The 68,182-nt window shown below is 42.8% G+C and overlaps 2 protein-coding genes across 2 annotated transcripts; both read right to left on the bottom strand.

Annotated features, from left to right (window-relative positions):
• Positions 1–17,984: 17,984 nt before the first annotated feature.
• On the bottom strand, positions 17,985–22,926 carry LOC115206460 (collagenase 3-like). The gene is made up of 10 exons (XM_029773492.1): positions 21,431–22,926; positions 20,822–21,066; positions 20,466–20,614; positions 20,088–20,213; positions 19,844–19,999; positions 19,606–19,726; positions 19,370–19,503; positions 19,039–19,198; positions 18,766–18,869; positions 17,985–18,547 (listed from the first exon to the last, which is right to left on the bottom strand). Exons 1-10 carry the CDS (start codon positions 21,548–21,550, stop codon positions 18,447–18,449), a joined length of 1,416 nt encoding a protein of 471 aa, XP_029629352.1. The 5' UTR covers positions 21,551–22,926; the 3' UTR covers positions 17,985–18,446.
• A 19,418-nt stretch (positions 22,927–42,344) lies between these two features.
• On the bottom strand, positions 42,345–65,536 carry LOC115206838 (patatin-like phospholipase domain-containing protein 2; the record flags this gene model as incomplete). The annotated part of the gene is made up of 6 exons (XM_029774018.1): positions 64,617–65,536; positions 56,203–56,423; positions 55,941–56,006; positions 55,452–55,664; positions 43,908–43,968; positions 42,345–42,505 (listed from the first exon to the last, which is right to left on the bottom strand). Coding segments are annotated over exons 1-6 (1,158 nt in total), but the record flags the coding sequence as incomplete, so codon positions are not given.
• Between the last annotated feature and the right edge of the window lie 2,646 nt (positions 65,537–68,182).

Raw genomic sequence — 68,182 nt, 5'->3', positions numbered from 1 at the left:
ATCTCAGGTTTTTGCCTGCCATAGGAGTTCTGTTATACTCACAGACACCATTCAAACAGTTTCAGAAACTGTGGAGTGTTTTTTTTTCTCCAAAGCTAATAATTATATGCATATTCTAGTTTCTGGGCAGGACTAATAATCAGATTAAATTGGGTACGTTTTTTATCCAGCCGTGAAAATACTGCCCCCTAGCCATAAGAGGTTAAAAACTTTAGGGTGTTTTCTATCCATATATAATAAGTATATGCATATTCTAGTTACTGGGTAGGATTAGTAACCAGATTAAATCGGGTAAAAAAATGTATCCAGCCGTGAAAATACTGCCCCCTATACCCAACAGGTTAACCTCACGTGCTTCTGAAATTTCTGCTTTTGTGACACCAGACAACTTCCTCCAATACTCAGTCATGGCTTTTGGGATGCGGAATGCACCAGCCACTTTTCAAAGACTGGTTAACACCGTATTAGCTGGCGTTCCTAATTGTAGTGCCTACCTTGATGATTTACTGATTTATTCATCTGAGTGGACAGATCATGTTAACTCTAAGGGTAGTATGTGAACGTTTGGCAGCTGCTTCTTTAACCCTGAACTTAGCAAAGTGCGAGTTTGGGAAGGCCACTGTTACCTATCTCGGCAAAGAGGTAGGCCATGGACAGGTGCGCCCTGTTGATGATAAAGTTTTAGCTATCACTGCATTCCCTGCACCTACCACCAGACAAGAGCTACGCCGCTTTTTAGGGATGGTTGGCTACTACCGTAGCTTCTGTAAAAACTTCTCTGCGGTAGTTTCTCCATTGACCGATTTTGCTCAGTCCGGCTAGATCGTTTGTGTGGTCTCCGGATTGTAAGGTAGCTTTTGATACTGCTAAAGCACTCTTATGTAATACCCCTGTACTTGCTGCTCCGGATTTTGAAAAACCATTTAAACTTGAGGTAGATGCTAGTGGCAGAGGTGCTGGTGCTGTTCTACTTCAACAGGACAAGAGTGGACTGGATCATCCGGTGTGTTATTTCTCCAGAAAATGTAACAAATGTCAGACAAACTATGCCACCATCGAGCAAGAAGCTCTAGCGTTGTTGTTAGCTCTGCAATATTTTGAGGTGTACATAGGTTCTAGTGCCCTACCTGTGATTGTATATACAGACCATAACCCCTTAGTGTTTCTCCACCGTATGTACAACCAGAACCAGCGCCTTATGCGTTGGGCCCTTATTGTGCAGAATTATAATTTGGAGATCTGCCACAAAAAGGGTTCTGATAATGTATTTGCAGATGCTTTGTCTCGTGTGTAAAATAATAATTTTTGTATATTTTTTTCCTAAGGTTGACTGATTGTTGATCTTGTAGTATTCATTTGTAAATACTTTGTTCGCAATCCCCCAGGTTCTTTTAAGGGTGGGAGTGTTACGGATACAAGTGTGTATCCTGTGTTTCTTTTCCCTCCTTCTCCTCCTCACAGGTGACAATCATCACTCCCCAATCAGACATCAATCAGTCCCCAATCAGAAGACACCTGTTTCTTTTCCCTCAACCTATCACAGCCCCTTTCCCTTGGTTTAAAAACCCAGTCAGTTGTTTTCTCCCCAGATCAATCTTTGTGTTCATTCTCTCAATCGCTCTCTCTCTGTGTCTCCCTCTCGCTATCTCTGTATTGATCTCTTTTGTTTTTGCAACTGCATGTCACATTTGTCCGGTAATCCTGTGAGCATTGTTTTGTTGTTTGTTTGGTGGAAAAAGGGGGTACCAAGACAAGTCGCCCATGGGCATACATTACCCGTAGGAATACTGTGTCTAAGTACCCTAGTTAGAACTGGGCGGACCACCCTCTGTATTTTTGGTTTGTTAGCTAACTGTTCTTGAAATAGGCTAGTCTAGCTTAGGGGTGTTTTTGATTATTGTTTCTTTCCTTGGGTCCAGCTCAGCCCCTTTTCTCACACCCCTTTACCGTGTGTTTAAAATAAACCTTTTGAGTTTGACGGTAGATTTCAGTTGTCTATGGTTTTTTGGTTCTCACTGTTACTTGTCACGATTATAATTTGCATGATTTATGTTATGGGTCTCGTATCCATCCCCCCTAGACCGCTGGGCCAAAGGGATTCGTAACACTGTGTATATTGTTTCCTAACTTCCCTGAAAAGTTCCATATCGCGGGGGGCTATTCGATGCTAGTGCGGTCCGCCACAGGATGTTTTTATGCTGGTCAAGGGCAGTCAGGTCTGGAGTGAACCAAGGACTATATCTGTTCCTGGTTCTACATTTTTTGAATGGGGCATTCTTATTTAAGATGGTGAGGAAAGCACTTAAAGAAATTAACCAGGCATCCTCTACTGACGGAATGAGGTCAATATCCTTCCAGGATACCTGGGCCAGGTTGGTTAGAAAGACCTGCTCGCTAAAGTGTTTTAGGGAGCGTTTGACAGTGATGAGGGGTGGTCGTTTGACCGCAGACCCTTTACGGACGCAGACAATGAGGCAGTGATCGCTGAGATCCTGGTTGAAGACAGCAGAGGTGTATTTGGAGGGCATGTTGGTTAGGATGATATCTTTGAGGGTGCCCCTTATTTACTGATTTGGGGTTGTACCTGGTAGGTTCATTGATAATTTGTGTGAGATTGAGGGCATCAAGCTTAAATTGTATGATGGCCGGGGTGTTAAGCATGTCCCAGTTTAGGTCACCTAACAGCACAAGCTCTGAAGATAGATGGGGGGCAATCAATTCACATATGGTGTCCAGGGCACAGCTGGGGGCAGAAGGTGGTATATAGCAAGCGGCAACAAAGAGATACTTGTTTCTGTAAAGGTGGATTTTTAAAAGTAGAAGCTCAAATTGTTTGGGCACAGACCTGGATAGTAAGACAAAACGCCGCAGGCTATCTCTGCTGTAGATTGCAACTCCGCCCCCTTTGGGAGTTCTATCTTGTCAGAAAATGTTATAGTTAGGGATGGAAATATCTGGGTTTTTGTTGGTCTTCCTAAGCCAGGATTCAGACATGGCTAGGACATCCGGGTTGGCAAAGTGTGCTAAAGCAGTGAATAAAACAAACTTAGGAAGGAGGCTTCTAATGTTAACATGAATGAAATCAAGGCTTTTACGGTTGCAGAAGTCAACAAATGAGAGCGCCTGGGGAATGGGAGTGGAGCTAGGCACTGCAGGGCCTGGGTTAACCTCTACATCACCAGAGGAACAGAGGAGGAGTAGGGTAAGGGTACGGGTAAAGGCTATAAGAACTGGTCGTCTAGTACGTTCAGAACAGAGAGTAAAAGGAGCAGGTTTCTGGGCACTGTAGAATAGATTCAAGGTATAATGTACAGACAAAGATATGGTAGGATGTGAATACAGTGGAGGTAAACCTATGCATTGAGTGACGATGAGAGATATATTGTCTCTAGAAACATCACTTCAAGCCGGTGAGGTCACCGCATCTCTGCGAGGTGGAACTAAAGGGTTAGCTAAGGCGTATTGAGCAGGGCTAGAGGCTCTACAATGAAATAAGTCAGTAATTACTAACCAAAACAGCAATGGACAAGGCATATTGACAATAGGGAGAGGCATGCATTGCCGAGTGATCATTGGGTCAAGTGTGTAGCTGGGCGAGCTGGAGACACGGTGATTCAGACAGCTATTGGGCTGGGGCTAGCAGAAGGGCCTTAGAGGGACGTCGCGACGGAAGCAGTCAGTTGTAGCCCCTTCGTGCGGTTACGTCGGTAGATCAGTCGTGATGGATCAGCATGGCTCCGTGTCGTAAAAGGGTCCAGGCCAATTGGCAAAATAGGTATAGTACCCCAAAAAATTGACAGATTGACTTCTTCAGCTAACAGTCCGGTGTGCTCTAGACAGCTACAGGGCCACGGCTAGCAAGCTAGCAGATGGGCATTCAGGGGACGTCGCGACGGGGGAGCCAGTTGAAAAAAACCCTCGGCGGATTACATCGGTAGTCCAGTTGTGAAGGATCGGCGGGGCTCCTTATCGGCAATATAAGGGGTCCAGGCCAATTGGTAAAATACGTATTGTATCCCAAGGACTGGCTTTGTGTCATGCACAAAGTAGATGTCCTAACCGACTTGCCAAAACTATAGTTTGTTAACAAAAAATGAGTGGAGTGGTTGAAAAACGAGTTATAATGACTGCAACCTAAGTGTACGTTAACTTCCGACTTCAACTGTCGATTTTTCTATTGTGTTATTGACTGTACTTTTGTTTATCCCACGTGTAACTCTGTTGTTTTTTGTCACACTGCTTTGCTTTATCTTGGCCAGGTCGCAGTTGTAAATGAGAACTTGTACTCAACTGGCCTACCTGGTTAAATAAAGGTGCAATATATATATATTTTTAAATAGCCCACTACAGTGGCTTGCGAAAGTATTCACCCCCTTGGCATTTTTCCTATTTTGTTTGCCTTACAACCTGGAATTGAAATGGATTTTTGGGGGGTTTGTATCATTTGATTTACACAACATGCCTACCACTTTGAAGATGCTAAATATTTTTTTCTTGTGAAAAAAACAAGAAATTACACAAAAAAACTGAACTTGAGAGTGCATAACTATTCATCCCCTCCAAAGTTAATACTTTGTAGAGCCACCTTTTGCAGCAACTCCAGCTCTTAGGGTATGTCTCTATAAACTTGCCACATCTTGCCTTGGAGATTTCTGCCCATTCTGGTGTACAGCAATCTTAGTCATACGACAGATTCTCAAATGGATTGAGGTCTGGGCTTTGACTAGGCCATTCCAAGACATTTAAATATTTCTCCTTAAACCACTCAAGTGTTGCTTTAGCAGTATGCTTAGGGTCATTGTCCTGCTGGAAGGTGAACCTCCGTCCCAGTCTCAAGTCTCTGGAAGACTGAAACAGGTTTCCCTCAAGAATTTCCCTGTATTTAGCGCCATCCATCATTCCTTCAATTCTGACCAGTTTCCCAGTCCCTGCCGATGGAAAAACATCCCCACAGCATGATGCTGCCACCACCACTTTGCTTCACTGTGGGGATGGTATTCTCGGGGTGATGAGAGGTGTTGGGTTTGAGCCAGACATAGTGTTTTCCTTGATGGTCTAAAAGCTCTATTTTAGTCTCATCTGACCAGAGTACCTTCTTCCATATGTTGGGGAGTCTCCCACAGGCTTTTAGCGAACACCAAATGTGTTTCCTTTTTTTTTTCTTTAAGCTTTTTTTCTGGCCACTCTTCTGTAAAGCCCAGCTCTGTGGAGTGTACGGCTTAAAGTGGTCCTATGGACAGACAATCTTCGCTGTTGAGCTTTGCAGCTCCTTCAGGGTTATCTTTGGTCTCTTTGTTGCCTCTCTGATTAATTCTCTCCTTGCCTGGCAGATTTGTTGTGGTGCCATATTCTTTCCATTTTTTAATAATGGATTTAATGGTGCTCCGTGGGATGTTCAAAGTTTGGATTTTTTTTATAACCCAACCCTGATCTGTACTTCTCCACAACTTTTTCCTTGACCTGTTTGGAGAGCTCCTTGGTCTTCATAGTGCCGCTTGCTTGGTGGTGCCCCTTGCTTAGAAGTGTTGCAGACTGGGGCCTTTCAAAACAGGGATCATGTGACACTTAGATTGCACACAGGTGGACTTTATTTAACTAATTATGTGACTTCTGAAGGTAATTGGTTGCACCAGATTGTATATGGAGGCTTCATAGCAAAGGGTGTGAATACATATGCACGCACCATTTTTCATTTTTTCATTTTTTAATTTCACTTCACCAATTTGGACTATTTTGTGTATGTCCATTACATGAAATTCAAATAAAAATCTATTTAAATTACAGGTTGTAATGCAACAAAATAGGAAAAACGCCAAGGGGGGTGGATACTTTTCAAGGCACTGTACTCTTCTTCTCCATTGTGCATGACACATTGACCACCAAAATTCTATTCCTAGGACAATATCTATATTTGAATGTGCACTTTTGTTGTTCCTAAGGAAAGCCAGACTCACCCTTAATTTTATATTTCGGAATGGCGTATCTGTCCACTGGCGCTCACTGGCGGGTCCGAGGCGGGTCCTTTCTGCTCCACTCAGTGTGGGCTCCCCATGCCACATCTAATGCATGTGCATTAAAACTTGGTGTCCCCGGGAATGATCAACAAATGGATTTAGCCATCCCATCCTCATCTTCAAGAATTGTTCTGGAAATTCTAATCAGAAAGGAAAAGTGTCGATTTTTCAAAACATTTTATTATATGAATTGCAATTCTAGAGCGGTTGACAATCACTCAAAAGGTGCAGTCAGTAAATAAATGTGATAATTATGTGTAAAATGAGAGGCTGGTGACTGAGTGAAGTGTTTTGTTTCATAGAAGAAAGTAGATAGGTTTTAAGTAAGACGTTAAAATAGGTTTGAACAAAATTGTTCAAATAAATTATTTAATAAATGGAATGATCGTAAAGGAACATGAATAAGAATTGAAGAGCGTCATAGTAAGATAGACAAGAAAAGACTCCGACTTTTCGGTTGTAGAAATATACTAAAATAATGTCTGTACGGAAAGGGGAAGGATAACTGAACTCTTAGAACACAAAGCCTGAAGACTACAGGACAAAAATAATGACATTGATGGTATGCGGAATTTGGTTGAAGGAGATTCTAAAAGTATGAAGTACTGACGTACATTGCACCGAAAAGAAATCTCAAACTACTCGGAGTGGAACACGTGGAACGAGAAAATAATGAAGACAGTATGGATTTGCGTAAGATATAATTATTTGGGCTATACTGTTGGATGTCCTCCTTTTCCTTGTGGACTACAGGTAAAGGAGGACCGAGCACACCCCCATTCTCATCGACGGGCCTGTAGTGGAGCAGGTTGAGAGCTTCAAGTTCCTTGGTGTCCACATCAACAACTAAATTAGAATGGTTCAAACACACCAAGACAGCCGTGAAGAGGGCATGACAAAGCCTATTCCCCCTCAGGAAACTAAAAAGATTTGGCATGTGTCCTGAGATCCTCAAAAGGTTCTACAGCTGCAACATCGAGAGCATCCTGACTGGTTGCATCATTGCCTGGTACGGCAATTGCTCGGCCTCTGACCGCAAGGCACTACAGAGGGTAGTGCGTACAGCCCAGTACATCACTGGGGCTAAGCTGCCTGCCATCCAGGACCTCTACACCAGGCGGTGTCAGAGGAAGGCCCTAAAAATTGGGAACGAGAGACCGAAAAACAGCTTCTATCTCAAGGCCATCAGACTGTTAAACAGCCATCACTAACATTGAGTGGCTGCTGCCAACATACTGACTCAAATCTCTAGCCACTTTAATAATAAAAAATTGGATGTAATAAATGTATCACTAGTCACTTTAAACAATGCCACTTTATATATTGTTTACATACCCTACATCAATCATCTAATATGTATATACTGTACTCTATACCATCTACTGCATCTTGCCTATGCCGCACGGCCAACGCTCATCCATATATTTATATGTACATATTCTTATTCATTTATTTACACTTGTGTGTATAAGGTAGTTGTTGTGAAATTGTTAGATTACTTGTAAGATATTACTGCATGGTCGGAACTAGAAGCACAAGCATTTCGCTACAATCGCATTAACATCTGCTAACCATGTATATGTGACTAATACAATTTGATTTGATAAATAGTAAGAATTGAGGTGACTGAACATTGGAATTGAATTTAAGTGAACCAAATTTAATTTAAAATAGGCAATAGTTAACTGATTGATTTGAGAGTTGACTGCTGTTAAGAAATGTAGATACCGTTAAAGAACTAAGCAAATAAGGAAGGGGTACCCCATGAATTAATGTGTGGACACAAACAATAACAGAATGATTGTGAATTAATGATTACATAATGATGAACTGTTGAAGACATGTTGTCACATAGGAATGGCAAGCTATTGCAGAGCCTGGCTACCTGATTGTGCTGAAATCACTCAACCACTCTGTGATCTCATTCATGGCCACAAGATGACGATGAATGTCAAGATACAGTGGACAGCAGAGGGTTTGAAGGCACTTGAGAATCTTAAACAATTATTAATTTCTTATGGGCAGGTGGGACGGTAGCGTCCCACCTGGCCAATATCCGATGAAAATGCAGAGTGCGAAATTCAAAAATACCAAATTCAAATATTTAACATCCTTGAAAATACACTGCTCAAAAAAATAAAGGGAACACTTAAACAACACAATGTAACTCCAAGTCAATCACACTTCTGTGAAATCAAACTGTCCACTTAGGAACCAACACTGATTGACAATAAATTTCACATGCTGTTGTGCAAATGGAATAGACAACAGGTGGAAATTATAGGCAATTAGCAAGACACCCCCAATAAAGGAGTGGTTCTGCAGGTGGGGACCACAGACCACTTCTCAGTTCCTATGCTTCCTGGCTGATGTTTTGGTCACTTTTGAATGCTGGCGGTGCTTTCACTCTAGTGGTAGCATGAGACGGAGTCTACAACCAACACAAGTGGCTCAGATAGTGCAGCTCATCCAGGATGGCACATCAATGTGACCTGTGGCAAGAAGGTTTGCTGTGTCTGTCAGCGTAGTGTCCAGAGCATGGAGGTGCTACCAGGCAACAACCTAGCAGCAGGACTGCTACCTCCGCCTTTGTGCAAGGAGGAGCAGAAGGAGCACTGCCAGAACCCTGCAAAATGACCTCCAGCAGGCTACAAATGTGCATGTGTCTGCTCAAACGGTCAGAAACAGACTCCATGAGGCTGGTATGAGGGCCCGACGTCCACAGGTGGGGGTTGTGCTTACAGCCCAACACCGTGCAGGACGTTTGGCATTTTCCAGAGAACACCAAGATTGGCAAATTCGCCACTGGCGCCCTGTGCTCTTCACGGATGAAAGCAGGTTCACACTTAGCACGTGACAGACGTGACAGAGTCTGGAGACGCCGTGGAGAACATTCTGCTGCCTGAAACATCCTCCAGCATGACCGGTTTGGTGGTGGGTCAGTCATGGTGTGGGGTAGCATTTCTTTGGGGGGCCGCACAGCCCTCCATGTGCTCGCCAGAGGTAGCCTAACTGCCATTAGGTACCGAGATGAGATCCTCAGACCCCTTGTGAGACCATATGCTGGTGCGGTTGGCCCTGGGTTCCTCCTAATGCAAGACAATGCTAGACCTCATGTGGCTGGAGTGTGTCAGCAGTTCCTGCAAGAGGAAGGCATTGATGCTATGGACTGGCCTGCCCGTTCCCCAGATCTGAATCCAATTGAGCACATCTGGGACATCATGTCTCGCTCCATCCACCAACGCCACGTTGCACCACAGACTGTCCAGGAGTTGGCGGATGCTTTAGTCCAGGTCTGGGAGGAGATCCCTCAGGAGACCATCCGCCACCTCATCAGGAGCATACCCAGGCATTGTAGGGAGGTCATACAGGCACGTGGAGGCCACACACACTACTGAGCCTCATTTTGACTTGTTTTAAGGACATTACATCAAAGTTGGATCAGCCTGTAGTGTGGTTTTCCACTTTAATTTTGAGTGTGACTCCAAATCCAGACCTCCATGGGTTGATAAATTGGATTTCCATTGATTATTTTGTGTAATTTTGTTGCCAGCACATTCAACTATGTAAAGAAAAAAGTATTTAATAAGATTATTTCTTTTATTCAGATCTAGGATGTGTTGTTTAAGTGTTCCCTTTATTTGTTTGAGCAGTATATATGTGTTATAGATCAAAATAAAGCGTAACCTCTTGTTAATCCAGCCGCTGTGTCAGATTTCAAAAAGGCTTTACGGCGTAAGCAAACCATGCGATTATCTGAGGACAGCACCCTGCTTACAAACACATGAAAATCATATTTCAACCAGGCAGGTGCGCCACAAAAGTCAGAAATAGCGATATAATGAACTTCTTATGGATGAGGGGCAGTATTGAGTAGCTTGGATAAATAAGGTGCCCAGAGTAAACTGCCTTCTACTCTGTCCCAGAAACTAGAATATGCATATTCAGGCCCAGAAGCTAAAATTTGCATATTATTAGTAGATATGGATAGAAAACACTCTGAAGTTTCTAAAACTGTTTGAATGATGTCTGTAAGTATAAGGGAACTCATATGGCAGGCAAAAACCTGAGAGAAAAAATCCAACCAGGAAGTGGGAAATCTGAGGTTTGTAGTTTTTCAAGTGATTGCCTATCTAATACACAGTGTCAACGGGGTCATTTTGCACTTCCTAAGGCTTCCACTAGATATCAACAGTCTTTAGAACGTTGTTTCATGCTTCTACTGTGAATGGGAAGAGAATAAGAGCATGTGGAGTTAGATGACTGAGAAAATGACATGAGCTCAATCTTGCACACTCCCATGAGAGTTAGGTGTGTTCCTTTTCATTTCTGAAGACAAAGGAATTGTCCGGTTGGAATAGTATGGAAGATTTATGATAAAAACATCCTAAAGATTGATTCTATACATCGTTTGACATGTTTCTACGAACTGTAATATAACTTTTTTGACTTTTCATCTGAACTAACTGCGCGAGCACTGTGCATTTGGATTACTCCACTGAACGCGCGAACAAAATGGAGGTATTTGGACATAAAAATTAACTTTATTGAACAAAACGAACATTTATTCTGGAACTGGGAATCCTGGGAGTGCATTCCGATAAAGATCATCTAAGGTAAGTGAATATGTATATTGTTATTTGTGACTTCTGTTGACTCCGAAATGGCTGGTATCTGTATGGCTTCTTTTGGTGTCTGAGCGCTGTACTCAGATTATTGCAAAGTTTGCTTTCGCCGTAAAGCTTTTTTGAAATCTGACACAGCGGTTGCATTAAGGAAAAGTGTATGTATAATTCTTTGAATAACAGTTGTAAGTTTTATCAATGTTTATGATGAGTATTTCTGTAAATTGATGTGCTCATTCACCGGAAGATTTGGGAGGCAAAACATTTCTGAACATTACACGCCAAAGTAAAATGGGGTTTTTGGATATAAATATGAACTTTATCGAGCGCAACATGATGTCCTATGAGTGCCATCTGATGAAGATCATCAAAGGTTAGTGATTCATTTTAGCTGTATTCCTGGTTTTTGTGACGCCTGTCCTTGCTTGGAAAATGGCTGTGTGGTTTTTCTTGTGTAGGCGTTGTCCTAACATAATCTAATGTTATGCTTTCGCCGTAAAGCCTTTTTGAAATCAGACAGTGTGTTTGGATTAATGAGAAGTGTGTCTTTAAAATGGGATATAATAGTTGTATGTTTTAGAAATTAGCGTCCCACATACCCCAGAGAGGATAACTATTGTTCAATAGCCTATGAATATCCCTCTGATTTGAGGAATTGAGCCAGTGAGACTCACCACTTTGTTAACCTTCAGTTCAGGATATTCTCTGATTAATGTGTTTGCGGCGAACATGCAAAGAACGTCAAAGAATGTGTCTTTGTGAGTTTAGGCCAGCAATTCTCCCTTCACTGAAGGTTTTCTTTATCAACAGCAGTCACATCAGTAGACTGAACCAAGCTGTAGCCTTCAAACGGGGACGCACAAAAAGTATTGTCTGTAGACTGTTTGGGTATGGTGACAAACGTGTTCTACAGGATGTTATCATTTGCATTACAATGTCAGTAGTATTATGACTTTGAACATAGGCAATGTTCTTCATGACTCTCTGAGTTTGTTATACAAGTGACACATTGCTGCCTGTGATCAAAGAATAATGTATTTGTGCATGACGAAGCAGAACTGATAATGCTAATGTTATAAGGTAATCCGCTTTGCCTCTGTGACTGAGACGTCTGTAACACCCTCTTCAGTTCAAGTCAAAAGTCAAAGCCCTGTTTTTGGGAAAGAAATGTAATGTACTCACAATGTCTCTTTTCTGGCACTTCTCTATGGGTCTTATTCAGGGACAGCGTTTCAAATTGTGGTTAGAATTTCCCTCCAACTTTCTCTCCGACTATGACCTGTCCAGCTGGCTGGGCTGGGCCTGATGGGAAAGAGAGCTATTGGCTCTGTCAGCATCATATTAGAATGAACTGTGTGTGAAATAATACTTTTTTAGAATGGCATTTCATGCAGTACACCATCAGGTATGCGTATTGGAGAATACATCAGATTATAATCTAATTCAATTTACATTCACATTTACATTTTAGTAATCCAGCAGATGCTCTTATCCAGAGCAATTTAAAGTAATGAGTGCATAAATGTTTGTACTTCTAATCCAGCCATCTTTATTCAAATCTATACTGAACAAAAATATAAACGCAGTTTGCAATAATTTCAACAATTTTCCTGTTCATATAAAGAAATCAGCCAATTGAAATAAATGAATTAGGCCCTAATCTATGGATTTCACATGACTGGGCAGGGGCGCAGCCATGGGTGGGCCTGGGAGGGCATAGGCCCATCCACTTAGGAGCCAGCCCCACCAACTGGGAAGCCAGGCCCAGCCAATCAACATTTGTTTTTCAGCACAAAAGGGCTTTATTACAGAGAGAAATACTCCTCAGTTTCATCAGCTTTCTGGGTGACTGGTCTCAGACGATCCCACAGGAGAAAAAGCTGGATGTGGAGGTGGTCAGCGGTTGTGAGGCCAGTTGGATGTACTGCCAAATTCTCTAAAACGGCTTATGGTACAGAAATAAACATTCAATTCTATCACAACAGCTCTGGGGGACATTCCTGCAGTCACCATGCCAATTGCACGCTCCCTCAACTTGACACATCTGTGGCATTGTGTTGTGTGACAACTGCTGTAGCGTTCGTCGTAAGGATGGGACCAAAACGCAGCAGGAATGTGAATACTCATCTTCTTTATTACGAAGAAAACCAAAACAAACACTTAATCAAAAACAACAATGAAAAAACAGTCCTGTGAGGCACACAGCTACACATGGAACAACTACCCACAAAAACCAATGAAAAAACACCCCTATTAAATAGGACCTTCAATTAGAGGCAACGAGGAACAGCTGCCTCCAATTGAAGGTCAACCCAATAAACTAAACATAGAAATAGAAAAACTAGAACGAACATAGAAATATACTAACATAGAACATTAACCAAAAACCCCCGAAACACATAAAACAAACACCCCCTGCCACGTCCTGACCAAACTACAATAACAAATAACCCCTTTACTGGTCAGGATGTGACAGTACCCCCCCCAAAGGTGCAGACCTCGGATGCACTTCAAACAAAAAACACAAAAATAAACCCCAAAACAAAAATAATCCCAAACTAAAGGGAGGGAAGGGAGGGTGGCCACCCTTACCGACGGTTCTTGTGCTACACCCCCCCTCCCCAATCCTCTTACTATGGAGGTGGCTCAGGCTCTGGCCTTAGTCCCCAACCTAACCTGTCCACCCCCGCTGAAGGCTCAGGGCTGAGGCGCGTCGCTGGAGACCTCGGGCTGGTGGGCGCGTCGCTGGAGACCTCGGGCTGGTGGGCGCGTCGCTGGAGACCTCGGACTGGGGGGCGACTCTGGCTGTGGCGGTTCCGGACGGGGGGGCGACTCTGGCTGCGCCGGACTGGGGGGGCGACTCTGGCTGCGCCGGACTGGGGGGGCGACTCTGGCTGCGCCGGACTGGGGGGGCGACTCTGGCTGCGCCGGACTGGGGGGGCGACTCTGGCTGCGCCGGACTGGGGGGGCGACTCTGGCTGCGCCGGACTGGGGGGGCGACTCTGGCTGCGCCGGACTGGGGGGGCGACTCTGGCTGCGCCGGACTGGGGGGCGTCTTTGCAGGCTCCGGACTGTAGGACGTCGCCGGAAGCACTGGACGGGACACTGTCGCCGGAAGCTCTGGACGGGACACTGTCGCCGGAAGCTCTGGACGGGGAACTGTCGCCGGAAGCTCTGGACGGGGAACTGTCGCCGGAAGCTCTGGACGGGGAACTGTCGCCGGAAGCTCTGGACGGGGCACTGTGCTTTGGAGGCACCAGACTAGGGACACGCACCTCAAGGCTAGTGCGAGGGGCAGGAACAGGACGTACTGGACTGGGCTGACACACTGGAGGCTTGGTGCATGGTGCTGGTTTTGGTGCCAGACTGGTAACATGCACCTCAAGGCTAGTGCGAGGAGCAGGAACTGGACACACTGGGCCATGAATAAGCACTGGAGGTCTGGAGTGCACAGCCTGCACAACCCGTCCTGGCTGGATTGTAACAGTAGCCCTGCATGGGTGGAGTGATGGCACAGGGCGAACTGGGCTGTGCAGAGGCCTGATGGCTGCCGTGCGTAGAGCAGGCGCAGGGTAGCCTGGGCCTAGGAGACGCACTGGTGGCCAGATGTGCGCCGCAGGCATACTCCTACCTGGCTGGATGCCCACTCTAGCACGGCACTTGCGAGGGGCTGGGATCACTCGCACCGGACTGTGCGTGCGCATGGGCGAGATCGTGCGCACTTCCGCATAGACCGGTGCTCTCATGAACCGCTGCTCCCCATAATAAGCACGAGGAGTTGGCTTATGTCTATTACTTGACCTAACCACTCTTCCCGTGTGCCCCCCCCAAAAAAATTATTGGGGCTGCCTCTCACACTTGCCAATCTGCGCGTATAATGCCTCGTAATGACTCCGCTCCACCTTGTCTGCCTCCAGCTCCTCCTTAGGTCGCCGGTACTCCCCATCCTGGTGCCAAGGTCCTGCCCTGTCCAAAATTTCCTCCCATGTCCATGACTCCAAATCCCTCTGCTGCTCCTTCCTCCGCTGCTTGGTCCGTTGGTGGTGGGTAGTTCTGTCACGTTCGTCGTAAGGATGGATCAAGGCGCAGCGGGAGTGTGTATGCTCATCTTCTTTTATTATGAAGAAAACCAAAACTTAGTCAAAAACAACAACGAAAAAACTGTCCTGTGAGGCACACAGCTACACACGGAACAACTACCCACAAAAACCAATGAAAAAAAAACACCCCTATTAAATAGGACCTTCAATTAGAGGCAACGAGGAACAGCTGCCTCCAATTGATGGTAAACCAAAATAAACTAAACATAGAAATAGAAAAACTAGAACGAACATAGAAATATACTAACATAGAACATTAACGAAACACATAAAACAAACACCCCTGCCACGTTTAAGACGTGACACCTGCACGTTTTAAAGTGGCCTTTTCCTGGGGACAATACAAATTTTGATTATGTGTAAGTTTTGATTATGTGTAATGCTTATGCTGATTAATCAGTTTTTTGATATGCCACACCTGTCAGGTGGATGGATTATCTTGGCACAGGAGAAATGCACACTAAAGTGGATGGAAACAAATTTGTGCACAACATTTGAGAGAAATAAGCCTTTTGTGCTTATGGAAAAGTTTGGGGATCTTTTATTTCAGCTCATGAAACATGGGACCAACACTTTACATTTAAAATGTATAGTTTTTGTTCAGTATATTTATTTCCTGATAGGGACCGTGATGTGTGGTGACAGATTGGTACATACAAAACATTTAACTACATAAAAGACAGAAACATGAACAAAACATGTACTGTATGTTAAGAGGGGGTGATTTTATAGTTCAGACAAACTGATTACACAAGAGAGTTATGTTATTATGTGTTTGTTAAGTTGGTTTGTCATATAGGAATTCCTCACACTTAGCCATACCATCTTTCCAAACCCTATCTAATCCAGCAGGCCTGATGCGAATTCACTCTCAAAATAATCAGATCCACTAACTGTGCTGTTTGGGAGGGAGCGTGTTGAACTTTAAAGGGCTTGTGACACTCTCAGTAGTGGTGGTCTGAGATGGGAGTTTTCCTAAGGAAAAGGGACATATCCTGAGATTGTGTGGTCTCTCTCTAACTCTTTTCCTCACATCTGGTTTCCATCAGAGATGCCAAGACTGGAGCTACTTCCAGCAAGACACAATAGAACACCTTCCTGCAGTTAACCCTGGTTGTTGCTTGGTCGTTACTCTGCCTGAAGTGTTTACTTAATAACACAACTCATTCTCTCATTAGCATTTTAAAGTAATTTTCGTTAGGTTTTTCATTGTGTTATCGCGCTACATGTTACATTTCCAATTCTACAGTACATTGGGTTCACTGACAGACAGTAAATGGCCGATATCAGTCAGAATCAGGAGGGCGACTAGTTTTGTATCATGTTGAGGCCTTGTGGATGTTTTCCTATATCTTTTGAGCTATGGTTATGAGACCTGGAATGACTCCGCAGAGGGACGTTCCACCGGCCAACAACAGCGCCTGTCTCAGAGAAATCAATGACGTAGCTAATGAGGAAATGAGAAGACAAGGGGCCTGCTCTGTAATTGCATCCACATGGTCGAGCCCAAAGATTAAGCTTTTTAAGCTCATGAGCTTCATTACTATTTTTGTTTCAAGTCTTGGAGCCTGTCTGGGCCTCAGAAGCCTCATGCTGATTCACTGATGCATCACAGATACCTATTATGTAAAGAATCCCTTCTGATCAGTTCAGCTCAAGAACATGTATTAAGAATATACCTACTCGATTGAATCTCTCTTTGCTCACTCTAACATATATATTTGTATCAATAGACTTGATATTCAACTTTTTACTATAGGTGTAGGCTATGGATAGCTTGACAGAAGTAACTACAACAGTTGAGCAACATAGGCTGCTAAAGTATGGCACTGATAGGGTTGTCAATATTCCCATAGTTGAGGTAAGAGGCATAGTATGAGGGTCTCAACACAGAGCTTTTCTTGTAAGAATCACAGCATTTAATGAGTGACACATGTTACTCAGAGTATCCCATTATTGTCTGGGGGACGGAGCTACAAATAAACCACCATTCAGACTGAGCTCACAGTAAACCACCATTCATACCAGAGGAGGCTGGTGGAAGGAGTTATTGGAGGACAGGCTCATTGTAATGGCTGGAATGAGCCCGTCCTCCTATAACTCCTCCCACCAGCCTCCTCTGATTCAGACTGAGCTCACAGTAAACCACCATTCAGACTGAGCTCACATAAACTGTGTCGACGTACCACCCTCTTGTGGTGTAAACATAGGACTGCTGTCTGGCAAATGACAATCCAAGGATGTATCCATGTAAAAACAAGCAGGAAGGGCACAGAAAGTCTTAATGTACACCATAATGGCAGAGCTATGCTAATTAAGCTGCCAAGTCATCCATGTTACAGTATTGATGACAAAGAGGGATTATTTTGTAGCACTTTGGCGGCTGTGGCTGGTGCCGTGTAGGTGGTTTGGGTGTACTGATTCGTAAGCAGTCTTTTATGTGGTCTGCTCTATATATCTTGTTAACTTCCTGAACACAATGACCTTAGATGATCCAAGATCAACAGACTCTGTGGTAGCATGACCATGTCACGTTCTGACCAGTAAGGGGTTATTTGTTATTGTAGTTTGGTCAGGACGTGGCAGGGGGTGTTTGTTTTATGTGGTTTGGGGTTTGTTGGGTTATGTTATTATGTAAGAGGGGTGTTTGTTTAGAGTGTTCCGGGGTTTTTGGGCTATGTTCTTGTTAGTTTATTTTCTATGTTCTAGTCTTTCTATTTCTATGTTTAGAGTTTTTGATTGACCTTCAATTGGAGGCAGCTGTTCCTCGTTGCCTCTGATTGAAGGTCCTATATATAGGGATGTTTTGCTATGGGGGTTTGTGGGTAGTTGTCTCCTGTTTTGTGTCTGTGCACCTGACAGGACTGTTTAGTGTCGTTTGTTGTTTTGTATACGTGTTTCTTTTATTTTTCCTTCTTTTAATAAAAATAAAGAAGATGAGTATACACGTTCCCGCTGCACCTTGGTCCAATCCTTACGACGCCCGTTACAGACCATGCCTGCCAAAATAAGCACCCAGTGTAGAATGTGGTCCCACAAATCCCCATCTCTTCCCATCCCTGTCTCCATTTCCCTCCATCTCTTACCAAATTTACCATCTCTTCCCACCTCTCACCATCTGTTTCCAAACTGGGAAACAACAACAGCTGTATTTTGTCTTGTTACAGAAAAATCTTATTTTGAGCATGATGTAGGCCTACGCATAAATCTCACAATGTTTGTAAATCACAAAATCTCAGACAATACCATTTGCACTCATTAATTTATTCATGAAAATCTGTCATTAAATTAATAGTAAAAACATTCAGTCTATAAAATGCATTAGCTCGTACTCGAGATTTTGTTTCCTTGACTGCCACCTGTTGGTGGATCTGCAACACAACAATCCAATTTAATTTGCTGGAATCAATATTACTGTAACCTCCCCAAGTAACATTTATATCTAGAGAGAGATGCAGTTACAGTACTTTACAGTATAACAGAGTGATTTCTATTTCAATATTACAACAAGTGATGTGAATATTGTGCTACCATAAATCAAGACCCTGTATAATGGTTTCTGCATTAGTTCGATGCATAAGCCAACCATTTTACATCACATTTTCCAGCATCCTTTGAGATGAGTTAGAAATAACAAGCAGGTGTCCAGCACAAATGACCTATGGGCTACGTTTCCCATAAAATAACAGTAGTTCTCCACCAGTGGATCAGCAGTTGAGAAAAGAGTTTGTCCTAACAATCTGAATGACCTTCCTTGCACTGTAGCTGTATTCAAATTGTGTGTGTTCATGGAAGAAATGCAAATATCCTGCAAGGAGAAAGAAGGGTGAATTTGTTAGAGCTATTTATTATATATTCAATGCAAATGCAATGGAAACTACATAATACAAATAATATACAAATATACAAATCAGTACAAAAAAAAAAAAAAAAAGTATGATGTCTGCATTCACTACTGTAAGTCACTCTGGATAAGAGCGTCTGCTAAATGACTAAAATGTAAATGTAAATGTGATTTTGATATACCATATTGATATACGGCAGCATCCACCTCCTCTGCCATTCCAGGGAAATCCATCTCAATGGATCTTGGGAAGCCGCTGTCCATTGTGTTAGTCTTCTCATCATAACTGTCAATAAAACACAACCAAGACTATAACCTATAATGAACAGTTATGTTTGCAGGTAAGATCTCTCAACCAGACCAGACCAGAACAGTCCAGACCAGACTAGACCAAGCAAGACCAGACCAGACTAGACCCATGCCAGACCAGTCCAGACTAGGCCGTACCGTCCTACCTCCAGTAATGCTCCTCAGAGAACAGAAGGGTCTTGCCGGTGTCTGGGATGTACACAGCAGCATCCACCGTCCTCACGGTCTTGGGGAGTCCCAGTTTATGGATGTATTTGGGGTAGCCCTCCACCAGGTTATAGCCATTCAGGGCCCACATTCTAATACCTGGAAAAATATGAAAATATGTAAACAAAATTAACCTATGCCTCTATACCGACATCAAATGTATTAGATATCTACTGTATACATGAAATAAATGAGCAAAGCAGAATTGTAGTTGCATATTCAGGATGACAGAGGACTATGTCAGAACAGTGTTGCCAGCATTATATTTACCACTGAATATGAAGACCATGTCTTTCTCAGGGTACTCATAAGCAGCATCCACTTTGTTGGGGAGGGAGGGCCAGGTGGATTTGATCAGGGTTTGCTCAGGTTCTGCAAACTGGGGATGGAGACGCCAGTAAAACCTGCCATCAAATAGAATACATCAACACACATTCATTTTGTCCATTATAAGCTAATAGTTTTTGCAGAAATGTTTTTTTTTCACGAATAGACACACTCCCTACCTGTCTTTGAAGATGATTGTTTCTCCTCTGAGCTCAGTAACAGCATCAAAATTCAACATGGGATCACATTTGTTTGGGGCATCTGGCTTGGGCTTCACTTTCCTGTGCCTGGGGTTCGGGCCTATAGGATTGAACCACATAATGAACATTTTACAATATGACACAAGTGTATGGAATTATATTAATTATTTAATTTTCTGTCTCTACTTCTGTTTAGCTTAATAACTGGAACACTGACCATAAAGAGCTTGAATGCCAGTGATATCATCTTCAGACAGTGGGTAACCCTGGCTATAGGAGTAGACTGGGTACATCAGAGCCCCAGGATCAGTAGAATGGGACAAACCAAGGGCATGGCCAAACTCATGGGTGGCCACCAGGAAAAGGTTGTAGGCTACAGGGGAGGCAATATGTTATTAAATAATCAGTGATTACATGTCATACATTTACCTGATCCCCACATAAATGTACCAAATATTTACCGTCTGAGTCTTTTGACCAGTGTTCATCTTCATCAAAGTGCGTGTCTCCTCCAATGTCTCTGCCAGGGGGATAGGCATGGGCTAAGAGACCGTCAGGGCCGTCAAAGGGGTTGAAGTCTCCATGTTCTAAAGACAAGGAAAGGGCAGAGAGAAAATGATGTTTGAGGATGGTTTCAGTAAGTGTTCCCAGCATGCCAGCATTCAGTTAATTTCTTCTATGACGAGGTCTTGCACAACTCTAAACAAGGATCACTGAATGTTTAACAAAACTACAGTAAGATGATCAAACTAATCAAGATATTCTCCATATATTCTGTATGTATAGTCTTACAGACAAAAATGTATCAACTGTAGGCCAGAATAAAGAAATGGGTCTACCTTTTGTCCCAAATGAAATCATGATGTCAGCCATCCCCTCATGCAGTTTCTTGAAGGTCAGAGGAGTGACGTCAGCCCAGATGTTGAAGGCGTTATGGATAGCTCTGTCCACATCAGCCTTCTTCAGATCAGGAGTATAATTCACTATTCTGAATGACCATTCAATGAGAGGAACCATATCTTAATTCAAAAGAGACTTGGCAAGTTGTATTTAAAGAAATGAAAGCTGATCATATCCATTGAATCCAAGGTCATGTGGTGTATGTGGACTATATTAACATTATTATACCAATACCATAAATAATTAACAAATTAGGGTTATGAGACACTATATGACTCAGTTTGAGAAGCCTTACCTGAAGGTCACATTGGTGTTCTGCCATTTGAGGTGTCGGGGGAAGTGATTGTATTCCCCCACGTCAGGGACACCACACCTGGCCATGCTCATCAGCTCCAGGGTGTTAGCGTCCAGGCTCCCCGTCACCTGGAGGTTGAAGAAGGACTGCATCTCCCTGATCTTAGCATGCATGGCATCTGAAGACCTGTGGGTCTTTGTTCCCTGAAGTCCAGCTCGAAGGTTGTAGAACCTGCGAAGGTATTTCTGAAGAGGAAAGCAATAGCATAAGTTAACACCTTCATGATATGTAGCTGTTTAAGCATAGTCATATGGAATGGATGTAATAAAAACAAGTGGTAATGTAAGGAGCAAATTCACAAATGAAACAGGTTAAAAGTGTTCAATTTGAGAGGTTATAGTATTTCAACATCTTCTGGCATTTTCTGCAATTAACAGTTTTGTTTAAATAAAACAATGATCATTTTGTTTATACTATAAATGATTGCATTCATCCTTACTTAGAGTATAAGGATACTGTTAAATCAATAATAAAAACATCAATATTCAGTGAACCAAACAGACATTGATAAACAAAAGGACATCAAACCCACAGCATTAGTTTGCTTACCTCAGCTAATAGCCACTTATCAGTCTCCTCCAGCGATGACAGAGGCATAGCAAATGACTGAGCAACCACCACAAGGAGCAGTAAATATGTGATTTCCATCTTGTCTTGTCTTGGTGGCATCCAGCTCAGTGACTGACTGGGGTCCAGGAGCCAAGACTGTATTTATAATGTGTGTTTGAGTGTTTTTTCTAAGTGTGTGTGATTCATGTAAAAGTACCTAGCCACTTCCTCCTCAAAGACTGCCTAAAACTGCTGGTAGGTCAGAAAATTGAGTGCTTGTGGTTTAGTAAACTGCTTTGAACACACCTGAATATGCAGTGATGTCCCAATTTTGCCAAATGTTCATGACAATTTTTTTTTGTCAAAGATAACATATGGCAAGTTACCAGTCTCGTAACTTTTGTGATACTATTTTATGTTCTTCAAAAGAGAAATACATCTAAATGTCTGTATAACTAAAAAAAAGTATTTGGCTTTACAGAAGAAAGTTAATTAAATATTTGATCTTAAATGGTAAAGTACATACATCTCGATGAGTACACATTCAACTTTTAGACACCCATGACTGTGATACACTTCCAAGTTATTTTGAGCAATACAGAGGATGACAGTTGGTGGCGATAGAGAAATCAGTTAAATGGATAATCTACTCGAAATACAACCCAAAATAATTTTCCACGTGCTGGTAACTTGGCAGGACAGAATGTACATTCCTAGAACAGGATACGTATTTCACATTTGGTCACTGATATTACTTTATATATTAGATTATATTGCATAAGGCTAGCCTGTGTTTTATAGGAGCAGAGTTTAAGTTCTGGGGGCAGGGCAGGTTAAGGCATGCCGCATGCCCTGTCACTTGTATGTCTGCTGCCTCTGTGTGAGTGTGTGTGTATCTGTGTGTGTCTGTGTGTGTCACCACTTGTGGTCATCTGTCTGCTGTAACAATGGAATTCTTGAATCCAGACTCTGAGCCAAGAGGAGTATTTTATGGCAATTCACAAATAACATGACAATTAAGTAGCCTTACAACCGGAATGTAAAGAACAACCTTAACTGCAATTAACCCTACGTTTGTGACAGAGTTCATTGGGGTTAAAAGCTTGCCAAACATACACAGTGAACCTCTTGGAGATGCTGTTAAAGTCTAAAATTGGTATTTATGAACATTGGCTGATGCTATTATACCTATATCACTGTTTTATCGCAGATACATATGGCTATGTTGAGAGAGAGCATTAGCCGAACTGTTTTAGACTGTGGCAACAGAGCCACTGAGCTGAGTCATATTGAGGGGAAGTTGGCTGGGGGATTTTTGCAACTAACTTAGATGGTCACCCACATTCACAAACACAATCAACTAGAACATAAATAATACATCCAATTAAAACGTTAACATATCCAATAATACGTTTATATCACTGATGGTAGAATGATACCAAAGATATTTGCCTTTTAAAATGCTAATTTCTTTTTACCTTTATTTAACCAGGTAAGCTAGGTGAGAACAAGTTCTCATTTACAACTGCGACCTGGCCAAGATAAAGCAAAGCAGTGCGACAGAAACAACACAGAGTTACACATGGAATAAACAAGCGTACAGTCAATAACACAATAGAAAAAAAGAAAGTCTATATACAGTGTGTGCAAATGGCATGAGGAGGTAAGGCAATAAATAGGCCATAGTAGCAAAGTAATTACAATTTAGCAGATTAACACTGGAGTGATAGATGAGCAGATGATGGTGTGTAAGTAGTGATACTGGTGTGCAAAAGAGCAGCAAAGTAAATCAAATCAAATTTTTCAAATCAAATGTATTTATATAGCCCTTCTTACATCAGCTGATATCTCAAAGTGCTGTACAGAAACCCAGCCTAAAACCCCAAACAGCAAGCAATGCAGGTGTAGAAGCACGGTGGCTAGGAAAAACTCCCTAGAAAGGCCAAAACCTAGGAAGAAACCTAGAGAGGAACCAGGCTATGAGGGGTGGCCAGTCCTCCTCTGGCTGTGCCGGGTGGAGATTATAACAGCACATGGCCTAGATGTTCAATGTTCATAAATGACCAGCATTATCAAATAATAATAATCACAGTAGTTGTCGAGGGTGCAACAAGTCAGCAAATAAAAACAATATGGGGATGAGGTAGGTAGATTGGGTGGGCTATTTACAGATGGACTATGTACAGCTGCAGCGATCGGTTAGCTGCTCAGATAGCTGACGTTTAAAGTTGAGGGAAATGTAAGTCTCCAGCCTCAGCGATTTTTGTAATTCGTTCCAGTCACTGGCAGCAGAGAACTGGAAGGAAAGGCGACCAAAGGAGGTGTTGGCTTTTGGGATGACCAGTGAGACATACCTGATGGAGCGTGCGCTACGGGTGGGTGTTGTTATCGTGACCAGTGAGCTGAGATAAGGCAGAGCTTTACCTAGCATAGACTTATAGATGACCTGCAGCCAGTGGGTCTGGCGACAAATATGTAGCGAGGGCCAGCCGACTAGAGCATACAGGTAGCAGTGGTGGGTGGTATAAGGAGCTTTGGCAACAAAACGGATGGCACTGTGATAGACTACATCCAATTTGCTGAGTAGAGTATTAGAAGCTATTTTGTAGATGACATCGCCGAAGTTGAGGATCGGTAGGATAGTCAGTTTTACTAGGGTAAGTTTGGCGGCGTGAGTGAAGAGGCTTTGTTGCGGAATAGAAAGCCGATTCTAGATATGATTTTGGATTGGAGATGTTTGATATGAGTCAGGAAGGGGAGTTTACAGTCTAGCCAGACACCTAGGTATTTGTAGTTGTCCACGTATTCTAAGTCAGAACCGTCCAGAGTAGTGATGCTAGTCGGGCAGGTGGGTGCTGACAGCGAACGGTTGAAAAGCATGCATTTGGTTTTGCTACCGTTTAAGAGCAGTTGGAGACCACAGAAGGAGTGTTGTATGGCATTGAAGCTCGTTTGGAGGTTAGTTAACCTGTTGGGGCTAGGGGGCAGTATTTGCACGGCCGGATAAAAAACGTACCCGATTTAATCTGGTTACTGGATAGAAAACACCCTAAAGTTTCTAAAACTCTTTGAATGGTGTCTGTGAGTATAACAGATCTCATTTGGCAGGCCAAAACCTGAGAAGATTCCAAACAGGAAGCGCTCTCTCTGACCATTTCATGGCCTTATTGATCATCTCTAACAAAAACAGGGGATCTCTGGCATGACGTGACATTTTCTAACGCTCCCATAGGCTCTCAGAAGGCGCCAGAAAGCTGAATCGTGGCTTTGCAGGCCCTGGCTGAAAAACAGTAGCGCATTTTGATAGTGGTCGATCTGAGGGCAATGGGACGGGGCGCGCGTGCCCGAGTCGACTCCATGTTTACTTTCTCTCTCTTTGAACGAAAACCACCAGTCCCGGTCGGAATATTATCGCTTTTTTACGAGAAAAATTGCATAAAAATTGATTTTAAACAGCGGTTGACATGCTTCGAAGTGCGTTAATGGAATATTTAGAATTTTTTTGTCACAAAACGCGTCGGGCGCGTGACCCTTATTTACCCTTCGGATAGTGTCTTGAACGCACGAACAAAACGCTGATATTTGGATATAACTATGGGACCAAACCAACATTTGTTATTGAAGTAGAAGTCCTGGGAGTGCATTCTGATGAAGAACAGCAAAGGTAATAACATTTTTCTTATAGTAAATCTGACTTTGGTGAGGGCTAAACTTGGTGGGTGTCTAAATAGCTAGCCCTGTGATGCCGGGCTATCTACTTAGAATATTGCAAAATGTGCTTTCACCGAAAAGCTATTTTAAAATCGGACATAGAGAGTGCATATAGGAGTTATGTATCTATAATTCTTAAAATAATTGCGTCCCACCTAGCCCATAGAGGTTAACACAGTGTCCAAAGAAGGGCCAGATGAATACAGAATGGTGTTGTCTGCGTCGAGGTGGATCAGGGAATCACCCGCAGCAAGAGCGACATCGTTGATATATACAGAGAAAAGAGTCGGTCCGAGAATTAAACCCTGTGGTACCCCCATAGAGGTCCGGACAACAGGTCCGGACAACAGGAGGTCCGGACAACAGGTCCGGCCAGAGGTCCGGACAACAGGCCCTCCGATTTTACACATTGAACTCTGTCTGCGAAGTAGTTGGTGAACCAGGCGAGGCAGTCATTTGAGAAACCAAGGTTATTGAGTCTGCCGATAAGAATAAGCTGATTGACAGAGTCGAAAGCCTTGGCAAGGTTGATGAAGACGGCTGCACAGTACTGTCTTTTATCGATGGCGGTTATGATATCGTTTAGTACCTTGAGCGTGGCTGAGATGTACCCGTGACCAGCTCGGAAACCGGATTGCACAGCGGAGAAGGTACGGTGGGATTTGAAATGGTCAGTAATCTGTTTATTAACTTGGCTTTCAAAGACTTTAGAAAGGCAGGGCAGGATGGATATAGGTCTGTAACAGTTTGGGTCTAGAGTGTCACCCCCTTTGAAGAGGGGGATGACCGCGGCAGCTTTCCAATCTTTAGGGATCTCAGATGAAACGAAAGAGAGGTTGAACAGACTGGTAATAGTGGTGGCAGATAATTTTAGAAAGAGAGGGTCCAGATTGTCTAGCCCAGCTGATTTGTACGGGCCCAGGTTTTTCAGCTCTTTCAGAACATCTGCCATCTGAATTTGGTTGAAGAAGATGCTGGGGAGGCTCGGGCAAGTAGCTGCGAGGGGTGCAGTGCTGTTGGCCGGGGTTGTGGTAGCCAGGAGGAAAGCATGGCCAGCCGTAGAGAAATGCTTATTGAAATTTTCGATTATTGTGGATTTATCGGTGGTGACCATGTCACCTAGTCTCAGTGCAGTGGGCAGCTGGGAGGAGGTGCTCTTGTTCTCCATGGACTTTACAGTGTCACAAAACTTTTTGGAGTTAGAGCTACAGGATGCAAATTTCTGTTTGAAAAAGCTAGCCTTTGCTTTCCTGACTGACTGTGTGTATTGCTTCCTGACTTCCGTGAACAGTTGCATATCGCCAGGACTATTCGATGCTATTGCAGTCCGCCACAGGATGTTTTTGTGCTGGTCAAGGGCAGTCAGGTCTGGAGTGAACCAAGGGCAATATCTGTTCTTAGTTCTACATTTTTTGAAAGGGGCATGCTTATTTAAGATGGTGAGGAAATTACTTTTAAAGAACGACCAGGCATCCTTGACTGACGGGATGAGGTCAATATCCTTCCAGGATACCTGGGCAGGGTCGATTATAAAGGTCTGCTCGCAGAAGTGTTTTAGGGAGCGTTTGACAGTGATGAGGGGTGGTCATTTGGCCGCGGACCCATAGCGGATGCAGGCAATGAGGCAGTGATCGCTGAGATCCTGATTGAAAACAGCAGAGGTGTATTTGGTGGGCAATGTAGGGTTTTACCTGGTGTTTACGAATGTAGGGTTGTACCTGGTGGTTTCCTTGATAATTTGTGTGAGATTGAGGGCATCTAGCTTAGATTATAGCACTGCTGGGGTGTTAAGCATATCCCAGTTTAGGTCACCTAACAGAACGAACTCTGAAGATAGATGGGGGCAATCAATTCACATATGGTGTCCAGGGCACAGCTGGGAGCTGAGGGGGTCTATAACAGGTGGCAACAGTGAGAGACTTATTTCTGGAAAGATTAATTTTTTAAATTAGAAGCTCGAACTGTTTGGACATAGACCTGGAAAGTATGACAGAACTTTGCAAGCTATCTATGGAGTAGATTGCAACTCCTCCCCTTTGGCAGTTCTATCTTGATGGAAAATGTTGTAGATGGGTATGGAAATTTCAGAATTTCTGGTGGCCATCCTAAGACAGGATTCAGACACGGCAAGGACATCAGGGTTGGCGGAGTGTGCTAAAGCAGTGAGTAAAACAAACTTAGGGAGGAGGCTTCTGATGTTAACATGCATGAAACCAAGGCTTTTTTGATTACAGAAGTCAACAAATGAGAGTGCCTGGGGACATGCAGGGCCTGGGTTAGCCTCTAAATCACCGGAGGAGCAGGATGAGGGTATGGCTAAAGGGTAGAAAAACTGGTCGTCTAGTGAAGGCACAGCTGATGGAATTACGTCAGCGGACCAGTCGTGGTGGACGAAGGGACCAGGCCAGATGGTGAAAGAGGTATTGCAGTTGTGGTCATTTTGTTTGCTAGCCGGGAGATGCGCCTGACTCAGGGCTAGCTTCGAGGCTGGGTCACTCAGTGGCAGCTAGCTAGCTGTGATGATCAATGGTCCAGGGTTTATGGCAGGAATCTGCCGTTGTAGTGGAGAAACACAGTCCGAGGCTGGCAGGTATTATCCAGGCAAAAAAAATGGCTGGTGCCTGAGCAGAGGGTAAAGGCCGCTAGCAGTTGCTAACAATGACTAAATAGCTAGTAACTTAGCTAATTTGCTGGCTACCTTCTGATGAAAGTTTTGGCTATAGGGTCTAAAAAAAAAGCGGATCCGTGTCACATTGAGTGAGGCGGGTGACCGGAAGGTATATTTCATTTAAAAATGGAAAAAGAGATTGAAAAATAAATTGGAATATATAGAAAAAAGACAAAAAAGACAAAAAGTAAATGAGAGGACAACAAACCACGTCTGCACTGCTACGCCATCTTGGATATATTGGTTAGAGGGGAACATTGGGGTCTTTAAATAACAATACAATTTACAACTTGATAAGAGCTCTTGATAAGAGCTACGCAAATGAGTAATCCGTTTGAATAAGGGAATTGTAAATATAAATGACACTTATTATAAATATAGGGTTCCAGTCAAAAGACAAACCTACTCAATCAAGGATTTTTCTATATTCTTACTATTTTCTAAATTGTAGGATAATAGTGAAAACATCAAAAGAATAAAATACCACATATGGAATCATATAGTAACCAAAAAAGTGTTAAAATATATTTTTATGTTTCTATTTTAGCTGCTTGAAAGTAGCCACCTTTTGCCTTGATGACCCCTTTGCATACTCTTGGCATTCTCTCAACCAGCTTCACCTGGAATGCTTTTCCAACAGTCTTGAAGGAGTTTCCACATATGCTGAGCACTCGTTGGCTCCTTTTCCTTCACTCTGCGGTCCAACTCATCCCAAACCATCTCATTTGGGTTGAGGTCGGGTGATTGTGTTCCAGGTTATCTGATGCAGCACTCCATCACTCTCCTTCTTGGTCAAATAGCCCTTACACAGTCTGGAGGTGTGCTTTGGGTCATTGTCCTGTTGAAAAACAAATGATAGTCCCACTAAGCACAAACCAGATGGGATTGCATATTGCTGCAGAATGCTGTGGTAGCCATGCTGGTTAAGTGTGCCTTGATTTCTAAATAAATCACCAGCAAAGCACCCCCACACAATCACATCTCCTCCTCCATGCTTCACGGTGGGAAACACATGCAGAGATAATCCGTTCACCTACTCTGCATCTCACAAAGACAAGGTGGTTGGAACCAAAAATCTCCAATTTGGACTGATCAGACCAAAGGACAGATTTCCACAGGTCTAATGTCTATTGCTCGTGTTTCTTTGCCCAAGCAAGTCTCTTTTTCTTATTGGTGTCCTTTAGTAGTGGTTTCTTTGCTGCAATTCAACCATGAAGGCCTGATTCACACAGTCTCCTCTGAACAGTTGATGTTGAGATGTGTCTGTTACTTGAACTCTGTGAAGCATTTTTTGGGCTGCAATTTCTGAGGCTGGTAACTCTAATGAACTTGTCCTCTGCAGCAGAGGTAACTGGATTTTCATTTCCTGTGGCGGTCCTCATGAGAGCCAGTTTCATCATAGTGCTTGATCATTTTTGCGACTGCACTTGAATAAACGTTCAAAGTTCTTGAAATATTCCGTATTGACTGACCTTCATGTCTTCAAATAATTATGGACTGTCGTTTTTCTTTGCTTATTTGAGTTGTTCTTGCCATAATATGGACTTGGTCTTTTACCAGATAGGGCTATCTTTTGTATACCATCCCTACCATGTCACACCACAAATGATTGGCTCAAACACATTAACCTGTTGGGTCTAGGGGGCAGTATTTGCAAGGCCGGATAAAAAACATACCCGATTTAAACTGGTTACTACTCTTGCCCAAAAACAAGAATATGCATGTAATTAGTAGATTTGGATAGAAAACACTCTAAAGTTTCAAAAACTGTTTGAATGGTGTCTGTGAGTATAACAGAACTCATATGGCAGGCCAAAATCTGAGAAGATTCCATACAGGAAGTGCCCTGTCTGACAATTTGTTCTCCTTCTGTTGCATCTCTATCAAAAATACAGCATCTCTGCTGTAACGTGACATTTTCTAAGGCTTCCATTGGCTCTCAGAAGGCGCCAGAAAGTGTAATGGGGTGTCTGCAGTCTCTGGGCGAAGTACAGCAGCTCTGTTTGTGAGTGGTCAGGCTGGGAACAGTGACACTGAGAAGCGCGTTCATGAGAATTCTCCATTTTTTTCTTTCAGCCTTGAATGAATACAACGTCGCCCGGTTGGAATATTATTGCTATTTTACGAGAAAAATAGCATAAAAATTGATTTTAAACAGCGTTTGACATGCTTCGAAGTACGGTAATGGAATATTTTGAATTTTTTTGTCACGAAACGCACTCGCGCGTCACCCTTCGGATACTGACCTGAACCCACGAACAAAACGGAGGTATTTGGATATAACTATGGATTATTTGGAACCAAAACAACATTCGTTGTTGAAGTAGAAGTCCTGGGAGTGCATTCTGACAAAGAACAGTAAAGGTAATCCAATTTTTGTTATAGTAAATCTGAGTTTGGTGAGGGCCAAACTTGGTGGGTGTCAAATTAGCTAGCTGTGATGGCCAGGCTATGTACTCAGAATATTGCAAAATGTGATTTCACAGAAAAGCTAGTTGAAAATCTGACACCGTGATTGCATGAAGGAGTTCTGTATCTATAATTCTTAAAATAATTGTTATATTTTTTGTGAACGTTAATCGTGAGTAATTTAGTAAATTCACCGGAAGTTTTCGATGGGTATGCTAGTTCTGAACATCACATGCTAATGTAAAAAGCTGGTTTTTAATATAAATATGAACTTGATTGAACAAAACATGCATGTATTGTATAACAATGTCCTAGGAGTGTCATCTGATGAAGATCATCAAAGGTTAGTGCTGCATTTAGCTGTGGTTTGGGTTTATGTGACATTATATGCTTGCTTGGAAAATGGGTGTGTGATTATTTGTGTCTATGTACTCTCCTAACACAATCTAATGTTTAACGAGAGTCTAATCTTTAAAATGGTATGAAATAGTTCATTGTTTGAGGAATTTGAATTGTGGTATTTTAGTTGGTTTTGTATTTCGCGCCGTGTGATGCCATTGGCTGTTGGCAAGGGGTTCCGCAGGCGTAACGGGGTTCCGCTAGCGGAACGTCTGTCCTCAACAGGTTAACCCACTGTTCCTAGGCTGTCATTGAAAATAAGAATTTGTTCTTAACTGACTTGCCTAGTTAAATGAAGGTTAAAAACAAAGCCCTGACCTCAATCCCATAGAAAATTTGTGGGCAAAACTGAAAAAGCATGTGCAAGCAACAAGTCCTACCAACCTGGCTCTGTCAGGAGGAATGGGCCAAAATTCAACCAACTTATTGTGGAAGGCTTCCTGAAAAGTTTGACCCAAGTTAAACAGTTTAAAGGCAATTCTTCAAAATACTAATTGAGTTTATGTGAACTTCTGACCCACTGGAAACAAATCATTCTCTCTATTATTCTGACATTTCACATTCATAAAATAAAGTGGTGATCCTAACTGAGCTAAGACAGGAAATTTTTACTAGGATTAAATGTCAGGAATTGTGAAAAACTGAGTTTAAATGTATTTGGCTAAGGTGTATGTAAACTTCCGACTTCAACTGTATATATATATATATATATATATATATATATATATATATATATATATATATATATATATATACACACTGCTCAAAAAAAATATTTGCAAGACACCCCCAATAAAGGAATGGTTCTGCAGGTGGGGACCACAGACCACTTCTCAGTTCCTATGCTTCCTGGCTGATGTTTTGGTCACTTTTGAATGCTGGCGGTGCTTTCACTCTAGTGGTAGCATGAGACGGAGTCTACAACCCACACAAGTGGCTCAGGTAGTACAGCTCATCCAGGATGGCACATCAATGTGAGCTGTGGCAAGAAGGTTTGCTGTGTCTGTCAGCGTAGTGTCCAGAGCATGGAGGCGCTACCAGGAGACAGGCCAGTACATCAGGAGACGTGGAGGAGGTCGTAGGAGAACAACAACCCAGCAGCAGGACCGCTACCTCCGCCTTTGTGCAAGGAGGAGCAGGAGGAGCTCTGCCAGAGCCCTGCAAAATGACCTCCATCAGGCCACAAATGTGCATGTGTCTGCTCAAACGGTCAGAAACAGACTCCATGAGGGTGGTATGAGGGCCCGACGTCCACAGGTGGGGGTTGTGCTTACAGCCCAACACCGTGCAGGACGTTTGGCATTTGCCAGAGAACACCAAGATTGGCAAATTCGTCAATGGCGCCCTGTGCTCTTCACAGATGAAAGCAGGTTCACACTGAGCACGTGACAGATGTGACAGAGTCTGGAGACGCCATGGAGAACGTTCTGCTGCCTGCAACATCCTCCAGCATGACCGGTTTGGCGGTGGGTCAGTCATGGTGTAGGGTGGCATTTCTTTGGGGGGCCGCACAGCCCTCCATTTGCTCGCCAGAGGTAGCCTGACTGCCATTAGGTACCGAGATGAGATCCTCAGACCCCTTGTGAGACCATATGCTGGTGCGGTTGGCCCTGGGATCCTCCTAATGCAAGACAATGCTAGACCTCATGTGGCTGGAGTGTGTCAGCAGTTCCTGCAAGAGGAAGGCATTGATGCTATGGACTGGCCCGCCCGTTCCCCAGACCTGAATCCAATTGAGCACATCTGGGACATCATGACATCATGAGCACATCTCCATCCACCAATGCCACATTGCACCACAGACTGTCCCGGAGTTGGCGGATGCTTTAGTCCAGGTCTGGGAGGAGATCCCTCAGGAGACCATCCGCCACCTCATCAGGAGCATGCCCAGGCATTGTAGGGAGGTCATACAGGCACATGGAGGCCACACACACTACTGAGCCTCATTTTGACTTGTTTTAAGGACATTACATCAAAGTTGGATCAGCCTGTAGTGTGGTTTTCCACTTTAATTTTGAGTGTGACTCCAAATCCAGACCTCCATGGGTTGATAAATTCGATTTCCATTGATTATTTTTGTGTGATTTTGTTGTCAGCACATTCAACTATGTAAAGAAAAAAGTATTTAATAATATTATTTATTTCATTCAGATCTAGGATGTGTTGTTTAAGTGTTCCCTTTATTTTTTTGAGCAGTATATCTATCTATCTATCTATCTATCTATCTATCTATCTATATTTATATATATATATATATATAAAAAAAGAAATAAACTTTCCTCAAAAAAGCCGCTATCATCAAAATCATTGCAAGACAAGTGTGAGTGTTAGTGTATGAAGGACAAGTACAACAGTAAGGTTGTTATTATAAGGGGGGGGGGGTCAACCAAGATCTTCTTCTTCATCCACTCCTTCAGCCCAGGGCAGAGAGGTACAGTGGGGATAGTCTCCACTCCTTCTCTGCCTCCATCCCCCTCATTCTCCACCACCTTCTCTATATCCCTTCACTCCAGATCCAAGCAGAGCAAGATCATGTACTGGTTGGAGTCTTGTGAGGAGGTAGGAGAGAGGGATGACGAGGAGATGGAGGATAGGTGGAGGCAGAGGGTGGAACTCCTGTCCTTTGGGGGGGGGTCTATCCCAGACCCTCGTACTCCACCCGCATCATCATCATCTATCATAACGCAAGGCGAGACCCAGATGCAGACACAGGAGGCAGATGGTTGGAGTCTTAGATGTTTAATAACCCAAAAAGGAGTAGGCAAGAGAATGGTTGTGGACAGGCAAAAGGTCAAAACCAGTTCAGAGTCCAGGAGGTACAGAGTGGCAGGCAGTATGGTCAGGCAGGAACAGATTCCAGAAACAGGCAAGGGTCAAAACTGGGAAGACTAGAAAAAAGAGAATAGGAGAACAGGAAAAAACGCCGGTTGACTTGGACATACAAGTCGAACTGGCACAGAGAGACAGGAAACACAGGGATAAATACATTGGGGAAAACAAGAGACACATGGAGGGGGTGGAGACAATAACAAGGACTGGTGAAACAGATCAGGGTGTGACAATCATCATCATCATCAGCAGCAGCAGCAACATCAGCAGGAGCCACAGGAGGAGAGGAGAGGAGGAAGTACCCTGAGAACATTCACACATCACACACACAGGACAACACACTAAATATAAACATACATGTGGTTCTGACACACAGAAACACAAAGAAAATTCTGATAGAAATGTCCTGTGTAGAACAGACTGTTTTGTGTAGATCGCAGCCCAGCTCTCACCTTTCCTGTAGTCCAGGTCTGTCTGTCTATCTGTGTTGTAAGGTTTCTGTGGAGGCATGTTAATGACATACAAGCTGATGCCATACAAGGTGATGACATACAAGGTGATGACACACAAGTTGATGACACATAAGGTGATGACATACAAGGTGATGACATACAAGGTGATGACATAGAAAGTGATGACACACAAGGTGATGACACACAAATGATGACACACAAGGTGATAACATACAAGGTGATGAGACACAAGGTGATGACACACAAGGTGATGACACACAAATGATGACACACAAGGTGATAACATACAAGGTGATGACACACAAGGTGATGACACACACACCAGATATAGACAGTACATACTGTATGCATTTACACGGAGTGTACAGAACATTATGACATAGACTGACCAGGTAAAAGCTATGATCCATTAGTCACTTGTTAAATCTACTTCAATCAGTGTAGATTAATAAATATTTTTCATCCTTGAGATAACTGAGACATGGATTATGTGTGTGCCATTAAGATGGTGAATTGACAAAATATTGAAGTGCCTTTGAACGGGGTATCGTAGTAGGCGCCAGGTGCACCGGTTTGTGATACACACAAACATGAATATCTGATTTGTCTGTGTGTATCTGTCTATCTGTGTACCTGTCTTCTAGGTTTCTGTGGAGGCTGGAGACCAGGGTGTTGATGATAAAGAAGGTGATCTGTCGTAGGTCCTGCCACATCCAGAACCCTAATACAACCAGCCTGACACACACAAACACAGAGCGAGAGAGACAGAGGAATCAGGTCAGACAATAGGCGCTTCTTACACTTGCTTTGGCAATGTTAACATATGTTTCCCATGCCAATAAAGCCCCTGGAATTGAGAGAGAGAGAGAGAGAGAGAGAGAGAGAGAGATTCCTTGTGTCACGCTCTGACCTAGGAGAGCTGTGTTTTCTCTGTTTAGTTAGGTCAGGGTGTGATAGGTGGGTGGGCATTCTATGTTTTTGTTTTCTATGTTTTGGGCAGGTATGGTTTCCAATCAGAGGCAGCTGTCTATCGTTGTCTCTGATTGGAAGCCATACTGTTGGTGTGGGAAGTTGTTTTCCGTTTTGTTAGTTACCTGACGGAACTGTTGGCTGTCGTTTTGTTGAAGTGTTTTCATTAACCTCTATGGGACCGGCGGGACGAATTCGTCCCACCTACGTAACAGCCAGTTGAATCCAGTGGCGCGATTTTTAAAACGTTTGAAATACTATTACTTCAATTTCTCAAACATATGACTATTTTACAGCTATTTAAAGACAAGACTCTCGTTAATCTAACCACACTGTCCGATTTCAAAAAGGCTTTACAACGAAAGCAAAACATTAGATTATGTCAGGAGAGTGCCCAGCCAGAAATAATCAGACACCCATTTTTCAAGCAAGCATATAATGTCACAAAAACCCAAACCACAGCTAAATGCAGCACTAACCTTTTATGATCTTCATCAGATGACACACCTAGGACATTATGTTATACAATACATGCATGTCTGTTCAATCAAGTTCATATTTATATCAAAAACCAGCTTTTTACATTAGCATGTGACGTTCAGAAAAAGCATACCCCCGCAAACTTCCGGGGAATTTACTAACAATTTGCTAAATTACTCACGATAAACGTTCACAAAAAGCATAACAATTATTTTAAGAATTATAGATACATTACTCCTCTATGCACTCGATATGTCCGATTTTAAAATAGCTTTTCGGATGAAGCACATTTTGCAATATTCTAAGTACATAGCCCAGCCATCACGGGCTAGCTATTTAGACACCCGGCAAGTTTAGCCTTCATCAAAATCATATTTCCTATAAGAAAAATGGTCTTACCTTTCCTGTTCTTCGTCAGAATGCACTCCCAGGACTTCTACTTCAATAACAAATGTAGGTTTGGTGCCAAATAATCCATCGTTATATCCAAACAGCGGCGTTTTGTTTGTGCGTTCTAGACACTATCAGAATGCTAAATCACGGTCGCGCACATGGCGCAGAATGTGACAAAAAAATTCTAAATATTCCATTACCGTACTTCGAAGCATGTCAACCGCTGTTTAAAATCAATTTTTATGCAATTTATCTCGTAGAAAAGCGATAATATTCCGACCGGGAATCTGCAATGAGCTAAACAGCCGAAGGAAAATACTCCACGGGGTCGAATCGCGCACGCGCCTAATTCTATTGTCCTCTGATGCGACACTTGGAAAAGGCGATAATGTGTTTCAGCCTGAGGCTGCCTCGTCATCGTTCAGGTTTTTCCCGGGTTCTGAGAGCCTATTGGAGCCCTAGGAATTGTCACGTTACAGCTAACATCCTTACTCTTCAATAAACAGAGACAAGAAGAACGACTCCTTGTCAGACAGGCCACTTCCTGCATGAAACCTTCTCAGATTTTTGCCTGCCATAGGAGTTATGTTATACTCACAGACACCATTCAAACAGTTTTAGAAACTTTAGGGTGTTTACTATCCAAACCTGAACAATAATATGCATATTCTAGCTTCTGAGTTGGTGTAGGAGGCAGTTAAAAATGGGCACATATTTTTTCCAAAATTCTCAATGCTGCCCCCTAGCCCGCAGAGGTTAAAGTAAAGGATGAGCACTCTACACGCTGCGCCTTGGTCCCCTTTATACTACTGCCGTTACACCTTGAAGCCCTTCCAGACTCCCTCTGCCTACCCAAGGATGTCAGAGGACAAAAATCAGTTAACCACCTGAGGAACTCAATCAAACCTTGCGCAATACCCTAGATGCAGTTGCACCCCTAAAACTAAAAACATTTGTCATAAGAAACTAGTTCCCTGGTATACAGAAAATACCCGAGCTCTGAAGCAAGCTTCCAGAAAATTGGAACCGAAATGGCGCCACACCAAACTGGATGTCTTCCAACTGGCTTGGAAAGACAGTACTGTGCAGTATCGAAGAGCCCTCACTGCTGCTCGATCATCCTATTTTTCCAACTTAATTGAGGAAAATAAGAACAATCCCAAATTTATTTTTGATACTGTCGCAAAGCTAAATAAAAAGCAGCATTCCCTAAGAAAGGATGGCTTTCACTTCGGCAGTAATAAATTCATGAACTTCTTTGAGGAAAAGTTCATGATCATTAAAAAGCAAATTACGGATTCCTCTTTAAATCTGCGTATTCCTCCAAAGCTCCGTTGTCCTGAGTCTGCACAACTCTGCCAGGACCTAGGATCAAGGGAGACACTCAAGTGTTTTAGCACTATATCTTTTGACACAATGATGAAAATAATCATGGCCTCTAAACCTTCAAGCTGCATACTGGACCCTATTCCAACTAAACTACTGAAAGAGCTGCTTCCTGTGCTTGGCCCTCCTATGTTGAACATAATAAATGGCTCTCTATCCACCAGATGTGTACCAAACTCACTAAAAGTGGCAGTAATAAAGTCTCTCTTGAAAAAGCCAAACCTTGACCCAGAAAATAGTATAAAAAACTATTGGCCTATATCGAATCTTCCATTCCTCTCAATTTCTTTTGAAAAAACTGTTGCGCAGCAACTCACTGCCTTCCTGAGGACAAACAATGTATACTAAATGCTTCAGTCTGGTTTTAGACCCCATCATAGCACTGAGACTGCACTTGTGAAAGTGATAAATGACCTTTTAATGGCGTCAGACCGAGGCTCTGCATCTGTCCTCGTGCTCCTAGACCTTAGTGCTGCATTTGATACCATCGATCACCACATTCTTTTGGAGAGATTGGAAACCCAAATTGGTCTACAGGGACAAGTTTTGGCCTGGTTTAGATCTTATCTGTCAGAAAGATATCAGTTTGTCTCTGTGAATGGTTTGTCCTCTGACAAATCAACTGTAAATATTGGTGTTCCTCAAGGTTCCGTTTTAGGACCACTATTGTTTTCGCTATATATTTTACCTCTTGGGGATGTCATTCGAAAACATAATGTTAAAATTCACTGCTATGTGGATGACACACAGCTGTACATTTCAATGAAACATGGTGAAGCCCCAAAATTGTCCTCGCTAGAAGCCTGTGTTTCAGACATAAGGAAGTGGATGGCTCCAAACTTTCTACTTTTAAACTCGGACAAAACAGAGATGCTTGTTCTAGGTCCCAAGAAACAAAGAGATCTTCTGTTGAATCTGACAATTAATCTGGATGGTTGTACAGTCGTCTCAAATAAAACTGTGAAGGACCTCAGCGTTACTCTGGACCCTGATCTCTCTTTTGAAGAAGGACAGCTTTTTTCTATCTTTGTAACATTGCAAAAATCAGAAACTTTCTGTCCAAAAATGATGCAAAAAAATGAATCCGGCTAACCGGATAAAGCACTAAATAAACTTCAATTAGTGCTAAATACAGCTGCTAGAATCCTGACTAGAACCAAAAAATGTGATCATATTACTCCAGTGCTAGCCTCCCTACACTGGCTTCCTGTTAAGGCAAGGGCTGATTTCAAGGTTTTACTGCTAACCTACAAAGCATTACATGGGCTTGCTCCTACCTATCTTTCCATTTTGGTCCTGTCGTACATACCTACACGTACGCTACGGTCACAAGACGCAGGCCTCCTAATTGTTCCAAGAATTTCTAAGCAAACAGCTGGAGGCAGGGCTTTCTCCTATAGAGCTCCATTTTTATGGAATGGTCTGCCTACCCATGTGAGAGACGCAGACTCGGTCTCAACCTTTAAGTCTTTACTGAAGACTCATCTCTTCAGTAGGTCCTATGATTGAGTGTAGTCTGGCCCAGGAGTGTGAAGGTGAATGGAAAGGCTCTGGAGCAACGAACTGCCCTTGCTGTCTCTGCCTGGCCGGTTCCCCTCTCTCCACTGGGAGTCTCTGCCTCTAACCATATTACAAGGGCTGAGTCACTGGCTTACTGGTGCTCTTCCATGCTGTCCCTAGGAGGGGTGCGTCACTTGAGTGGGTTGAGTCACTGACGTGGTCCTCCTGTCTGGGTTGGTGCCCCCCCTTGGGTTGTGCCTTGACGGAGATCTTTGTGGGCTATACTCGGCCTTGTCTCAGGATGGTAAGTTGGTGGTTGAAGATATCCCTCTAGTGGTGTGGGGGCTGTGCTTTGGCAAAGTGGGTGGGGTTATATACTGCCTGTTTGACCCTGTCCGGGGGTATCATCGGATGGGGCCGCAGTGTCTCCTGACCCCTCCTGTCTCAGCCTCCAGTATTTATGCTGCAGTAGTTTGTGTCAGGGGGCTAGGGTCAGTCTGTTATATCTGGAGTATTTCTCCTGTCTTATCCGGTGACCTGTGACGATCTTCGTAAGGAGAACACCAAGGTGCAGCGTGGTAAGTGCTCATGTTTACTTTTTATTTATACTCAGAACACTAAACAATATAACAAACAAAGGAAAATGAATGTCATGTTCTGCAGGCTTTCACTGAGCTGAACAAAAACTAGATCCCACAACTGAATGAAGGGAAAAAGGGCTGCCTTAGTATGATTACCAATCATACTTATATAGTATGCTCAAAATAATTGAGAAATTATGTTATTTTATAGAAATACAATTGCTGTGGGATACACTCGGCCTTGTCTCAGGATGGTAAGTTGGTGGTTGAAGATATCCCTCTAGTGGTGTGGGGGGTGTGCTTTGGCAAAGTGGGTGGGGTTATATCCTGCCTGTTTTTCCCTGTCCGGGGGTATCATCGGATGGGGCCACAGTGTCTTCTGACCCCTCCTGTCTCAGCCTCCAGTATTTATGCTGCAGTAGTTCATGTGTCGGGGCGCTAGGGTCAGTCAGTTATATCTGGAGTATTTCTCCTGTTTTATCCTGTGTCCTGTGTGAATTTAACCTCTTACATCTACACGTTCCGCTAGCGGAACGTCTGCTCCAATATCCAATGATGGGCGGGGCGCGAAATTCAAACTCTTCTAAATCCGAAAACTTACACTTTTCAAACATATGACTATTTTACAGCTATTTAAAGACAAGACTCTCCTTTATCTAACCAAACTGTCCGATTTCAAAAAGGCTTTACAGCGAAAGCAAAACATTAGATTATGTCAGCAGAGTACCCAGCCAGAAATAATCACATTTTTCAAGCTAGCATATCATGTCACATAAACCCAAACCATAGCTAAATGCAGCACTAACCTTTTATGATCTTCATCAGATGACACACCTAGGACATTATGTTATACAATACATGCATGTCTGTTCAATCAAGTTCATATTTATATCAAAAACCAGCTTTTTACATTAGCATGTGACGTTCAGAACTAGCATTCCCACCGAACACTTCCGGTGATTTTACTAAATTACTCACGATAAACGTTCACAAAAAGCATAACAATTATTTTAAGAATTATAGATACAGAACTCCTCTATGCACTCGATATGTCCGATTTTAAAATAGCTTTTCGGATGAAGCACATTTTGCAATAATCTAAGTACATAGCCCGGCATTACAGGGCTAGCTATTTAGACACCCTGCAAGTTTAGCCTTCACCAAAATCACATTTCCTATAAGAAAAATGTTCTTACCTTGCTTGTTCTTCGTCAGAATACACTGCCAGGACTTCTACTTCAATAACAAATGTAGGTTTGGTCCCAAATAATCCATCGTTATGTTCCATCAAGACGTTTTGTTCGTGCGTTCTAGACACTATCCCAACGCTAAATCTCGGCCACGAGCATGACGCAAAATATGACAAAAAAATTCTAAATATTCCATTACCGTACTTCGAAGCATGTCAACCGCTGTTTAAAACCAATTTTTATGCAATTTATCTCGTAGAGAAGCGATAATATTCCGACCGGGAATCTGCCTGTCTGTAAACTGAGGGAAAAACCGAAATTCGGGGGCGGGGCGGGTCACGCGCCTAAGGCTTAGTCCATTGAGTGACCACTCAGCTTTTGCTCTCGTGTGCTTCAGCCAGGGCTTTGAATTACGTCATTCCTGTTTTTCCCGGGCTCTGAGACTCCATTGTTGACGTGCGAAGTGTCACGTAAGAGCAGAGATCCTTTGTAAAAGATAGAGATAATAAAGAAGGGCAAGAAATGTTCAGACAGGGTACTTCCTGAACAGAAGCATCTCAGGTTTTTGCCTGCCATAGGAGTTCTGTTATACTCACAGACACCATTCAAACAGTTTCAGAAACTTTGGAGTGTTTTCTCTCCAAAGCTAATAATTATATGCATATTCTAGTTTCTGGGCAGGACTAATAATCAGATTAAATCGGGTACGTTTTTTATCCAGCCGTGAAAATACTGCCCCCTAGCCATAAGAGGTTTTAAGTATGTTCTCTCAAATTCTCTCTTTCTCTCTTTCTTTCTTTCTCTCTCTCAGAGGACCTGAGCCCTAGGACTATGCCTCAGGACTACCTGGCATGATGACTCCTTGCTGTCCCCAGTCCACCTGGCCGTGCTGCTGCTCCAGTTTCAACTGTTCTGCCTGCGGCTATGGAACCCTGACCTGTTCACCGGACGTGCTACCTGTCCAAGACCTGCTGTTTTCAATTCTCTAGAGACAGCAGGAGCGATAGAGATACCCTCAATGATCTGCTATGAAAAGCCAAATTACATTTACTCCTGAGGTGTTGACTTGTTGCACCCTCGACAACTACTGTGATTATTATTATTTGACCATGCTGGTCATTTATGAACATTTGAACATCTTGGCCATGTTCTGTTATAATCTCCACCCGGCACAGCCAGAAGAGGACTGGCCACCCCTCATAGCCTGGTTCCTCTCTAGGTTTCTTCCTAGGTTTTGGCCTTTCTAGGGAGTTTTTCCTAGCCACCGTGCTTCTACACCTGCATTGCTTGCTGTTTGGGGTTTTAGGCTGGGTATCTGTACAGCACTTTGAGATATCAGCTGATGTAAGAAGGGCTATATAAATACATTTGATTTGATTTGATTTGAGAGACAGAGAGCGAGAGAGAGAGGAATCAGGTCAGACAATGGGAACTTCCGATCTTTGTGTTTTTGTGTGCGTGTTACCTATGCACGTTTCCAAGGAGGAAGCTGAGTGGCAGGGTGAAGGGGGGGAGCATGTATGACATCACACGCATTGGGGTGTGGGTCCACAGCAACCCCATGATGTTGCATAGCAACGCTGAAACACCAATCACAGCCTTCTAACATGACACTTCTTTATTAAGATGAAAATAATAGGCCACAGTCTGTCAAGTATTCTGAAAATAAAATCGAATTATCACTTATTTTGCATGATGTCACTTGGTGTGTATGTGTACCGTACCTGTGTGTATCCAGCTGGGCAAGGCTAGATACATGGCCAGCTCTGGGGTTGCCAGATTCCAGGGTAGATCTCCCCCTTCAAGAGAGTAATTTCTCTGATCGCCTCTGGTCTCTGTCAGGGAGGACCACTCCTCTTCCTCCTCCTCCTCTTCATCTTCCTCTTCCTCTTCCTCCTCCTCCTCCTCCTCCTCCTCCTTCATTTGCTCCTCTCTCTTCATCTTTTCCAGCCTCCTCTCTATTTGTTCCTCCCTTTCTTCCACCTCTCTCTCCTCCTCCCAGTCTGTTTCCAGATCTGTCCATCCGTCAGGAGGAAAGGACTGATGCTCTGATGGAGTGTTCAGAAGAGGCAGACATGGGACCAGGTCTGGTAGCAACAGGAGAGAGAGTGCGAGGAGAGAGATCGAGGAGAGAGAGAGAGAGATCGAGGAGAGATTATTATTATTATTATCTTTCACTTGCTTTGGCAATGTACATATATGTTTCCCATGCCAACAAAGCCCTTTGAATTGAATTGAGAGAGAGAGAGACACACACACAAAACTAGATCACCTATTGGGAAACAAAGCAAAATGCATTGCTAACTGGCCCAAATTTGACAGTACACCATGGCAAACTATTTGAACATGATAACTGATCAAAACCTTGACAAAGTACAGACAGTGAGAACAGCCTTGCCATTGAGAAGGGTAGACACAGGAAAATCTGTGTCACGGTAGTCGTAGGATTGAGACCAAAATGCAGCGGGTATATGTACACTCATCTTCTTTTATTTGGACAAAGGGAAACCAAAAACTTATACAAAAACACAACGACGATAGACAGTCCTGTAAGGCATAACGCTAAACACGGCAATAACCTCCCACAAAGTGACAGGTGAAAACAGGCTCCCTAAGTATGACTCTCAATCAGCAACAACGATGTACAGCTGTTCCTGATTGAGAGTCATACCAGGCCAACACAGAAATACAAAACTAGAACAGCCCCTTAGAAATACAAACACAAGAACATACCCAACACCCCGGAACACATAAATCAAATACCCCTCTACAATACACACACACCCCGGACCACCTAAATCAACTACACCCTCTACATCGACACTTACACCAATAAACCCCAGAAACACTCTACACAAAATATCCCTCTATCTAAACCCATACACAAAACCATGAAAACAAATACCCTCTGCCATGTCCTGACCAAACTACAATAACAAATAGACCCCTTTACTGGTCAGGACGTGACAACCTGGCTCCCTGTAGCATAAAGGCTATGCAGTCACTGTGCTACATTGTTGCCTGCCATCAAATGAGGGACAGTGTCTGACAGACCAACCAACCTGCACATTTCTTTGTGTTATTTAATTATTTTCTTACTGATATCCATTCCTAATACAACCCCATCCCCCCACCCTTGATTATTGTTCTTACTGATATCCATTCCTAATACAACCCCATCCCCCCAACAACAACAATTTAGAGAGAGAGAGAGAGGCAGAAGATAAGATAATTGAAGAGAAAGAGAAACAGAGATATAAGTCAGGAGAAGTGAAGAGAAAGAAAGACAGAGAGAACAAAGAGAGGCAGAATAGCAGTGAAGAGGAGAGAGACAGAGAGAGACAGAGAGAGACAGAGTGAGAGAAAGAGCAAGAGAAGGATAGAAAGATAGTCACAATTAGATTATGACTCGCTAGCTATATGTCATATAATATCTTCTTGTACCATCATAAAGACTCATCTATACAGAGAAAACATGACATGACCCACCACTTGTTTGTAGAAAGTGAAGGCCATCGCTGTATCCACTGTGGTAGGCCTTGTCCAAAGCCTGAGGAGAGTATAGAGGTCATAGAAACAAACATTCTGGACTATCATTGCTCCACATCTAACATTTCCCTGTTGAAATACCAAACCCATTCACAAGGTTGGTTAACTCTTGAGGTCCCACTCATCTCCACAATGATTGGTAAATCCACCTTAAGTTTATTTCTCTCTTATTTTACCAGGTCAGTTGACTGAGAACACATTCTCATTTACAGCAACAACCTAGGGAACAGTTACAGGGGATGAATGAGCCAATTGTAAGCTGGGGATGATTAGGTGACTACAATGGTATGAGAGCCAGATTGGGAATTTAGCCAGGACACCAGGGTTAACACCCCTACTCTTACAATACATGCCATGGGATCTTATAGTGAGCCAGGAGAACTGTTTAACATCCCCCTACATAAGCCAATTAGTGCCTCCTACTGGCCCTGCAACACCACTTACAGCAGAATCTGGTCTTCCATCCAGGGACTGACCAGGACCAACTCTGCTTAGCATCAGAAGCAAGCCAGCAGAGGGATGCAGGGTGGCATGCTGCTGGCAAGATATGAACCACATATATGGAATACCTTACAAAAAAAATTACACCTGCATTCGCTGCTGCCGATAGGGCAGTTTAAAACTGTTGTTAAATGAGTTCACTGAAGTGTGACATTGTTTATAACTTGTTGTAATAACCTGAAGTAATGCATTTATAGCTGTCTTGTAGTTTATCTTTTTGGAACAGGAGTGGAGAAATATGATTTTTTTCTTTCAGCATCTCTTGATAAAATGTGAATGTGTGTTTAAGTGTTAGCTTTTACACTTATGTGAGCAGACAGTATTTCAACCACATAAAATATGCACCTAAGAAGAACTGAAATCTTATCAGAAACGTTTTATCATTTTATCAGCTTTTTATTTAGTTAAAACCTGTCAAACTGATGACATTTAGACATCTTGCACAGGAACAATCTTTCCACTGTTTGAGTTATTGCATTTTCTCCGCAGTCCCTAAACGAACGAGGCAACTTTACCGGCGTTAGCTAGATTATAATGCATTCATTTTATCGAAGTAAGACATTATTCTGGTGAGCACTACTTTATTTAGTCTTCTAGAGCAACAAGTTATGACAGGAGAGAAGCTGCATGTATCTAACCATAGATGACAAATTGCCTACCAAAAGTCGGAAATTATAATTTGGCCTACCAAATGTCGGAAATTATTAGCAGAAACGTATCTAAATTAGGGGTGAATGTAGCACAAGCCAGTAGGCTATACCGTCCAATGCAGAGTATCCGCAAAGTCAATTATTATGGTGCATCAAACTGTGCAGGTAGGCTACTTTTTTTGCATTTGTGGTCCTTTCTTGTTTGAGTAAACAATATACAGTTTCACAAAACATCTTAGTCTTTACACTGAAATAGTTTCTGATAGTAGTGTTTTGAATATGTCACATTAGTGTGATCTGGGTTGTCACTAAGTTAGATTCATTTGATGTGTGTGTGCATCTCATTTGAAAGCAGAGTTTCATCTTGAGCAGGGAGTACATCATTTTGATTGCTGTGTTTCATTTTGCAAGATGTCTGTGGGGTTTGGGGAAATTGGCTAACTGTTTTATGCTTAGAGTTGAGTACCTGAGATGTAGTTTCAGCAAACGTGTGTTAACATTTGGGAAAAACTGTAATAAAAGTTAATAAAAATACAGCATTATGACATCGACTGTACTGCAGGTGATGGCTCTACAGTCCTCCTATCCTTCTGATAGGCTTATGAGCTTCCACCCATAGAGATCCCATTACATTTCTAGAGGGGCCATGTCATAAACCCTCAAAGTTCAATTTTGGGGTGAAAATGGCAGCCATCTTGGTCAGGGATTAATCCCAAACTATTCTAATTGGAATTAATGGCAGTAGAGATGTAGGTGATGCATTTCCTGCTTTTTCTTATGCAGGAAAATAAAAGTCATGAGATGCATCAGAAATTGAAAAATGACAGTTGTAACTCCACAGAAGAAAATATATGATTCTTGTTGCTATGCTACCAGTTAGCACTTTTAACTTGCAGTTTGCGCCCACCTTTATGCACAGGTAATACAAAATTATAGCTAGTGTCTAAAATAATGATATGGATTTAATATTTGTCAAATTGTTGAGCATGTCCTCCAAATTATACTGAACAAAAATATAAACACAACAATTTCAAAGATTTTACTGAGTTACAGTTCATTTAAGGATATCAGTCAATTGAAATGAATTCATTAGGCCCTAATCTATGGATTACACATGACTTTGAATATAGATATGCATCCGTTGGTCACAAAAAAAGGTAGGGATGTGGATCAGAAAACCAGTCAGTCAGTATCTGGTGAGTCCACCAATTGCCTCATGCAGCTTGACACATCTCCTTTACATAGAGTTGATCAGGCTGTTGATTGTGGCCTGTGGAATGTTGTCCCACTCCTCTTCAATGGCTGTGCGAAGTTGCTGGATATTGGTGGGAACTGGAACACGCTGTCATACACGTCGATCCAGAGCATCCAAAACATGGATGATATGTCTGGTGAGTATGCAGGCCATGGAAAAACTGGGACATTTTCAGCTTCCAGGAATTGTGTACAGATCCTTGCGACATTGGTCTGTGCCTTATCATGCTGAAACATGAGTTGATGGCAGCGGATGGACCTAAGGATCTCGTCACAGTACCTCTGTGCATTCAAACTGACATTGATAAAATGCAATTGTGTTCGTTGTTCGTAGCTTATGCCTGCCTATACCATAATCCCACTGCCACCATGGGGCACTCTATTCACACCGTTGACATCAGCAAACCGCTCACCCACATGCGCCAGACACGTGGTCTGAGGTTGTGAGGCACGTTGGACGTACTACCAAATTCTCTAAAAAACCACTGGAGGCGGCTTAAGGTTGAGAAATTAACATGAAAGGAACAACCCTGGTGGACGTTCCTGCAGTCAGCATGCCAATTCCACTCTCCCTCAAAACTTGACACATCTATGGCATTGTGTTGTGTGACAAAACTGCACATTTTAGAGTGGCCTTTATTTTCCCCAGCACAAGGTGCATCTGTGTAATGATCATGCTGTTTAATCAGCTTCTTGATATGCCACACTTGTCAGGTGGATGGATTATCTTGGCAAAGGAGAAATGCTCACTAACAGGGATGTAAACAAATTTGTGCACAAAATCTGAGAGAAATAAGCGTTTTGTGCATATAGAACATTTTCTGGGATATTTTATTTCAGCTCAATATTTTTTTTTGTGTGTAAAATAAGCATTAGAAATGGTCCTTATTTAGCAAATCAAGATCCTGATATAGACCTCATTCAAGAACATAATGCATTGTAACTGAAAATATATTATGAAGGCCTACCATCAGTATTAGGCACATGTTGAGAAAATAAGATGTCCACATCAGGATCATGATATTTAGTGAGTGTTACTGATTTAAGAACAAACATTATGAATTTACTGAACATAAATGTAATAATGTTTGTGTATGGTTCAAAAGTCAAAACTCATGTCGACATTCATTGTTATTGAAGGAGAATGTAGTTACAGAAATCTACAAGGAGTTAGTAGAAACCATATTTATTTAAGCAAGTCAGCCATATCAGCTATTGTTTTTTTAAAAAGGTAGTAAATGAGGCTGAATTAACTTTTTTTGCAGCCAGATGAGGCTCCACTGATAGCCAGGTGTATTGGTGGTAAGATTCCCTCCATGGTGCTGAATGGAAAGCTCCACTGTCGGGACAGCTTTATGTCGGCCCACAGTTTGTAAGCACTGTTTCTCACTGTTATAGTGCAATTAATATATTGTTTAGTGTTGTGTTGTGACTTTGCTGGCATGCATCAAAATGTACATGCCAAAATCATCACTGCCCATGAGTGACAGAACACTGAGCCAATCACAGCGCTACTACAGAAAATGACCAAAGTCTACTCTCTGTATTTTTGCTGGCAGCCCCTCCACCACAGAAAGCACTGAACTAGGCTGAAACACCTGCATTTTGGAGCTGCCTTACTCAAGAGACCAAGTTTGTATGTGGCTTTATTAACTCAATTATTATTTTAAATTTTTTACATTGTTTGCAAACTGATATGTAACACAAATTAATGTCAGGTATGTCCGGGTGGGAAATTGCAAATGTGAATTGGGCAAAGCTGGAGGTAATAATGCATTTTGGTTATAGTTTATTGAGATGCATGAATACACCACACCAAAAGCTTGATTTTATGGCTTTTTTCAAATGAATTTCCTGCAAATCAATGATCCATGTTCACTACTTGGTCAATTGATTTGAAGATATAATCTACGCAAATACATTTTATGAATTGATAGTTCACCTCTGTTTTATTGTATTCACTCACAAAATAGTATTTCAAGAAGATCGAAATGCATAGGTTATTTAAATGAAACTGATTGAGATCAATCAAATGATTGGCTTGCAGATGCAATTTCACCTGTAAAACATTAACAATTATGATAATTCAATTGACATTGATGATGGCCTATTTTGAAATTAGGTATGCCTAACTTGGTGTTTGAGGGTACTAAAAGTATAACCTTTTCTTGAGACAATATCTGTGGGCATGTCACGCCCTGACCTGAGAGAGACGGTTTCTCTATGTGGTTAGGTCAGGGTGTGGGGTGGGCATTCTATGGTGTCTATTTCTTTGTGTTGAGCCGAGTATGGTTCCTAATCAGAGGCAGCTGTCTATCGTTGTCTCTGATTAGGAATCATACTTAGGCAGCCTTTCCCCACCTGTAGTTGTGGGATCTTATTTTTGTACTGCTCGTTGTAGCCTGCAAGACGTGACGGTCATTTGTCATTGTTTATTCTTTTGTTGAAGTGTTCTGAGTTAAAATAAATTCAAGATGAACACGTACCACGCTGCACCTTGGTCTACTCCTTTTGACGATTGTTACAGGGCATCAGTGACGCGAATCAAGAGCAAAACATAATTGACAGAAACAACTTGTATTGTTGCATCTTGTTGTCCTTTGGTGGCTAGCTAACTAGCTCAAATTGTCTCCCTTTCCTAAAGCTTCATAGGGCTAGGCCCCTTTTTTTCTCAATTTCCTGCCTGAATGATGTGCCCAAAGTAAACTGCCTGTAGCTCAGGCCCTGAAGCCAGAATATGTATATAATTGGTACCATTGGAAAGAAAACAATTTGCTGTTTGTTGAAATGTTAAAGTAATGTAGGAGAATATAACACAATAGAAATGGTAGGAGAAAATCCAAAAAACAACCAGAATTGCTTTTTTTTGAGAGACCATCCTCTTAGAAATGCAAGAGAAAGGTCATATTGAAAATTAGCGCCCTGGATGCAACTCCTATGGCTTCCACAGGGTGTCAGCAGTCTATGCTCAAGGTTTCAGGCTTGTAACTTCAAAAACAAATAAGAAATAACAGTTTTAGTAGAAGGACACAGTCTTAGAAATCCGTGTTTGTGTGCGCCATGAAAATATTACGCACCTGCTAAAATTGGTTTCCTATTGAACATACTTCTTTCCAAAATAAATATTATAGTTTGATTACATTTTAGGATATCTGAGGAGTAAATAGAAATGTATTTTGCCTTGTTGAAACAATTCCTTTCTCTGCAAGTTGAACGAGTGGATTACTCAAATCGATGGCGCCAACTAAACAGACTTTTTGGGATATAAGGAGGATTTTATCTAACACAATGACACTACATGTTATAGCTGGGACCCATTAAGTGAATATTTCATCTTTATATGTATGTGTATATATATGTATGAAATATACTGCTCAAAAAAATAAAGGGAACACTTAAACACCACAATATAACTCCAAGTCAATCACACTTCTGTGAAATCAAACTGTCCACTTAGGAAGCAACACTAATTGACAATAAATTTCACATGCTGTAGTGCAAATGGAATAGACAACAGGTGGAAATTATGGGCAATTAGCAAGACACCCCCAATAAAGGAGTGGTTCTGCAGGTGGTAACCACATACCACTTCTCAGTTCCTATGCTTCCTGGCTGATGTTTTGGTCACTTTTGAATGCTGGCGGTGCTTTCACTCTAGTGGTAGCATGAGACGGAGTCTACAACCCACACAAGTGGCTCAGGCAGTGCAGCTCATCCAGGATGGCACATCAATGCGAGCTGTGGCAAGAAGGCTTGCTGTGTCTGTCAGCATAGTGTCCAGAGCATGGAGGCGCTACCAGGAGACAGGCCAGTACATCAGGAGACGTGGAGTAGGCCGTAGGAGGGCAACAACCCAGCAGCAGGACTGCTACCTCCGCCTTTGTGCAAGGAGGAGCAGGAGGAGCACTGCCAGAGTACTGCAAAATGACCTCCAGCAGGCCACAAATGTGCATGTGTCTGCTCAAACAGTCAGAAACAGACTCCATGAGGGTGGTATGAGGGCCCGACGTCCACAGGTGGGGGTTGTGCTTACAGCCCAACACCGTGCAGGACGTTTGGCATTTGCCAGAAAACACCAAGATTGGCAAATTCGCCACTGGCGCCCTCTGCTCTTCACAGATGAAGCAGGTTCACACTGAGCACATGTGACAGACGTGACAGAGTCTGGAGAACGTTCTGCTGCCTGCAACATCCTCCAGCATGACCGGTTTGGCGGTGGGTCAGTCATGGTGTGAGGTGGCATTTCTTTGGGGGGCCGCACAGCCCTCCTTGTGCTCGCCAGAGGTAGCCTGACTGCCATTTGGTACCGAGATGAGATCCTCAGACCCCTTGTGAGACCATATGCTGGTGCGGTTGGCCCTGGGTTCCTCCTAATGCAAGACAATGCTAGACCTCATGTGGCTGGAGTGTGTCAGCAGTTCCTGCAAGAGGAAGGCATTGATGCTATGGACTGGCCCGCCCGTTCCCCAGACCTGAATCCAATTGAGCACATCTGGGACATCATGTCTCGCTCCATCCACCAACGCCACGTTGCACCACAGACTGTCCAGGAGTTGGCGGATGCTTTAGTCCAGGTCTGGGAGGAGATCCCTCAGGACACCATCCGCCACCTCATCAGGAGCATGCCCAGGCGTTGTAGGGAGGTCATACAGGCACATGGAGGCCACACACACTACTGAGCCTCATTTTGACTCGTTTTAAGGACATTACATCAAAGTTGGATCAGCCTGTAGTGTGGTTTTCCACTTTCATTTTGAGTGTGACTCCAAATCCAGACCTCCATGGGTTGATAAATTGGATTTCCATTGATTATTTTTGTGTGATTTTGTTGTCAGCACATTCAACTATGTAAAGAAAAAAGTATTTAATAAGATTATTTCATTCATTCAGATCTAGGATTTGTTATTTTAGTGTTCCCTTTATTTTTTTGAGCAGTGTATATATGTATGAAACCTGTGCTGGTGGGAAAATATTTTGATGTGGGGCGCCGTCCTCAAACAATCGCATGGCATGTTTTCGTTGTAATAGCTACTGTAAATTGGACAGTGCAGCTAGATTAACAAGAATTTAAGCTTTCAGCCGATATAAGACACTTATATGTACCTAAATGTTTAAAATCCATAATTTTTATCATTATTTATTTGAATTGCGCTCCCTCCAGTTTCACCGGAAGTTGCCCCGATCCTTAATTAAGAAGGTCTAAATTACTAGTGGTTTTACTTAATTCTCCATACTGGCCAATGATTATAACAGTGATTCTTATCCAACCATAAATTCATACATTGTGCCCCTGGACTGAGAGGATGGGAGTTCCATATGTAGCTAGATATGTTAATGTTAACTAGCTGGCTCATCGTTGCCCATGAAAGGAAGTTAGGCAAGCAAGCAAGCATTTTAGCATGGTTTCATAGGACAACAACAAATAAAAGTGTGTACTGTATGACAAAGTCATACACCATTTTGTCAACATGAAAGAGAGGATGACATTGGTGTTTTCCTACAACTAGGGTGAGTCAACATTTTTTTGTACATGCACGAACACATACTTACACACAGAGAAATCAGAACCATGGACAGCCACATTATATTAAGCTTACGTTGTTTAGACTAAACAGTTTTTGCTATGTTATAGTTGTCACTGTAGTAGACTCAGTGGCGACCGGTCATTCAGGGCAGGTTGCCTGTTTTGAGACCCACACTTTAAGGTAAACAATAGATAAAATATGAATATATATATATATATATATATATATACTGTTGAAGTCCGAAGTTGACATACACTGAGGTTGGAGTCATTAAAAATAGTTTTTCTACCACTCCTCAAATTTCTTGTTAACAAACAATAATATTGGCAAGTCGGTTAGGACATCTACTTTGTGCATGACACAAGTCATTTTTCCAACAATTGTTTAGAGACAGATTATTTCACTTATAACTCACTGTATCACAATTCCAGTGGGTCAGAAGTTTACATACACTAAATTGATTGTGCCTTTAAACAGCTTGGAAAATTCCAGAAAATTATGTCATGGCTTTAGAAGCTTCTGATAGGCTAATTTACATAATTGGAGTCCATTGGTGGTGTACCTGTGGATGTATTTCAAGGCCTACCTTCAAACTCAGTGCCTCTTTGCTTGACATCATAGGAAAATCTAAAGAAATCAGTCAAGACATCAGGAAAACCTGCTGTAAAAATTGTATACCTCCACAAGTCTGGTTCATCCTTGGGAGCAATTTCCAAATGTTTGACGGTACCACGTTCATCTGTACAAAGAATAGTACGCAAGTGTAAACACCATGGGACCACGCAGCCGTCATACCGCTCAGGAAGGAGACGGGTTCTGTCTACTTGAGATGAACATACTTTGGTGCAAAAAGTGAAAATCAATCCCAGAACAACAGCAAAGGACCTTGTGAAGATGCTGGAGGAAACAGGTACAAAGTATCTATATCCACAGTAAAACGAGTCCTATATCGTCATAACCTGAAAGGCCGCTCAGCAAGGAAGAAGCCACTGCTCCAAAACCGCCATAAAAATGCCATACTACGGTTTGCAACTGCACATGGGGACAACGATTGTACTTTTTGGAGAAATTTCCTCTGGTCTGATGAAACAAAAATATAACTATTTGGCCATAATGACCATCGTTATGTTTGGAGGAAAAAGGGGGAGGCTTGCAAGCCGAAGAACACCATCCCAACCGTGAAGCATGGGGTGGCAGCATCATGTTGTAGGGGTGCTTTGCTGCAAGAGGGACTGGTGCACTTCACAAAATAGATGGCATCATGAGGCTGGAAAATTATGTGGATATATTGAAGCAACATCTCAAGACATCAGTCAGGAAGTGAAAGCTTGGTTGCAAATGGGTCTTCCAAATAGACAATGACCCCAAGCATACTTCCAAAGTTGTGGCAAAATGGCTTAAGAACAACAAAGTCAAGGTATTGGATTGGCCATCACAAAGCCCTGACCTCAATCCTATAGAAGATTTGTGGGCAGAACTGAAAAAGTGTGTGCGAGCAAGGAAGCCTACAAACCTGACTCAGTTACACCCGCTCTGTCAGGAGGAATGGGCCAGAATCCAACCAATTTATTTTGGGAAGCTTGTGGAAGGCTACCTGAAATGTTTGACCCAAGTTAAACAATTTAAAGGCAATGCTACCAAATACTAATTCAGTGTATGTAAACTTCTGACCCACTGGGAATGTGATTAAAGAAATAAAAGCTGAAATAAATCATTCTCTCTACTATTATTCTGACATTTCACATTCTTAAAATAAATTGGTGATCCTAACTGACCTAAGACAGGGAATTTTTGCTAGGATTAAATGTCAGGAATTGTGAAATTTGTTGTCTGAGCCTTTAGGCCTAGAAATCTCAGTTGCAAGGCATATGAACTAGCAGGTTATAGAGCAAACAACTCATTTATCACAACACATAGGTTGTAACATGGCTTTTTGGGGGGCTTGGCTTCCCCAGTAATTTTACCCATGCACCACATTTTATGCGTAGTCTTTAACAGGGCTCTACAACCTTGTTCATGGAGAGCTATCATCCTGTAAGTTTTCATTCCAATCCTAATAGCTCACCTGATTCTAATAATTAGCTGATTTATAAGATGAATCAGGTTAGTTACAACTGGGGTTTGAGTGAAACCTTACAGGATGGTAGCTCTCCAGGAATAGGGTTGGAGAGCCCTGTAATGATAGGCTATTCAATAGGCTACATTTGTCGGTACAAACTTTGATTGAGGAAATGATAACATCATTTAAAAGACATTTGCGCTCCCTCACCTAAAAAAAAGTAACACTACAACACTGCTTATTTTCAACATATCAAAAAACATATCAAGATCAGGATATGGACCTCAGCTAAGAGAAGCTTCATATCTTGAATTTGAAGAGAAAACACAGATATCTGATGTATAGAGTCAGTATTTGTCAACATGAAGAGAGAAAATAGGATGACACATATGTGGCCACAGGAAATGTCCATGTGTGATGTTAGGCGTAATCCCAATATCATACACAGTATGTTTAAAAGACACATCGGGATTCAGAATCATATCCACAAAACTCAAAACATGCATTGGAAATGGTCTGTATGCTCTGGAATATAAAAAATGTTTATCCCTGATATGGACCCATTTTTACCCAGTTTAGTCTCAAAAATATATGTAAACAGACCACAAATGTCTCAGATCTTTTTTTCTTGGAAAGCTGTGAGCACTATTATATGATACTTGTTGAATTTACAACTTGTCTAAGTCCTATCATATACTGATTTGAGTCAGTGTATGGCTATGGATTGACTACATTGTTTTAATGAAATATTGGCATATTGATAGTTAACTTGAACAATGTATGGAATCATTCCTCTAAAACTGTCTGGCTAGCTAAGACACAGCGCATATATATATTGTTTGCATGTTTGTTTTCAGGTCTGGGGGAAGGGGGTTGGGGATTGTTTTCAGGTCTATGGGAAGGGGGTTGTTTTCAGGTCTAGGGGAAGGGGGTAGGAATAGAGGGCTGGGTCTAGAGGTATAGAGGTTGTTTTGGGGTCTAGGGGAAGGAGGTTAGGGCTTGTTTTGGGGTCTAGGGGAAGGAGTAGAGGGCTGGGTGGCGAGGTAGAAGGCTGGTTGGAGAGGTAGAGGGCTAGGTGGCAAGGTAGAGGGCTAGGTGAAGCGGTATCAAGGTCGTTTTGGGGTCTAGGGGAAGGAGTACAGGGTTGGGTGGAGAGGTAGGCTGGTTGGAGAGGTAGAGGGCTAGGTGGCGAGGTAGAGGGCTAGGTGGAGCGGTATAAAGGTTGTTTTGGGTTCTAGGGGAAGGAGTAGAGGGCTGGTTGGAGAGGTAGAAGGCTGGTTGGAGAGGTAGAGGGCTAGGTGGCAAGGTAGAGTGCTAGGTGGAGCGGTATCAAGGTTGTTTTGGGGTCTAGGGGAAGGAGTAGAGGGTTGGTTGAAGAGGTAGAGGGCTGGGTGGAGGGCAGAAGGCTCGGTGGAGGGCTGGGTGAATGGGTAGAGGGCTGGGTGGAGGGGTTAAGGGCTGGGTGGAGAGAGTAAGGGTTGTTTTGGGGTCCAACCTCCCAGTTGTAGGGGTAGAGGGCTTCAAGGATCCGGTAACCGTTGGCCACACTGCAGTTGAGGGGCATGCCGCTCATGACGATGACATACATGGAGCGAGGGTCTGGTGGACAGATGTCCGCCTCTCCAGCGAATGGCGACACAGTGAGGGTGTGCGCATAGGGAGAGGAGTGGGTTGGCTGGCTACTGGACAAACCACCGTCCACATAATGCTGTGAGACAACACACACACAGCTTTTATAGCATTATTTTTCTATTCCAGAAATAGCACACCTGATTCAACTTCTCAACTAATCATCAAGCCCTTTACTACCTGAATCAGGTGTGCTAGTTCAGGGCTACAACAAAATTGTAAAATCTTTGCTGATAGCCTGACTGGAGTGTGTATGTCTTGCATGCAGGTGTAAAAGTGTTTGAGGGTGTGCATTAAGTGAAAGTATATTAGGATTATTATTAGCCTACAGACAGTGAGCAGTGTGAGCACTCACCACTCCTTTGTAAGACGGTGGCTGTATACCATGGTACCCAGGGATAAAGCAGCTGCACAACAGTGCCTTCATGTAGGGAAAAAAGGAATGCAGTTAAACATCACTGCCTAATATACAGACAGTATGACCAAGTTCTTCACATGTTGATTCTTCTATCTAATGGTTTAGGGTGAACAAGGGTCAACTGATTTACACAAAATATTAGCTTTCTTAATGTCATAGTCTATAGCAAAGCACATGCACTTAACCCCCGCCCAAACACCTGCACAACTTCCTCTCGGGATGTGAACTCTGACACCACAGTATTCTGTCCATCTGGGATGCGCGTCATGACGACGGCGAGGCGTCCACTGGCCCGGATGTGGGCATCGTCTGGTAGCGAGTGGCGCAACAAACCTTCTATCCACACAAACACGTTCCTCGCCAGGTGCAGTGGCCCCCTCCTCTGCAGCGCAAACCTCCGCATCTCATCACGCACCATGTCTGCATGACACACAGTCAACATGGCACACACACAGATAGAGGCACAGAGAGACAGGCATAGACAGTCAGCATGACATACAGTCTGAATGGCACAGATGTAAGCTACACTTGCAGTGTGATTAAACCATGAATCAACGCATCTCACATTACATGAGGGTCTGGGTGTTGAGGGCACTGCACTCTCCTGGCTACAATCATACCTCACATGCTGGGACCCACTACATCTCCCTCAATGGCCACACCTCAGACTCAGCTGCACTTTTACAGGGTGTCTGTCCCCAAGTAGTTCTGCATGGCTCAGCTGTTTGTTCACCTTGCAAATAACCCATCCACAACGCCGGATTATATGTGAAAAAGTGAAAATCTGAGGCCAGCACCCGACACTAACCCGCAAATATAGAACATGTGCTAAAGGCCAGTCACAGATGGCAGAACAATGTATTGACAGTTGGTGCAGGATTTGTTATACTTAATTAAGATATGTTTCTTCTTATAATTTCTGATATTTTGGTAGGCTGTTTGTTAGTCATCTTGTCTATGATTAGATCAGTGGCGACCCGTCATTCAGGGCAGGTGGGACCGACCTGTTTTGAGCCCCACATTTTTAGCTAATGTTTTTGCATGTTATTTTGGCATTAATACGTGTCACATAATAGTTTGCGAACAATGTAAAAAAAAAAAAATCATTGAGTTAATAAAGCCGCATGCAAACATGGTCTCTTTTTTGCTTCCTTGCGTAAGGCAGCTCCAAAATTCAGGTGTTTCAGCTTAGCTCAGTGCTTTATGTAGTGGCTTTGCTGGCATGCATCCCAACTTTAGTTTTTGGTTTGCCCCACCAAACTTTACATTCTGGAATGGCCACTGGATTAGATACATGCAGCTTCTCTTTGGTCATTCATTATATGTTTCCCTAGAAGAATAAATGAAACCTTGCTCAACAGAATAATGTAATTGATTGATAGAATGAATGCTTCAATTTAGTTGATATCGGTAGTTCTCTGTCATCTCTGTCATCTTTCACGGAGCAAAGACATTTAGGGACTCAGGAGAAAGTCCAATAACGCTAAAAAGATTTTCTGTGCAAAATATACGACCAACGTCAGTTTGACCAGTTGTAAGGAAATAGAAAGCTGTTGTCACGTGTTCTCCCTCTCCGGCCCTTAGGTCACCAGGCTGCCCGTTAGGGCGCACACCTGTCACCAGCGTTACGTGCATAATAACAATCACCTGGACTCCATCACCTCCTTGATATTTCACTCCCTTTGGTTTCTTCCCCAGTCTTCATTGTTGCTGTTTCATGTCGGTATGCTGTTCGTGTTTCTTGTTTTGTTAATTTATTCATTAAATGTAATCACTCCCTGAACTCGCTTCCTGACTCTCAGCGTACATCGTTACAGAATGATGACTCAACAAAGGGAAACGTCAGAGTTAAAAAAAAAAAAAATTGTGTTGGGGTGAAGTTGAGTCCGGGTGTTGGAGCCGGAGCTACCTGGGAGGCCTCAGCCGGTTTGTAGGCTCCCATGCCTCAGCGGGTTCGATAGGTTCCCGTGCCTCAACCGAGGCAACCAGGAGGTCTCAGGTTTCATCAGGCTCTCACACCTCAGCCGGTTTGTCAGGTTTCTGTGCCTCAGCGGAGGCGACCGGTCCCCGGAATCGTCCCTGTGGTTGGCGTTCTGCGGCTGGAGCCGAACCCGCCTGGGAGGGGGTACTATCATGTACGCTTTCTCTCCGGCACTCTAGGTCGTGAAGCTCCTGCACCTCATCCGGATCGACAGGTTCCTGCGCCTTAGCAGAGGTGACCAGTACGTTCCCGATCCCCGGGATCATAATCTTGGTTGGTGTCCTGCGGCTGAAGCCGCACGTCGGGGAGGAGGTACTGTCAAGTGTGCTCCCTTTCCGGCCTCTAGGTCACCAGGCTGCTCATTAGGGCGCACATCTGTCACCAGCGTTATGTGCATAATGACACTCACCTGGACTCCATCACCTCCTTGATTACCTGCCCTTTATATGTCACTCCCTTTGGTTTCTTCCCCAGTCAAAATTTTATGGTGCTGATAAAGACAGCCCCTCTACAGGTTTCAAATTGAGAATTCATATTCTCTGAAGATGCTGAAAGAAGTCATATTCCTCCACCCCTGTTCCCAAGCCCAAATTTTGCCTACATTTGGTGTATAATTTCATTGCAAGAAATTCTTAATTCTGCTGGAGTTAATATTAAGGCTGTGAGCATTTACAGACTGACAGTCAGTGTCCAGATTTCACTTTCCATTTAACCCATCTAAGCCATAGGCCTATTTGAAGTCCCATCTTGTGACTGTCAATTGTATAAAGCTTCACAATCCTCACCAGACTGGTCTCAGAGCATTTCATATTATTCTGTATGTAAATCCAAGACACTTCACTTAATATGATTTGGTACATAAGACAGATGTTTTTTTTGGGATAGGGGGCGGTATTTTCACGTCTGGATGAAAAGTGTGCCAAAAGTAAACTGCCTGATACTCAGGCCCAGAAGCTAGGATATGTATATAATTGGTAGACTTGGATAGAAAACACTCTAAAATTTCTAAAACTGTTTGAATAATGTCTGTGAGTATAACAATACTGATTTGGCAGGCGAAACCCCGAGCACAATCCATCCAGGGAATTGTATTTTTTTAGGTCAATCTGTTTTCCGTTGGTTTTCTATGGAAAGCCTGTTTTAATAGAAATATGCTTGCAGTTCCTATAGCTTCCCTAGATGTCAAGAGTCTTTACAAATTGGTTGATGTTTTTCTTTAGAGAAATTAAGAAGTACGGCTTTTCAGAACGAGGGTCCAGCCAAGTGCTCTCTAATGTTTTGATGCGCGATCCAGGTCACGCGCTTCACGTTGTTTTTATTCGGAATTGAACACAGTTTATCCCGTCTTACATTTTATCGATTATTTACATTTTAAAATACCTAAAGTTGGATTAGGAAAGTTTTTGAAATGTTTGTACAGCGTTTACAGGTGATTTATTAGATATTTTGTAGTCATGCTGGGCGAGCCGGAACCGGGGTTTTAGTAGTGTTGGAACGCGCCAAATAAATTGATATTTTGGAGATATAACGATGGAATTAATCGAACAAAAGGACCATTTGTGATGATTATGGGACATATTGGAGTGCCAGAAAATAAGGGAAAGCCGCACACTCTAAGAGCTCAGATGCAAAAATGTAATAACCAACGTTTCGACAGCAAAGCTGTCTTCATCAGGGTATCATCACAAACACTGCGAGATGAGTCATTTATATAGTGTCAAGAGACACACAGGTGCTTGTAATCATGGCCAAGAGTGGCCTAATATCATTGGTTAACTCAAATATTAAAAAAAATGGTATACAAAGAACATACAAAAAGACAAACAAATGGATAGCATAGGATCATAACATTTGAAGTCTAAAATGTATCTAACAAACAACTACAATGGCAAAATCACAATAATCACAAGAATGGCTTCAGATCAAAGTCTATGTTGAGACCGAAGGGAGCAAGTGTCTTTAAATTAAAGATCCAGGCAGCCTCTCGTTTTAACAATAAATTATCAAGGTCACCCCCTCTCCTCGGGAGGGTGACATGTTCGATGCCAATATAACGCAGAGACGAAATCGAATGGCTTGCTTCCAAAAAGTGGGCCGCAACTGGGTATGTCAAGTTTTTGCACCTAATGGTGCTACGATGCTATGAGATACGTATTTTTAATTCACGCTTTGTTTTACCAACATAATTTTTACCACAATGACAAGTTATAAGATAAATAACTGCCTTAGTGGAACACGTAATAACACCTTTAATTGGGATAGATTTCCCTGTTTGGGGGTGTTTGAAGGATCTACATTTATAAGTGCCATTGCATTGAGCACAGCCATTACACTTGTAATTTCCATCCAGTATGGGCGCAAATAGACGTTGTTCAGGAATATCTTGGGGTGGTAAATCAGAGTGTACCAATTGGTCATATTGGAGTGCCAACAGAAGAAGTTCTTCAAAGGTAAGGCATGAATTATAGCGTTATTTCTGAGTTTTGTGTCGCACCTGGCGGGTTGAAATCTGATGTGTTGGTATGCTGGGCGCTGTCCTCAGATAATCGCATGGTTTGCTTTCGCCGTAAAGCCTTTTTGAAATCTGACACGGAGGCTAGATTAACAAGAAGTTAAGCTTTAATTTGGTGTATTGCACTTGTGAATGTATGAAAGTAAAATATTTCAAATACATTTTTTTGAATTTCACGCTCTGCATTTTCTCCGGATGTTCTCAAATTGATCCCGTTAACGGGATTTGATCCATAAGTTTAAGGAAAAAATGAATGCAGAAGTCCACCAACTTCAAAATTGGCAGTTTGAATTTCATCAAGGGTAACTTTAGCATTTTAGCAATTTTTCAACTACTTTGAAACTCCTTGTTAGCTAAGCCTTCCACTAAACATACCGTAACCCTTTTAGCTAACCCTAACTCCTAAACTTAACCTTAATCCTAAGCCCTTAACCTAGCTAATGTTATCAAACTAGCTAACATTTGCCATAACCTCTCTAGGGTATGTGGGACGAAATCGTCCCACCTACTCAACAGCCAGTGGAATCCCGTGGCGCGATATTCAAAAACCTTAGAAATGCTATTACTTCAATTTCTCAAACATATGACTATTTCACACCATTTTAAAGACAAGACTCTTGTTAATCTAACCACACTGTCCGATTTCAAAAAGGCTTTACAACGAAAACAAAACCTTAGATTATGTCAGCAGATTACCCAGCCAGAAATAATCAGACACCCATTTTTCAAGCTAGCAAATAATGTCACATAAACCCAAACCACAGCTAAATGCAGCACTAACCTTTGATGATCTTCACCAGATGACACTCCTAGGACATTATGTTATACAATACATGCATGTTTTGTTCAATCAAGTTCATATTTATATCAAAACCCAGCTTTTTACATTAGCATGTGAACTAGCATACCTCCCACAAACTTCCGGTGAATTTACTAAATTACTCACGATAAACGTTCACAAAAAACATAACAATTATTTTAAGAATTATAGATACAGAACTTCTTTATTCAATCGCTATGTCCGATTTTAAAATAGCTTTTCGGCAAAAGCACATTTTGCAATATTCTGAGTAGATAGCTCGCCATCACGGGCTAGCTATTTTGACACCCACCAAGTTTGGCACTCACCAAACTCAGATTTACTATAAGAAAAATTAGATTACCTTTGCTGTTCTTCGTCAGAATGCACTCTACTTCAATAACAAATGTTGGTTTGGTTCAAAATAATCCAAAGTTATGTTCAAATATCCTCTGTTTTGTTCGTGCGTTCAAGACACTATCCGAAGGGTAACGAAGGGTGAGGCGCCGGCGCGTATCGTGACAAAAAAATTCTAAATATTCCATTTTTGCAAACTATTACGGATTAGAAAGGGAAGGCCAGCCGCGAGCTGCCTAGTGACATGAGCCTACCAGATGAGCTAAATTACTTCTATGCATGCTTCGAGGCAAGCAACACTGAAGCATGCATGAGAACATCAGCTGTTCCGAATGACTGTGTGATCATGCTCTCTGTTGCCGATGTGAGTAAGACCTTTAAACAGGTCAACATTTACAAGGCCGCAGGGTCAGACGGATTACCAGGATGTGTACTCAGAGGATGCGCTGACCAACTGGCAAGTGTCTTCACTGACATTATCAACCTCTCCCTAACTGAGTCTGTAATATCAACATGTTTCAAGCAGACCACCATTGTCCCTGTGCCCAAGAACGCCAAGGAAACCTTCCGAAATGACAGCACTCACGTCTGTAGCCATGAAGTGCCTTGGAAGGCTGGTTATGGCTCTCATCAACACCATCATGCCAGAAACCCTAGTCCCACTCCAATTCGCATACTGCCCCAACAGATCCACAGATGACGCAATCTCTATTCCACTCCACACTGCCCTTTCCCACCTGGACAAAAGGAACACCTACGTGAGAATGCGGTTCCTTGAATACAGCTCAGCTTTCAAGACCATAGTGCCCACTAAACTAAGGACCCTGGGACTAACACCTCCCTCTACAACTGGATCCTGGACTTCCTGACGGGCCACCCCAGGTGGTAAGGTTAGGCAACAACACATCTGCCACACTTATCCACTCAGGGATGCGTGCTTATTCCCCTCCTATACTCCCTGTTCACCCACGACTACATGGCCAAGCACAACTTCAACACCATCATTAAGTTTGCAGACGATTATGGTGGTGGGGCTGATCACCGACAACACGGTGAGAGGTTTGTGTGTAATAAAGAGATGCTCTGCTTTTTTGACACCACTCTCCACAAAGAATGACCAAGTTAAGCTGCAGCTGGCCCAGAACAGAGCGTCAGGTCTTGCGCTTCATTGTAATCAGATGGCTAATATTAATACTAAGCATGCCAGTCTCTCTTGGCTAAGAGTTTAGGAAGACTGAAAGCATAACTTCTTATTTTTACAAGAAACAATGTGTTGGAGATTCCAAATTATTTGCAAAGTCAAGTTACACACAGCACTGACACACACACCCCATCAGACATGCCACTAGGGTATTTTCACAGTCCATATGTCCAGGACAAATTCAAGGAAACGTACAATATTATACAGCCATGAGTGCACGGAACTCCCTTCCATCTTATATAGTGCAAGTGAATAGCAAACCTGTTTAAAAAAAATAATAATAAAGTAATACCTCACAGCACAATGCCTCTGCCCCATGTGACCTACTTGTTGTGTGAATGTACTGAAATGTATGTGTAAATAATAGATGCACACACACAAACACACACACACACACACACACACAAACACACACACACACACTATGTGTTAATGTTTTTAAATGTAATGTCAATTGTTGAGTCTTTTGTATGTAATGTATTCTTCGTTATGTGTCGGACCAGCTGTAAGACTAGCTGTTGACATTGGCGTTGGCTAATGGGGTTCCTAATTAATCAAATCAAATCCTGGACTCCACCCTCATTCTTCGACCTCCGCAACAATGCCAAAGTCAGGTCCTCCCTCTCCCGTCTTGCCAATGAAACCCTCATACATGCATTCATCTCCTCCATCTTGACTACTGTAACTCAATACTCTCCGGCAAACTAAATCTCTCTATAAGCTCCTTGCTGTCCCCAGTCCACCTGGTTGTGCTGCTGCTCCAGTTTCAACTGTTCTTCCTGCGGCTATGGAACCCTGACCTGTTCACTGGAAGTGCTACCTTGTCCCGGACCTGCTGTTTTTGACTCTCTCTCTACTGCACCTGCTGTCTCTAACTCTGAATGATCGGCTATGAAAAGCCAACTGACATTTACTCCTGAGGTGCTGACCTGTTGCACCCTCTACAACCACTGTGATTATTATTTGACCCTGCTGGTCATCTATGAACTTTTGAACATCTTGGCCATGTACTGCCTTGGTTCCTCTCTAGGTTTCTTCCTAGGTTCCTGCCTTTTCCTAGCCACCGTCCTTCTACATCTGCATTGCTTGCTGTTTGGGGTTTTAGGCCGGGTATCTGTTTAGCACTTTGTGACATCAGGTGATGTAAAAGGGCTTTATTGATACATTTCATTTAATTTGAAATGGTTCAAAACTCTACAGCCCGACTCCTCACCCACACTAAATCCTGGCAGCTCATCACCCCTTGCCTCCGTGAACTCTGCTGGCTCCCTGAAACTCCCTCCCTGCAGCCATCACTATCTTTCAGTCCATCCTAAAGCCCCACCTAAAGCCCCCCCATGCACACACAAATAACCCAAGCACACACAAATAAATACACTACAAAGACATTCCTCTTTTCACCATACTGAGCAGCACCTAAACCTAAACCCTTACCATACCCCTCACCTAAACCGGATTCGTATCCTAACCCCAATCCCGTGCCTTACCCTAAACTGTGTTTGTATCCAAATCCCAACACTACCCTTCCCATACATCACAATCTTTCCCTTCTTGGAGCCCACCCCTCTCTTTATTTATGTTTTGTTTAGTCTGATGTTTTGTTTTGACTCCTGTTATTTTTGTATACTTTACAAAATATATTTTTATTGTAAAGCGAATTTGGGTCCTTGAAAAATCACTCTATTAGTCCAATGTATTATTACATGTATCTTCAACCAACAATAAAACATGAACAATGTAATGTACCAAATAAACCTTCTCACCTAGGCTGGTTCCACAGACCAAAGCAGCAGCTACCAGGGACCCGGCCGAGGCCCCCATTACCTTAGGGGCTGCTTGTAGCACCAACGGGGCCAGGTCCAACATGCTCTGGGCCACACCCAACTGGTAAGTGGCTTGGAACCCTGACGCAGCGAAGGAGATGGACAGCGGAGCAGGCTCAGACTGACCAGCCATAAGCGGACTGGACAGAGAAGGAACAGACGTATACTGTTGACCAGTAGAGAGAGATTCCATAGACTGCCTAGTGGAGAGAGACAGACCATCCACAGACTGAACATCCACAAAATGACCAGACACAGATTGCCCCCTGGGAAGCGGTTCCATAGACTGACTAGCAATGAACTGACTAGCAACAGACTTCCCATTGGATAAAGACTGAACAGCATCAGACTGACCGCTGGACTTTGCTGGAGACATGTTTAGGCTGCGGGAATAACAACCGGACTGTCTTTGGTGTCCAAGGAGAGGAGAGGAGAGGATGTCTGGCTAGTCTTCTTCTCAACCTCTATGGGTATCAGTCTTCTTCTCACCAGGAGAATATCTGAGCTTTTAGCAGGCAGAGCGGTAGCGTGGTTCTTTTCCAAACTTCACATCAATGTCTATCTAGACTTGTTTAAGGTTCTGTAAATCCAAACAAGGAGGTGGAACAGAGTGAGTAGAACCGAAACACTCCAGTCGAGTTGCTCTTTAAGTAGTCCAATAGATAGTAAGTGTATCAGTCCACACTAGTTCAGTCTGATGACAGTGAGTAGCAGCCCCTGGCTCTCGAGGTGAAAGGTGTGCCGTCCTCAATTTTACACATCATGGACTATCAATTAAATTAGATTAAACACAGTCAGTTGGAGGTCTCTTCTCCCCCAGACCTCTTCTGTGCGGGAGAGCATATGTCTCTTGCTGTGTTGTGAATGAATAGTCTGCTCTGCTGTCTCTTTGTACTGTACAAACAGGAAGCTGATCTACGTAGCCATGGTAATCAGAGCCCAGGGCCCTATTCACAAAGCGTCTCTTATAGTTACTGCTGATCTAGGATCACTTCCCCTCTTTTATTCATTATAATCTAAAAGGCAAAAGTGATCCTACATCAGCACCCCTACTCTGAGACGCTTTGTGAATACGGCTCCATGTGATGTTCTAAAGCATCAATCTGATGTTGTTTCAGCTCCCAACTGAGACTGATCTGATTTCCTCACCCACTGACAACTTGAACCAGGGTGCCCTACCGTCTACACATACATAAGAAGGGTGTATTCACTAGAAACCAAACAGAAGCAATCAGAACGAAACTGGGCGGGATCTACCTCCATTTGTCCAACATAAACATTTCATTGCAATTTTTCTTTTGTTAGGAGTAAACAAACCGTATCCATTTCTAAATGTTTTGCTACGGTGTCCCTTATCAGTGGGCACCACTGATAAGGGTGCCCACCCCCATAGGGTCTCAAAGACTGGAGTCTGTGTATTGTGTGGTTTAAGGATCAACTCTGCATCAACTCTGCATGTGTTGCTTGTTCAGTTCAGTGATATAACAGAGTGTCATGAACTACAGTCATACACATACTACAGTCATACACAACCACCGGTTCAGGAACATCACAGATGAAATATTTTGAGAACAAAATATTTGAATTTAAGCATTAAAGGATAATCTGGGATTCAAAAACAACAAACTGGATACCCTGCCACTTTTTTTGGTAAAAAGCTGAGGGACGGGGCTGGAGAAATGTGGATGTACAGTGGGGAAAAAAAGTATTTGATCCCCTGCTGATTTGTACGTTTGCCCACTGACAAAGAAAGGATCAGTCTATAATTTTAATGGTATGTTTATTTGAACAGTGAGAGACAGAATAACAACAAAAATATCCTGAAAAATGCATGTCAGAAATGTTATAAATTGATTTGCATTTTAATGAGGGAAATAAGTATTTGACCCCCTCTCAATCAGAAAGATTTCTGGCTCCCAGGTGTCTTTTATACAGGTAACGAGCTGAGATAAGGAGCACACTCTAAAGGGAGTGCTCCTAACCACAGTTTGTTACCTGTAAAAAAGACACCTGTCCACAGAAACAATCAACCAATCAGATTCCAAACTCTCCACCATGGCCAAGACCAAAGAGCTCTCCAAGGATGTCAAGGACAAGATTGTAGACCTACACAAGGCTGGAATGGGCTACAAGACCATCGCCAAGCAGCTTGGTGAGAAGGTGACAACATTTGTTGCGATTATTCGCAAATGGAAGAAACACAAAAGAACTGTCAATATCCCTCGGCCTGGGGCTCCATGCAAGATTTCACCTCGTGGAGTTGCAATGATCATGAGAACGGTGAGGAATCAGCCCAGAACTACACGGGAGGATCTTGTCAATGATCTCAAGGCACCAAGAAAACAATTGGTAACACACTACGCCGTGAAGGACTGAAATCCTGCAGCGCCCGCAAGGTCCCCCTGCTCAAGAATACATATACATGCCCGTCTGAAGTTTGCCAATGAACATCTGAATGACTCAGAGGACAACTGGTGAAAGTGTTGTGGTCAGATGAGACCAAAATGGAGCTCTTTGACATCAACTCAACTCACCGTGTTTGGAGGAGGAGGAATGCTGCCTATGACCCCAAGAACACCATCCCCACCGTCAAACATGGAGGTGGAAACATTATGCTTTGGGGGTGTTTTTCTGCTAAGGGGACAGGACAACTTCACCACATCAAAGGGACAATGGACGGGGCCATGTACCGTCAAATCTTGGGTGAGAACCTACTTCCCTTAGCCTGGGCATTGAAAATGGGTCGTGGATGGGTTTTCCTGTATGACAGTGATCCAAAACACACAGCCAAGGTAAGAAAGGAGTGGCTCAAGAAGAAGCACATTAAGGTCCTGGAGTGGCCTAGCCAGTCTCCAGACCTTAATCCCATAGAAAATCTGTGGAGGGAGCTGAAGGTTTGAGTTGCCAAACGTCAGCCTCGAAACCTTAATGACTTGGAGAAGATCTGCAAAGAGGAGTGGGACAAAATCCCTCCTGAGATGTGTGCAAACCTGGTGGCCAACTACAAGAAACGTCTGACCTCTGTGATTGCCAACAAGGGTTTTTTCACCAAGTACTAAGTCATGTTTTGCAGAGGGGTCAAATACTTATTTCCCTCATTAAAATGCAAATCATTTTATACCATTTTTGCCATGCGTTTTTCTGGATTTTTTTGTTGTTACTCTGTCTCTCACTGTTCAAATAAACCTACCATTAAAATTATAGACTGATAATTTCTTTGTAAGTGAGCAAACGTACAAAATCAGCAGGGGATCAAATACTTTTCCCCCCACTGTACCAATAATCGATTTCCCCTTTAATACACTTTCTGAAATTGGCCAGCAGACAGGATACAAGAGCTTTATTTAAGAAACTGTATTTGATTTACTCTTTAATAATGGCACAAAGGACAAGGTTTGTTTGTATTCACTAGCTAACTCCCCAGTTGTGCAGCAGTCTAAGGCAATACATCTCAGTGCTAGAGGCGTCACTACAGACACCCTGGTTCATGTCCAGGCTGTATCATA

Source organism: Salmo trutta, chromosome 13, assembly GCF_901001165.1.
Source record: "Salmo trutta chromosome 13, fSalTru1.1, whole genome shotgun sequence".
In the NCBI taxonomy this organism is placed as follows: Eukaryota; Metazoa; Chordata; class Actinopteri; order Salmoniformes; family Salmonidae; genus Salmo; species Salmo trutta.
Note: the sequence above shows the minus strand (reverse complement) of the source record. Positions and strands in the feature narration are given on the sequence as shown.

What these genes read in the sequence shown, in the direction of transcription:
- LOC115206460 (XM_029773492.1), bottom strand. Translation starts at nt 21,550, where the DNA reads ATGCCACCAAGACAAGACAAGATGGAAATCACATATTTACTGCTCCTT. An exon ending in CTGGTCAAAAGACTCAGACG is followed by an intron (nt 20,000 to 20,087) that starts GTAAATATTTGG and finishes CCTCCCCTGTAG; the next exon opens with CCTACAACCTTTTCCTGGTG. An exon ending in ACAATCATCTTCAAAGACAG is followed by an intron (nt 19,504 to 19,605) that starts GTAGGGAGTGTG and finishes ATTTGATGGCAG; the next exon opens with GTTTTACTGGCGTCTCCATC.